The sequence below is a fragment of the Hippoglossus stenolepis genome, chromosome 4 (assembly GCF_022539355.2).
Source record: "Hippoglossus stenolepis isolate QCI-W04-F060 chromosome 4, HSTE1.2, whole genome shotgun sequence".
Lineage (NCBI taxonomy): Eukaryota > Metazoa > Chordata > Actinopteri > Pleuronectiformes > Pleuronectidae > Hippoglossus > Hippoglossus stenolepis.
In genome coordinates, this window is record NC_061486.1 from 831,047 (window position 1) to 896,586 (window position 65,540).

Below are 65,540 nucleotides of genomic sequence, written 5' to 3' on the forward strand. Positions count from 1 at the left end.
ACAGTCACTGATCCTCTTTATATACAGTCACTGATGGTCTTTATATACAGTCACTGATCCTCTTTATATACAGTCACTGATCATCTTTATATACAGTCACTGATCCTCTTTATATACAGTCACTGATGGTTATTATATACAGTCACTGATGGTTATTATATACAGTCACTGATCCTCTTTATATACAGTCACTGATCATCTGTATATACAGTCACTGATCCTCTTTATATACAGTCACTGATGGTTATTATATACAGTCACTGATCATCTTTATATACAGTCACTGATCCTCTTTATATACAGTCACTGATGGTCTTTATATACAGTCACTGATGGTTATTATATACAGTCACTGATGGTTATTATATACAGTCACTGATCCTCTTTATATACAGTCACTGATCATCTTTATATACAGTCACTGATCCTCTTTATATACAGTCACTGATCCTCTTTATATACAGTCACTGATCATCTGTATATACAGTCACTGATCCTCTTTATATACAGTCACTGATGGTTATTATATAAAGTCACTGATCATCTTTATATACAGTCACTGATCCTCTTTATATACAGTCACTGATGGTCTTTATATACAGTCACTGATGGTTATTATATACAGTCACTGATGGTTATTATATACAGTCACTGATCCTCTTTATATACAGTCACTGATCATCTTTATATACAGTCACTGATCCTCTTTATATACAGTCACTGATGGTTATTATATACAGTCACTGATCATCTTTATATACAGTCACTGATCCTCTTTATATACAGTCACTGATGGTCTTTATATACAGTCACTGATGGTTATTATATACAGTCACTGATGGTTTTATATACAGTCACTGATGGCTATTATATACAGTCACTGATCCTCTTTATATACAGTCACTGATCATCTGTATATACAGTCACTGATCCTCTTTATATACAGTCACTGATGGTCTTTATATACAGTCACTGATGGTTATTATATACAGTCACTGATGGTTATTATATACAGTCACTGATGGTTATTATATACAGTCACTGATGGTCTTTATATACAGTCACTGATGGTTATTATATACAGTCACTGATGGTTATTATATACAGTCACTGATGGTTATTATATACAGTCACTGATCCTCTTTATATACAGTCACTGATGATCTTTATATACAGTCACTGATCCTCTTTATATACAGTCACTGATCCTCTTTATATACAGTCACTGATCGTCTTTATATACAGTCACTGATCCTTATTATATACAGTCACTGATGGTCTTTATATACAGTCACTGATCCTCTTTATATACAGTCACTGATCCTCTTTATATACAGTCACTGAGAGACAGAGGCTACTTGTGTAACCATCATGTTTCAGCACTGACTTACTAGTTGTCATAATAAAAAAATAATAAGATATCACTCTTATTATTTTTTTATGTAAAGATGTTATTAATGAGCAGCGACAGTTATTATAACCAGAAAATTCTTCTCAAAAATTAAGAAAGAGAGAGAGAGAGACTGTCATAGATTCCTTTGATGCCCAAAGAGACGCCTACACTCTAGCGAAGCCCTCGAACAACGTGCGATTGTTCAAAAACTATATCTGAAATAAAAACACTGCGAGAATCCCAAGACTTTGCCAAATGCACAAATGTATTTTTTATTGGCGATAGTTAAGAAATGTGACCGTGGGAGCGAGTTAGAAAAGAATGACTTCAAGGCTCCTTCCAGAAATTTTCTCTCAAAATTAACATTAGAGTCAATATAGAAAAAAATCAGACCACCTTCCCCTTTAGACCTCATAGAGTCAAACGTTTAGGTCTGATAGATTTCATAAAGACATTTCTGCGAAGCTAAGAAGTTTTCCTACGTGTTGATGTATGAAAACCTCCATTTGTGGCTTTGAGAGCAGTTTAAGCACAGAAAAAAACATCGGAACGTGCTTCGCCCCGTGGTTACACTTCCATTCATTTTTTCCCTGCTGTTTTCCGCAGATTAGGAGCTAACCACGGGGCGAAGCATGTTCCGATGTTTTTTTGTGCATATACAACAAAAACTGCAGGAGGAGTAGTGGGACACAATTTGAGGAAGAAGAAGTAGGAATAATAATAAGAAGAAGTATGGGGAATAATAGTATATCTGCATTCATTGCATTACTGCCCGGATAATAATAATGATAATGATGATGATGATGACGTCAGTTTCAGTTACCATTAACCAAACAACACCAGCACTTGTCTTTGTCATGTGACCTGGACATCTCCATCTGTGTCCATGACGTGTCCGACTCCCTCTGCCGCCATTTTTACAGGTTTGAGTTTAAATCGCATTGAGATTAGTTTGTATGAAATATGTTTCAATAACTTTTGAACTGACGTGTGTGTGTGTGTGTTTGTGTGTGTGTTGAATTTATATATGGAAATAATATTCTAGCTTAACATGCTACAGCCATGCTAAAGCTAATGCTAATGCTAATGATACTGAGGTGGTGCAACCCATGGTGTTAACATAGCACATGTCAAGTAACTGCAATCCTATTAGCCGGCTCGATGGAATAAAACAGAAGTGTATGTCCTTTGTTTGTGTCTGTTAAGTCTTTACCACCCTACATGTTAAAGGACTGAAGTCTACAGGAAACAGTCCTTTGACATGTAGACTGACACATCAAAGCACTCTTTGATGTGTCAGTCCAGGTCACAAAGACAACTGTTCTTTGATGTTACCTTAAGAAACAGGTCAAAGCCGATTAACTCGCCCAAACATATGAAGGAAAAACATTTCTCAGCAGAATCAGACTCAACAACCATTAAGTAGACGACAGCTGCACGAGAATCTTCTTTCTGAAAACGTCCTTAAACCACCACAGACGACGTCAGTAGACCAGCGCTTCACAGCAAATATACTTTACAACAACTGTGTTCCACTGGATCCCCTGCGTTCATACGATAACATACGATAAGATAAGATTCTCTTTATTGATCCACACACCAGGGAAATTCAGTTCATCCCACATGAAGAGGATCAGCTGCTCAAGAGACAAAGTAGGTTTTGTTCTAAGCAGGAGAGACTTCAGGTTAAACTGTTTTTAGTTTTATCTTCAAAACACAATTGTCTTTTATTTCTTCATCTTACTTTACTGTAGTTTTACAGAATTTAACAGTAGACGTTTGTCAATGACTAAAGTTCATTCAGCTCTGTGTCTTTGAATATATCTGAAGTTAGGATGTATATTTGTGTCTTTCAGTCAAACGGACAGATGCTGTCTGAAGGAACTCAGGCCATCTGCCCAGTCATCCTGGAGAAAACTGCTCTAGCTGCTGAGAACGTTGCTCTAGCTGCTGAGAACGTTGCTCTAGCTGCTGAGAACGCTGCTCTAGCTGCTGAGAACGCTGCTCTAGCTGCTGAGAACGTTGCTCTAACTGCTAAAAACGCTGCTCTTACCGCTGAGAACGCTGCTCTAACTGCTGAGCAGGTTGCTCTAGCTGCTAAGAACGCTGGACTAAATGGAATAATTTTTTTTCTGGAGAGGCAGCAGGATTCTTTGAATGCAGCTCTGGCTGAAGACAATGGTGCAGCCAGAGCTGCCCTGGAAAAACAAAAGATTACACTGACAAAGGAGATGGACTCTAGTGCCTCAAAGCTGTGTCAGGCCACATTCGACTTGGCCAAGAGGAAGAAGACTATGGAAACAGCAAGAGCCAGAGAGGAAGAGTTGGAGAAGGAGCTTGAAGATCTGAAGAACCTGAAAGTGGAACAGGAAGCCAATTTCAAACAGAGAGAGGATCTGATGAACCAGATCATAGAGACAGAGGAGAAGTTGTTTATTGAGCCGCAAGAAGGAAAACTGACCCAGCAGAACACTGAGCTTCAGGTACGTTACATCAGATCATTTTAGATTTGAATTATATGGATTGTATGTTTGTTTCATGTTTAGACTTTGAAGAAGAAAATGCAGAAACTTATGTTGTCTCTAACTTTTCAGGAACTCGCATTGAAGACCGATGAGAACAAGGAGAAGGTCAAAAAGGAGAGGAAGCAGGAAAAGAAAGAGCAACTGGAGATAGAGAAGAAGGAGAGAGAAGAACTGAAGAAGAGAGAGAAGAAGGAGAAGGAGGAGAGAGAAGAACTGAAGAAGACAGAGAAGAAGGAGATGAAGGAGAGGAAAGAACTGAAGAAGAGAGAGAAGGAGAGAGAAGAACTGAAGAAGAGAGAGAAAGAAAGATCTCATGCCATCTGCCTAGAGCTCCGCCGAACCCTCTGTGCTGTCCTCCTGGTGAAACCTGGTTTAGCTCCAGAGATTGCTGCTGTAGCTCCTGACAAGGTTGCTCTAGCTGCTGAGAACATTGCTCTAGCTGATGAGATCCCTGCTCTAACTGATGAGAACACTGCTCTAGCTGCTGAGATCCCTGCTCTAACTGATGAGAACGCTGCTCTAGCTGCTGAGATCCCTGCTCTAACTGATGAGAACGCTGCTCTAGCTGCGGAGATCCCTGATCTAACTGATGAGAACGCTGCTCTAGCTGCTGAGAACATTGCTCTAGCTGCTGAGAACATTGCTCTAGCTGCTGAGATCCCTGCTCTAACTGATGAGAACGCTGATCTAACTGATGAGAACGCTGCTCTAACTGCTGAGATCGCTACTCTAACTGCAGTAAATAGTTTTCTGGAGGAAAAGAAAGAGCAACTGGAGAGAGAGAGAAGAAGGAGAGAGACTTTTGAATAACTTTAATTATGACACATTGTCAAGTAAATCTTAATTATTCAACTATGTGAACAGAAAGGATAACTCCTTTCATGCACACACACACACATCACACACCAACACTAGAGTTAAAAGATGTTCTGCTAAACATGTAAAACCAGAGACTGGCTGTCCCCCAGTGAGCACAGGACGTGTCCAACACCCCACACAGCCCTGAACCCTCCATGTTCGATCTCCAGCCGAGCTGCCACCCAACCCCTCAGACAGTGGATCAGTCCAGCCTCCCCCAGCCACTTTGTTCCTCCGACTTATCCAAGTCGCTATCTTTGCATTTGAAAAGAGAAAATTCATTAAAACCATAGTGTGTTTTTTCCTTGCTATGTATTTGGCACAGAGAAAACCTCTCCCAAACCCCCCCAGCTGTTCAAAAGTGTTAGCTAATCGGGGACAGGACACTACTAAGTGTTCTAGGGTCTCTGGCAGTGAGCAGAAAGGACACCCCCCCCCCCTCAGTGCTTGGGTCCAGGTGAGCTCTGTATCTGTTTGTAGCTCCATGTATAATCCTCCACTGGATGTCTGCCATCCGTTTCTCCACAGGAGGTTTATACAGGACCCGCCAGCTGCCACTAGGGGAAGAGTCTGAGTCAAACACCTCAGTCCATCTCGACTCCCTGACTCCTGCAAGAGAAGAAAGAGAGAGAAGAAGGAGAAGAAGGAGAAGAAGGAAAGCGATGGGACAGAGAGGAGGAAGATGTTCCCCAGTTTTCTCTCTAAATGGTTCATCTCCTCTCTCATCCTTCCTCTCCCTCAACCACCCCCCCGTCCTGACTCCCCCCCGCTCCCTGTAACACACCACCCAGCAGTGCCTGATGCTGGAAAACATCCCTCTCTTTTCTTTCCATCACCTTAACTTGTCTTACTTTCTTACTTGTTTCCCTTCATTCACATATCCTCCCTTCCTTACTCCTTGTTTCCTCCCTTCCTTACTCCTTGTTTCCTCCCTTCCTTACTCCTTGTTTCCTCCCTTCCTTACTCCTTGTTTCCTCCCTTCCTTACTCCTTGTTTCCTCCCTTCCTTACTCCTTGTTTCCTCCCTTCCTTACTCCTTGTTTCCTCCCTTCCTTACTCCTTGTTTCCTCCCTTCCTTACTCCTTGTTTCCTCCCTTCCTGCCCATCAGTCACACTTCTCTTACAGTGTTCCTTCATGTACCACGTTATGTTCAGATTCTCTGACTCTGATCATTCTGGACCGAAGTAGCTTTGTTATTTTATTGTCTGTCATATTTTGATGTGAACTTGTTTACAGCAGAACAGCCACAGGAGTAACTGTGTTTTTTGATAGGGCGCATTGGGCTGCTTTTTAAACACACAGAATTCTACTGTATTAAGATGTAGTCATCAGCTGTTTGTATGAACATCAATTTATTCAGCACAAGTTTGATGTCATTTGTTTTATTGTTCTGCTGATATATGAGTCATTAAAATATGATTTTTAAAAACACAAGATAGTGTGTTTTTATTTCCTCTCTCTCTCTCTCTCTCTCTCTTTATATACAGTCACTGATCCTCTTTATATACAGTCACTGATCATCTTCAACTTTATCAGTCACTATGGTCTTTATATACAGTCACTGATCATCTTTATATACAGTCACTGATCTCTTTATATAAAGTCACTGATCCTCTTTATATACAGTCACTGATCATCTTTATATACAGTCACTGATCCTCTTTATATACAGTCACTGATCCTCTTATACAGTCACTGATCATCTTTAAAATCAGTCATGGCATCACACTGTCATCTTTATATACAGTCACTGATCATCTTTATATACAGTCACTGATGGTCTATATACAGTCACATGTACAAACACTCATGTGTCATGTTTTTACAGACCTGTAAACGTGTGTTGGAATGTTTGCAGCGGTGTCGTCTTTCTGGTTTCATCAACGTTTTGCCTGCGATTGTGTTTTGAGTTTTTCATTAAAAACATGCACATGATTCGTTCTGCTCAGGGGGCGGGACTTGGCCTGCAGCCTGCCGCTGTCCGTCAAACTCTCAGTGTAACTCTTAAACTCTCATCACGTCCAACTGCCGCCTTCATCTCTCGCCAGGAGCCGCCAACCCGGCTGACACATGGATTGACTGTTTGATTGGCTGTTAAACTGGAACACATTTCAGCTTGTACCTTTTCAAACTGTCAACGTCCCATCAGCAGACCCAGATACTTCAATCAGCAGTTCTCTGAAGGACACAGGCTGATGTCTGAGTTTTTAAAGTCATCTGATCAAACAGATTAGTGCAGCTGCAGAAGTTTGAATACATCACTTTGTCATGTATAGAAAAATACAAGGCGCGTGTTTGTGTCAGTGCAAAGACACAAAGACACAAAGACACAAAGACACAAAGACACATCATCTATAGAACTGTTCCTCTGAGGGTCGCAGATGGAACAATCTCAGCGACATTGGGCGAGAGTCAGAGACGTCACCATATTGCAGGACGGACATAGAGAGACAACGGGTGGCTGTGGCTTAAAAATATTAAGTTATTTTTCAATAATCGTATTATTACCCACATAAATATAAATCTATATATATCCTCATATATATATATATATATATATATATATAAAACAACAGCATTACTTCAGTCACACAGCCATCATTTCTGACTGATGTTGACTGATCTGATTTTGATATCATCTTCATCACCATCATCTTCATCATCGTCCTGAGACTGCTGCACCTCAGCTTCCACTTCTCCTTTACTCTACTGTCACCCTGTGGCTACAGATGGAACCACACTCTGGGAGCGAAAAAGCTGCTTTCTAATTTTAATTCAAATCTAATTTATTTTCCTGCAGAGCCAAACTTAAATTGTTGATTTTTACTTATTCCATTTTAATTTTTCTCATGTGTCTTAGGTATAAATGCTGTATCGTCTTTATTTACAGTCCCTCACTGATCTGCATCACGAAAACATGAGCGTCAAATATTAAGATGTTTCGAGTTTTGTCTCAGAGCCTGCAGGGTTGAAGGTTCAATTCCCTCAACAGTTTTATGGGCAGAGGAGAGCAATGTGCTGCTGATTTGTCGGCTCATTGACGTTGTACTGCAGCTCATTCAGTCCCAGGGGATTCTGGGAAAGTGGATGAGAGGTATGTTTTTTGGCTGAATGTCGTTTTGTTTGTTTACTCAGTAAAGAGCCAATCACACAGCTCATTGAGAGAGACACACACACACACACACACACACACACACACACACACACACACACACACACACACACACACACACACACACACACACACACACACACACTGGGTTCACAGATTGTACAATTTAAATGTTATTATCACTGATGGACCAAAATTGTTGTGGTGAAGCAGAATCGCCCTTCGGGAGTGAAACCGTTTGGGGTGAAAGGTCCCTTCAGTTGCAGGTGATGGATTTCACAGGTTCAGGTTGTTTTGGTGTCGACTCTCGGTCACAACCTGGAAGTCATGACTGAAACCTTTAAATCAGAGTGTGTGGGAGTTCCTGCAGGTTCGAGACTCTGGAAACTGGGAAACTAGGAATCCCCCCCCCCCACACACACACACACCACCCCGGCCCACCCCACCAGTTGGATGTGTTAAATTAATTTGTGGTTTTCCGCCACTCGGTCCAGCTCCCAGCAGCTTTCATTATCACAGACACACAGAAAGCAGCTCCTGTCTGCAGAGGCGTCATTATGTTTGTTCCCATCTGGAAACCACATCAGATCCTGAAGCTGAGCAGACGTGTAAACTCAAAACTCTCAAATTCTATCTCCATGTCCTGAATGCAGATGTTGAGAGGTTTTCCTGAGGAGGATCAAGGAGTTCCGGAGTTTCTTCAGCAGGACGTGTTCAGGTCTAAAAGAAGATTCAAGTAGGGTTTTTGTGACAGTCTTTAAGGCTACGTCCATTCTACTGGTTTTTCAAACTAAAGCGAGCCCTGTCCACATGAGCGTCAGTTTTAACCCACGTCTGTTCTAACGCCTGAAAACACGTATCACATGACCACTCAGGTGCACTGGTCATGTGTAAACACAAAGTATTTGGTTGTTAGTCACAGAATTGTCGCAGATTTCTTGAATATCTCATCTCCTCCACATGTAAACACTCCTTCATCTCCATCACACATTCTGTAGAAACACTTTCAACATGAAGTTACAAACTGGTTCTTCTCATGTAGTGAATCCTGTTGTTGTGTTGATGTGTTGTTGTGTTGATGTGTTCAGTTCCATCAGCATCTGTTGGACTTGTGTCCTGGGAGAGGATCCTCACATGGGACTGAGCTTCATTCACTGATCATGAAGTTTGACTCTAGTTGAGTGAAGAACAGAGGAAGTTGCTCCTTGTGAACATCTGTGAGACAAACTGGGATTTATGAATATGAGACTAATAACATGTGATTGATTGATCTTTACTCTGGGATGCCAGAGAGTTCCTGAGCGACGACTGAAAAACATCTTGCTTGATGTAGTTGTGCTGATTCTCTGTGTCGTCAGGAGAATCTCCACGCTGACTCAGCATTCTGCAATGTTGGAAAATGTTCAGCAGACATGTATTCATATCGTGTCTTTGCAGTGACTTTGTATGTGATTGTGTGTAAAATTTGCTAAGTGTTTGTTTTTGCATGGATTGTTAACAAGATGAGGTCAATAGTGGACCTGCAGGTTTACACACAACGATAAACTGATGATATATTTTCCAGCGTCAATAACAGAAAACTGCACATGATCTATTTTGGTCCTTGAATGGAAACATCCTCCCTCCTGTACCTGGACCTCTTCTTCTGTTAGTATGACTCAGCATATCTGTATATGTAGTATTCCATCCCCAGGGCTCTTCATTACAGATTCTGTTATCCAAAAATCAAGAATGTACTGTATCTGTGTCTTTTTTCCCATCATGGAAACAGAGTCGGAGCACTCGGGGTTGTGATCCTCTGGGAGCTGACATTGGAAACACAGCTGGAGCCTCGAGTGCAGCAGTGGAGCCTGAAGCCCGTTTCTGTAGGTAGACCAGAACAGAAGGTTCTGTCTCAGTCGATCTTTACATCTCACAGAAGAACGTCGTTTCTGAGGCGACTCAAAAACTCAAACAAATCATCCATTGTTTGATGACTCATCTTGACTTTCACAGATTATGTTTTCATTTGTTAGTTTGTTGAAAATCAAGGAATTTTCTTTTCGATTTGCTATCAGAGCGGCACTGAACTCCGGATAATCTCCTGAAATTGTCCAAGTCAGTTGCTGCGGAAACTCTGTAACATGTCAGAGTGAGTCCATGTGAGGAGACAGCAGGACAATGTCCTGAAGCTTCCCAGAGAGCGAGTGGACGTGTTGATGAGGTTTCTAACACGTGACGGACGTGAAACTGGAAGAACACAAACATCTCAGGATGAAGAAGAGGAGCCGTACACGTAGAAGACGAAGACGTCCACTTGGAAACACGAGGAGGTTCCAGAGCTTTTGGTGATGAGGGCCGACGCCGGTGTGGATGAGCTGTAAACAACAACACTGATCTTTCCACAGCAGAGTTTATACGTCATGTCCGGCCTCCTGCTGCTCTACAGGCTCCGCCCCTGCTGCTCTACAGGCTCCGCCCCTCGCCTGGATGTTCCCCACATGTTCCTGTTTGAACGAGTCGGACCCGACAACCTGCTGCTGCTGCTTCACAGACACTAACTACAGGAAATGTCTGGACTCCATTGTTCGGACAATCTCAAGAGTTCAGGTCTGAAAACGTTGTCAGAGGTTATTCAACATCCTCAGTGATTTCTCAGAGAATAATTCATTTATCTTGATGAAAAGAGTCCGACACATTTAGAGGACTGGTATTTATGAGTGTGTGTAATTTGGTGCAGATACAAATAAAATTCTGGATGTAGTGAATTTAAAGGTGGTTTCATAAGGAGACTGTTGGTGGAGGATTTAAATTCTTCTAAGGTTGTGTTCAGACCAACATCAGTGCGTCAACACTCACAGCCTCTTCATTCAGTTCATGTGGAACTTTGCTGCAGTTCATCATGAGGTCCAGACTGGCATCATGTAGGTAAATCAGATCTGAGCGTCAGAGAGTGAAATCTCAGTTTTCAGTGTGAAAACAGTTTGAGTAAACAGTGAGGTTGAGGAGAGCTGCAGGCGAGAGATGGAGGACAGCAGGGAATATCCAGGGGAATCCTCCAAGCTTGATTTGGCTTGAAGATCGGAGTCATCTGATCTCAGTGAATCATCAGCTGTGATGCGAACTGGAGCTGTACGCCGTTACTGCCGAGCCAGCAGGACGGTGGACTGACGGGAGGACACCGGGTCAAATCCTGCAGTGAAACAAATGAGCAACACTTTCTTTTCCTCTTCAGTCGACAAAAGACATGTTTAAGTTTCAGTTTTCTAAGGGGGGGGGGGGTCACAGGAGTCTGCAGGATATTGTTTAGCTTCTGTTACGACCATCAGTTTGCTGCTGTGTCCACAGCTGTGAAATAAGAGAAGAAATGTTGTCTCGGATTGAATCATCAGAGCAGAAGCTGAACAACTGGAAAGAAATCATGGAAAATTCTGTTAATGAGGTTTAGGAAGTAGAAGTTATGTAACCTGGTGTCAGCAGATCAGTTCTGATTTCTAAGAGACTTCATCAACGGTCACAGACTGAAAAGGCCAACAACCAATCAGCTGTTCTGAAAGAGAAAGAACAATCATTTCTTTTGAATCATTTTACCACAGACCTCTGCTCCTCAGCGGCAGCCATCTTGGTTGCTAACCAAACGCTGTGTTCACACGGGCGTGAGTCTGCTGCAGAGCTGAGCTTCCTGCTGTCACTGCATGTGTTGAGGAAAAGTAGATCTATGTTCTAAATACAGGACACTGGATCGGCTACAGTGCTTTTATTCTGAAACAAGTACAGGAAGTGGGGCAAATATTTGGACTGTGGGAGGAAGAGAACAAACTCTACACGGAACCGAACCAGGAACCTTCTTCCTGTGAGGTCAATCAATCAATCAATCAAATTTTATTTGTATAGCCCATATTCACAAATCACAGTTTGTCTCATAGGGCTTTAACATGGTGTGACATCCTCTGCCCTTAACCCTCAACAAGAGTCAGGAAAAACTACTTAAAAACCCTTTTAACAGGTAAAGAACGTAGAAACCTCAGAGACACATGTGAGGATCCGTCTCCCAGGACGGACACAAGTGCAATGGATGTCAAGTGTAAAGGAGAACATCAAGATAAAGGTTTTAGCAGCATTGATAAGAATAAACATTTTGAAGCATAACTGAAGGTCAGTGAATTGGTGGATTAATGTCATTAATGGTCAAGTGTCTGAGGAGAAATACTATGTATCGAGCAGTCCTGCTGCAATCACAGTCTGTGGTCAGCAGCCAGCAAGATCATGATCCACCATCAAGATCGGATGCCACTATAGTCCACAGTCATTGTCCACTGCCGCCATGAGGATCCATCATCAGCTGCCACCACATCAACAAACCCGTTCAGTATCTTCTGTTTCAACATGTTTCTGTGTTCGTTAAACTCACCGGACGATGGCTCGACTTCCTTCTTGGTGATGGAGGTTCGGTTTCCAGAGGATTTTTTCTTTGTGTTGCTGTTGCCAGGGGTGACAGGGCCCCCATGGTGGGCCGCACCTCGTGGGACTGGACAACCTCTGTTCCATCCCTCCATCCATCCCTCGCTCCATTCATTCAGGATGGAGGATTGGGTCATTGAGAAAACACACCTGGGTTAATAACAGTAATGACACTGCAGCTAACAGGCTAATAATGACGGAAAACCCCCCCTCAGTCCACTCGCCCTTTAATTAGTGACGACCTTCTGATGTCATGTAACCCCCCATCCACCCGCACACACACACACACATGCAAACACACACACACACACGTGTCTCTCTATAGTTGTGAGGACACTCATTGGCTTTTTGAATTCCCTAACCCCCCCACTCACCTTAACCATCACAACTAAATGCCTAACTGTAACCTTAACTTAAACTTAACCCTGATTCTGTCCCTAAAACAAAGTCTTAACCCTCAAACAGACCATTTACTTTGTGAAGACCAGACAAAATGTCCTCACAATGATGGTATTAGACCAGAAGTGGCCTCATAGCTACAGATCGATGCACACACACAGGATGGTCACACACACAGAGCCGATCTGCAGATGTGAGATCAGCTGCTCTCTCTTAAACCATGACGATATTAAACTGGTGTGGAACAGCAGCTGAGTCCCGTGTCGCCGTGGGTTCACTTGGCGTTCCCTCCTGGAGGTGAGGCTGGACGAGAACCAGCAGAGGTCAAACTGTAAAGTTTAAACTCACACAACCTGTTAAGGTGAGAAACACAGAGCGACAGGTGAGTCATGAATCTGGCGCTCAAGGATGTTGGCTTTAAATTTGGACCAGCATCCTCTGTGACGTCACTATGGCAACAACGACAACAGAGTCGCCCATAGTAACGGCCATAGAGAGGACAACATGGACAACTGACTGTGATCTGGCAAACCACCATCACGACAGGGTTTCACTTCCTTATACAGACACTTATGAAGTTGAGAGACTCTTTTGTCTGTTACACTTTCATTTTCAAATATGTTTTCCTGCTTTACAGCGACTCACTGATGTTGCTTCACTTCACGTATTCAAATCCAATCAGGTCGTTTCCTCTCGGTCTGAAGCTTCCTGTTTGTTCCATGTTTCCTTTGATCTGTTCTGGTTTCACGTTGTAATTTAGGGACGAAAGAGTTCAGTCTGACAAACGTACGTCCTGTCGTCATCACCTACGTGGGCGGAGTCTACCTGTACTGGACTCTGATTGGTTTGTAGACGGCGTCTGACGTGGGCATGTTGTCAGGTGGGGGGGTAGTAGTCTTTCTGTTTGAATGGAGGAAATGAATGAAGCGCTTCATTTGGTTGCCATGGTAACATCATGATGGTATCACTAGCACCTTCAGGCGCAGTACTCCACAGTACTTCAGTACTCCACAGTACTCCACAGTACTACAGTACTCCACAGTACTACAGTACTACAGTACTCCACAGTACTACACAGTACTACAGAACTCCACAGTACTCCACAGTACTTCAGTACTCCACAGTACTACAGTATTTCAGTACTCCACAGTACTCCACAGTACTACACAGTACTACAGACTCCACAGTACTACAGAACTCCACAGTACTACAGTACTCCACTAGTTCAAATGCACCAACTGAACGTCCTCGTGGTTCAAACATTATATCGTTGGAGGTGAAGACTGCAGCTGCTTCCTCTTCTTCTTCTTCTTCTTCTTCTTCTTCTTCTTCTTCTTCTTCTTCTTCTTCTTCTTCTTCTTCTACTGTTTAATTCTGTCTCTACTTCCTGTGATTGGTCCAAAAGTCCAAACTCTCCAACAAAGTGTTTTCACTGCAAACCAACAGAACCAGGTTCAGTTTGATCCAGACCCAGAACACCTCTTCTGCTCTGAGGAACCTCTCACACCTGATGTTTTATGGGGGTTTATTCCAGAGCGTGGTCATTCAGTGTGAGATCAGGACTTCCTGATTCCTTGTTCAGACGTTGTTAAGCTCCCACTCAAACAGACCCTGCCTTTGTTTAGATTTTTCTGCTTCTGCTCAAACTCTGCGTTTGCTCTCAGATATTTTGTTGCTTGGACAGATTTCCTGAGCTTCAGCTCCTCTCCTTGTGCTCACGCTACTTCTGTGCACGTGAAACGTCTGCTATCAGTTTCTCCAAGCAGTAGAATGAAGTTGTCAGTAGACTCCAGACTGCACATCAGGAGCTCCAGGACATTTCCCGGTGGCCTGATGGTCTTTTTGGCCTTGAACAGTCAACTTGACCAGCGATAATATATTGAGCAGCAACAGACGTCTCGCAGTGAGCAAGTGGCCTGTGAGAGGATCTTCTCCATCCTGAAGTTAGTGAAGAACCTCACTCACTGAAGAGAACCTAGAAGCCAAGATGACGTCACTGACACAATGGCAGAGAGCAGTGAGTTACTGCGCCACCTACTGGTTTACTAGTGATAATCAATCTGTGTTACGGACACCAGCGAGTGAACGTGGTGATCTAACACTTTTTACTTACATTATTGTTGTTTTTAATACTTTTGTTTGCATGATGCTTGAAAATAAAGTGAATCACTTGAACATTTGAGCCAGTGTGTCTCATTCTCTTTATAAAAGTGTGGGCTAGTTGTTGTGTGTCTGGCCTTGTCCATTTGTACTATGATCGCGATCGAGTCAAAGGGTACCTTATTATACTCAGTACTCAAAGTAGATCGAGTAGTTGTTGGTACTTTGGATAACTTTCCTCCCTGATGAACCAAAACGAGTCTGGTAACCGTTACATCAACTAATAGGCTTAGCCCACGGAAGTAGAGGTCTGGTGCTTTGCGTGAAAAGGGTGAAGTGGAGTCAAATTCTCGCTGTGAATTATTGTCCCAATCATCAACCTGGTTCAGATGCACCTTCAGTCTGACAGAGCAGGACTGTGGAGGAAACATCAGAGATATGAACCTGTTTTTACAAAGTGAACGAGTGGAGAGGAGCTGTGATTGCTCCCAGGAGATTTCATTAACAGGTAATGGGTCTGATGGTGAAATTCCAGACACACACACACACACACACACACACACACACTCAAAAGAAGCACAGGACGTGATGTCACAGGAGCGGAGGCTGCTGATTGGACAGGAGATTCCCGGGCAGCTGCTATAAAACCTGATGTGAAGCCACAACAAGACAGGAACAGAGAGAAGAGACGACAGAGACGCTCCTCCTCACAGAGACTCACCCTGAAGGTACACACTCATTTATACATGTTACTGTGTGTGTGTGTGTGTGTGTGTGTGTGTGTGTGTGTGTGTGTGTGTGTGTGTGTGTGTGTTGTGCAGGTGTGCACAGGCTCACACTCTTGCGGGTTTACTTTGCAAAAAATGTCACTTTTCACCAGGTGATTCTTTTTTTTTAATATTATCCAAACCTGTTTGTGAAAGGTTTTTGTCAGATTCTCTGCATGAAACATTTGATGCACATTTTAATTCTTTGCAGCAAAATATTTTCACATTTACTATTTTCATATTTAATTTGTCATTAGATTTTTCTGTGACTCATTTCAGCTGCTGATTTCTTCTTCTGTTTTATTTTTTCGAAACAAAAGTCATCAGTGCTGCAGAAACTGATTCACACGGAACTGATTGATTCTTCTTCTTCTACGATGAAATCGTTGATCTGACGTTTGCATGATTTTTGTATTAGTAGTAATTTAATTCTGATAAATGTAATATTTTATGTTCACTGTTGTTGCTGCTTATCTCAACAGGTTGTAATAGATCTTTATTCTCTGTGATTCAAATTCAAATCTAAATCTTGAATGAAGGTTTAATTGTTAAATTAAATCACACTAAAAGTTCCTGATACAGTTTTTTTTTACTGTTCAGGAGTTTTCTGATGCATCTGTGACAATGAGGCTGAATTTCAGTCGGCAGCAAGATACAGGGTATTTTTGTGAATGGAAGAATTCACAGTGTGGGAGTGTGAGTGTGTGAGTCCTCACACGTGCATGAATGAGAGCTGCAGTAGGTCAGCATCAGCAGTGGTGTGAATGGGAGAAGTTCATGGTTCGTGTGTGTGTGTGTGTGTGCATGTTTAGGAGCGTGCACAGCAGTCTGTGCATCATGAAAAATGTGTGTGACGTTGAAGGCAAAGGCTTGAGTCTGACTGTCTTAGCATCTGTTTGCAGGGAATAATGTGTTACTGTGTGTGTGTGTGTGTGTGTGTGTATCAGGGGGAAGAGAGGGGTATGCAGGGCCGTGCACGTAAGCGTGCGTTTATGTGACGGTCAAAAGGCGTTTATTTGTAGGGATGGAAAATGCTAAAATTAGCCGATGTTGCTGGACAATACACTTCACCCGTCAGCTGAGCTAAAAGTGTCCTGCTGTGTGTGTGTGTGTGTGCGTTTATGTGCGTGTGTGTGTGTGTGTGTGAGAGAGAGAGATGGGAGATGACTTTGAAACTTGAGAAAAATTTGGTGGAAACGTTTTGTCCAGTTTCAGACTTAAATGGGGAAGAATCAATAAAAACTGACAAAAACAATAAGTTATATTCCTGAATGTTCTGTGGTGATGACATCATTACTCACTAAAACACATTCAGTCACACTTTGATGACAGTGATGATTAGTGAAGGTTTTATAACTTAACTCTACGACCTGAACTCGACCCACTAACATTATTTTTAAGTTTCTGTTGTCATCTATCCTCTGAGTTCATTGTGCCGTCAATGGTCGACTCATGTTTCATACAGAAAGTTTTATTAGTGACGTATAAAGAAGGTAATACAAATACTATTTATGAAACACAATGACGTAAACCGCGACTGGTGCATTCAGGTGCTCCTCTTGTTAAACTGTGATGCATTCAGGTGCTCCTCTTGTTAAACTGTGGTGCATTCAGGTGCTCCTCTTGTTAGACTGTGATGCATTCAGGTGCTCCTCTTGTTAAACTGTGATGCATTCAGGTCCGCAGATCCACATCGTGGATTATGATCTGTGGATCGCGTATCAGAGATCGTAATGGCGGATCCTTTATCGTGTTGGCATCAGATAATGGTGGTGGACCACGACCGAGGTGGCAGCTGATGATGGATCCTAATGGCGGCAGTGGACAATGACTGTGGACTATAGTGGCATCCGATCTTGATGGTGGATCCTGATCGTGGACTATGATTGAAGCAGGACTGTTTGATATATAATATTTCTCCTCAGATACTCGACCATTAATGACATTAATCCATCAATTCACTGACCTTCAGTTATGCTTCAAAATGTTTATTCTTATCAAAGCTGTTAAAACCTTTATCTCTCTGATGTTCTCTGTTCCACGTGACATCTGTTCACTTGTGTCCGTCCTGGGAGACGGATCCTCACATGTGTCTCTGAGGTTTCTACCTTCTTTACCTGTTAAAGGTTTTAGTAGTTTGACTCTTGTTGAGGGTTAAGGACAGAGGACGTCTCACCTTGTTAAAGACCATGAGACAAACTGGGATTTGTGAATATGAGACTATACTAATAAAACTTGATTGATTGATTCAGGTGCTCCTCCTCTTGTTAAACTGTGATGCATTCAGGTGCTCCTCTTGTTAAACTGTGGTGCATTCAGGTGCTCCTCTTGTTAAACTGTGATGCATTCAGGTGCTCTTCTTGTTAAACTGTGGTGCATTCAGGTGCTCCTCTTGTTAAACTGTGGTGCATTCAGGTGCTCCTCTTGTTAAACTGTGGTGCATTCAGGTGCTCCTCTTGTTAAACTGTGGTGCATTCAGGTGCTCCTCTTGTTAAACTGTGGTGCATTCAGGTGCTCCTCTTGTTAAACTGTGGTGCATTCAGGTGCTCCTCTTGTTAAACTGTGATGCATTCAGGTGCTCCTCTTGTTAAACTGTGGTGCATTCAGGTGCTCCTCTTGTTAAACTGTGATGCATTCAGGTGCTCTTCTTGTTAAACTGTGATGTTGGTGCTTCTTGTTAAATCATTCAGGTGCTCCTCTTATTAAACTGTGATGCATTCAGGTGCTCCTCTTGATTGTGTTAAACTGTGATGCATTCAGTGCTCCTGTGAAACTGTGGTATTCAGGTGCTCTTCTTGTTAAACTGTGGTGCATTCAGGTGCTCCTCTTGTTAAACTGTGGTGCATTCAGGTGCTCCTCTTGTTAAACTGTGGTGCATTCAGGTGCTCCTCTTGTTAAACTGTGGTGCATTCAGGTGCTCCTCTTGTTAAACTGTGGTGCATTCAGGTGCTCCTCTTGTTCTTCTTGTAGATGCAGTCCTGCAGATGTTTGCTGTTGTCCTTCCTGCTGATCATCACGGTGCTGCACTGCAGCGTTGAAAGCTTCAGAGTCCGACAGCAGGTGTGTGTAAATGTTACAGGATGAAAACAATTCATAAATTGATATTTATGAATTATTTACTGATGCTGACCATCCATGGTTTTAGATTCATTCCAGCTAAGAAGGAGAAAGTTGATTGTGAACATTCATCATCAGCACTGTGGCACGTTTCTCTCCATGACTGGTTTTTGATCCCTGTGTTGAACTGATGCTTCAGACCTGGATCAGATCAGATTGTTTCTTATCAAATCATCCCGAGGGCCAAACCAAACGGCCCCTCCCTCTGTGGGCCCCTGTGCCGACATCACAGGCCCTGAAGGTGGTTTCTGTTTAGTCTGGATGAAACCTGATCGTCTGACTCATCAGAGGCAGCGGGCGGACAGGAAGTCAGCCACGGCCCGCTGTCGGGGTCGTGACGTCAGAGCTGATCCACAACATGGAGTCCTGACGTAAGAAAACACTGAGCGGAGCAGGGAGGCTTTTCTCTGCTGAGGTCAATATTTTTCTAATCGGAGCCTCCCTCACAGAAAATAAAAGACTTCACATCAGTCACAACTTTAGTGATACAAAGAGGAAGAGACACTCAGGACGACCTCAGATGTGTATATATATTCAATCTGTCTGCATCATCTCCAGATGATTCCATGTGACGTATCAGTCACATGTTTCATTGACCTCACCCTGCAGACGTCGCATTTTTTTACTGATGTTAAATTATTATATATATATATATTATTATATATCACTATATATGGTTATATTTGTTTTTTCTATGTATTTATCATTATTTATGATAAAGTTAATGGTAAAACTGTAAAATATCAAACCTGTGTTTGAGTGATTGATAACGACATCTTAGGAATCATTGACAATTTTATTAAATATATATCTGCATTAAAAATCAGGTAACCTTTAATTTCAGGACGTAACCTCGTCCCATCCTGTCCCTGTGTTCCAGCACGTAGGCCGGCCCCTTGTGAGGCCTCTGGCAGCTTTTCGTTTCCGTCCTGGAGGAGTGAAGAGGGAAGGGGAGGAGCTAACGGCAAAGCTGCTCCTACTGGACGACCTGGTGAGGATGGAGAATGATGTCATGGAGCCAAAGAGGAAGAGGAGTTTCCCCGGCAACAACGCACCTCTGGACCGCCTGTCAGTCAGCTCCATGGAAACCAAACAGGCAACAAACAAGCAGAGGTAGGACGACAAGATAAACCTGAGACAATCCTTAGACACACCTGAGACAGATAAACCTGAGATAAACCTGAGACACACCTGAGACACACCTGAGATAAACCTGAGATAATCCTGAGATAATCCTGAGACACACCTGAGATAATCCTGAGATAAACCTGAGACAAACCTGAGACACACCTGAGATAAACCTGAGACACACCTGAGACACACCTGAGACACACCTGAGATAAACCTGAGACAAACCTGAGACACACCTGAGACAAACCTGAGACAAACCTGAGATAAACCTGAGACACACCGAGACACACGAACACACCTGAGATAAACCTGAGACACCTGAGATAAACCTGAGACAAACCTGAGATAAACCTGAGACAAACAGAAATCCGAATAAACTAATAACTAGACACAGATAACCTGGAGATAGATAGAATAATCCTGAGATAAACCTGAGACACCTGAGATAAACCTGAGACTAGATAACCTGAACGAGACAAACCTGAGACACCTGAGATAAACCTGAGAAAACCTGAGTACTGAGATAAACCTGAGACAAATGAGATAAACCTGAGACAAACTGAGATAAACCTGAGATAAACCTGAGACACACCTGAGATAATCCTGAGATAAACCTGAGACACAGAGATAATAAACGGGGGGTTTACTGGACCTTTAACTTTGATTGAAAACCTGAATCGTACAAATGGTTTTGGGTTTTTGTTTTGGGTGGCACCAGTTTCCTCTGCGGTGTTGTTTATCCTTTCTTCTTGTTGTTTTAAAGTAAAGTCGCAGAGTTGCCACGGCGACGAGTCAATCCTCCTCCCATGGACAGGATTGGCATGAGTCGCCTACCGAACAGCAGAGGATAGGCTCCACCCCCTACCGCTGAAAGCCCGCCCCCTCTGGACAGGTACAGTCATTCACGATGAAAATAACGAGCTTCGTTTGTCGTTAATGTTAAAACACAGAACTTTAAATTCTCTCTGCAGACTCACCACAGATGCATGAAACAGCCAATCACCGACTGCCAGTCACCTGCTGGGACACGCCCACCAAATGCCTATCGCCCGTCAATCATCCACCTTCGCTTCAACTGTGCACCCCCCACAGCAATGAATGTGCAATGATGCATTCAGGTGCTGCTCCGTGAATCCGTCACACCTGCAGAAGTGTCAGGACCAAAGAAAAGATCGAACCAAAGTGATTTGACTTTAATCCTTCACGTGGTTTCCTCACGTCCACGGCAGCAGAAAGTCTTAATACGAATCTGGAAACAGAAACGAAAAACCTGCAAAACCTTCATTTACTTTCTATAAAAGAAAAACTCCTGCACTAAGACATCGACTGCGTTTCCCTGGAAACTAACATTCTGCGATTAACCTGATTCGGTAAACATCATCTGAATGTTGGTGTCCGTGTAAACATCGTTACTGATCAGTTGGATGAATCTGGTCCCCAGGTTATGTTCAAGTGATCAGAATATGTCTCATCAAATCTCAAAACTGTTGAGGATCATCAGAGACCTGAATGCATCACAACCCCCCCCCGAGACTCTGACTGGAGGTGTCCGTCACCTCGAACTGAAATGTCTGACACGACTTGACTTGAGTTTGTGTGTCGTAGTTTTATGTTTTCATTGGTGCAGCAGGTCTGTTACAGCAGGAGGAGCCGAGACGTGTCCACTGCACCACCAGGCTGCAGATACACCACAGGCTGGGAATCTCACCCCCCAGACCCGGGGCTCCGTCAGCTCATGAAACCAGTTTGTTGAAACATCCACAATAGAAGCTTCCTCATTAAAAACACGAAGAGAAAAGCTAAAACATGAGCGACTGACAGAATGTTCCTTTAAAACCAACAGACGCCTGCTGGTGCTGTTCCTTCCTGTCAGCAGCTGCAGTAAAAAACTGCAGATTCAGGTTCTGCAGCTTCAGCACAACAGACGTGTACGAACCATAAACACGATTTACAGGCCGATGACGGTGCGACACACTGGTGCGACACACTGGTGCCACACACTGGTGCGACACACTGGTGCCACACACTGGTGCCACACACTGGTGCCACACACTGGTGCCACACACTGGTGCAGTGGAGAACGTTTCCTCGTCAGAGAACTTTGCTCCTGTTCCGACCTGTTGACTCATTCTGCTTTGAAAATGCTTCTTAATCTACGTGTTCTCGTGCTTAATAAAGAATCAATGATCACGGATCTGAAAGAGTTTTTTCTTCAAGGTTTCAAAGATTTGATCAGACGATGGATCTTAATCTGGAAAATAAATTGATTTGTTGATGTAATAATTATATTAATAATAAAGAGACATTAACATACGTTAGAGGAGCTCAGGTTGAGTGATGGAAACAGGACGAGGACACCAGCAGGGAAAAGAGTATTAAAATACTGATTAGATTATGGGATGTTTATGTGCTGATGGGTGTGTGTTGGACTTTGAGGCTCTTTAATGTGTTTGGTCTGAAAACATCACGAAGCAACAAAGCCTGAGAGTGAACGAACTGTAAGAAGCGACAGTGAGAACAGTGAAGAGAGTTTGTGACTTTATTAACAAAATCCTCATCAGATACAGAACATTCACAGACTCTGAGATCAGACGCAGCGTTTCCTGTGAGCTGCGTCCTGACGACACCTGTACAGCTGCTACGGCAGCAGAGAGGGGACAAAATGGACCGGGAAGTCGTCTGCGCCGCCAAATAAAAACACCTTCACATTCAGAAACAAAAAGGCAGAGGTGGATCGTTTGGTTCCTGATTTTGGTTCTGGAAAACCTGGGGGGGTCAAAATCTCTCAAATATCTGTGACATCAGCAGACGTTCACACTTTGACCTCAGCCCTTGAGCAAGGCAGGGCAGGACCTGAGGAGGAGGAGGAGGAGGAGGGGGGGTGTTCAGGAACAAAACATTAAAAAGAAAAAGTGAATAAATCCTACGGAGGTTAAAATCAGAGCGGCATCCGGTTGCCTTCAACACTGATTTTCACAGCGTGACCCGGTTTCGTCAGGCGGCGGATGTCAGCAATTCTACGCATTTGTTTATCGACACGGGACATTCCCTTCTTCATGGGACCCTGAAGGACAGAAACACAGAACACACAGAACACACATGAGAAACACATGAGAAACACATGAGAAACGTGTGACGTGTTAAAAACATTCCATCTGACGTCAGTTAGGTCTTTATACACATTTCATTTACAGTTACACTGATGTACTATTACTTTCGTTAAAGTTTTCAGTTCTTCCACCGATCGACATCGTCCGTGAATCTCATTTCCTGTTTCACAACGAGAGCGAATGAACGAAGGTAAAACACCCTCTGAAGCTGCTGTTGGACTTTTATTGTGAAATATGTGCAGGAAGTGCTGAGTCACAGTGACACTGTTTTAATTTGAGCTGGAACGATTGATCAGTAGATTGATTGACAGGTTCTTCATTCACGGCGTCTTTCATAACTGAGTTTTAATTAGAACTTCTCAGTTTCCTTGGTTTCATCTTCTCACACGTGAACTTTCACTGAAAGGAAAATAAAGTCACTTCTTGTTTCGTCTTGTTTTGTCCACACGTGTTCACAGTTGGAGAAGTTGGAACCTTCCGCTGCAGATTCACTTCAACATTCACTGAAATGATCGTTTCAGCTTCGTGTCGACAGACGCCCGGTTGGCTCGCCGTTTAAACCCCCCCCCCCAGACAGGAAGCTCCGCACCACAGGTAGAGGCGAAGGGCGTCATGTGATGAACGATTAGCCTCCACCATGTTCATCACGTGAGCCATGTTAGTGAGGTCACAGGTCTGTGAGGTCACAGGTGAGTCAGAGGTCAGACACCTCATGGACAGACCCCCCCGTCTGTGGACGCCACACACAGCTGGACCGTCACTGCACACCATGCAAAAGGACTTACTGCCCCCCACTGGTCAACCGCAGGAACTACAGGGGCCTTCTGTTGCCCTCTATGCTGACCTTGCTCCCTGTGGGCTGAGGCCTTTCTTATAGCCGCTCTACAGAGGACCAATCACAGCTCAGCTCCTGACCTCCGAGGTCATCAATTATCAGGAAAATCATTTAGCATTTTCATCTAAATATATTTTGTGTAAAAGTGGAAAATGTTTTTTATAAAACATACATTTCCCCACAATTTACATTGTATTTACAGTAATTTTAACTCCTTTTAATTACCAGTGGATCATTAACAGCGTATTTAATAAGCTTCTTTCTTAAATAAATGTATTTAATGAACAGTTCTTCAAACAAAATCATATTCTCAGATTATCTTTATCAATCATATTAAATATGACAAACCCGTATAAACACTTCATCTAAGAATTATTATATTTATCCTGTGAATAATTTCTGTTTATTATTATTCCAAGATTGTTTTTCAATTATTTTTAACAATTTGTTAAATGTGTCTGTCCCAGGAGACACCAGTGCTTCCCCAATGTCCTGGAGCCCCTGGACTGACGTGGTCTTTGTAAACCCCCCCCCCCCATGTACTCACCCTGCTGGAGTCGCCCTCTACGTTCCACTTGGGTCGAACTACATAGTCCTTGTTGGACGGCATCGGGACTCGAGCCCGGGCGCAGAACCCGGGGTCACCGGGTCGCAGAGCTCTATGGGGGGGGGGAGAAATCCAGTCGTTATAATAATAATATTACTGTGACTTCCTGTGAGATTTTAAAAGTCCACAATAAGTTAAGTTTTTTGAACCAAAGACAAAATCAAACATTTAAAAATCTCAGCGTACGTAACCAGTCACATGACAAAACAATGTCCTACAGTTACATGTAGAACAAGTCTGACACGCCTCCTAACAAAGCCACGCCCGACATTTACTACTCGCTCTGGAAGCCGTTGACCAATCAGAGCTGGGCTTTATCAGGAGGGGGGGGGGGTCTTAAAGAGACAGGAGCTCAAACCAAGTGTTTGAGACAGAGGCTGAAAAGAGGAGCAGCAGCGATGGGCAGGAACGTGATGTGTTTACTGAACATTAGAGCATGAAGGCATTTTACAGTCATAACACAGATTGGATCATCAACCTGAACGGACTTACTTCTCCTCTCCAGTGAGCTGCTTCTCCAGGTCTCTCCGAGGCGTCTGACCCCCGGAGCTAAAGGGAGAGAGGGGGAAGGAGACAGAGACACTTTGGTTGATATCAGGTAACCATGGAAACACACATGTCAGCAATCTGACATGTTGCAGCTGATGTTTTACGTCTGCAGTCAAACAAGAGCCGTTACTGGTAGAACCAGGAGTCTTCATGCTGTTGTTAGTTTTCATCACCTCACAGCAGTTAGGCAGCGACTCAAAGACTCAAAGACTCAGACTTCTTTCCTGAAACCGTTTCAGGGAATCCTCACGTGCATCTCAAGGAACCAGAGAGTAAATTGAGTTCCTGATGCCAAACCAGTCCCTGATGGTTCAGGAACAATCGGGTCAACTCAGCTGAACGACACCGACTGAACAAACGCGAGGCTGCTGCGTGACGTGTTCAGCTTCATTCACAAAAAACAGAACGTTTCATTAGTGCCTGTCACGATCACTGTCGTTAAAAACACCGTCATAATGTCGTGTTAGACACGGTTCACTTTCCCTTCCTGTTGTTAAACTGTCAGTCAGCAGAGACGCTCACAGTGCAACCATGCAATCATATGACTGAACCTGATTGGTGGAGAGAAGACGTCAGGTTCCTCCGCCCTCTCCACCTTCTGAGGCTGACTGGGGGAGCAGGAGGGGGAGAAATGAAATGGAGGGATGAAGATGAATGACAGAAAAAAAACGAACAGTACGACAGGAAAGACTGAAAGGAAGAACACACGAGGCGAAGAGGAGAGAGAACACAAGGCAGAGCTGAGACATGAAGAGGAAGAGGAGGAAGAGGAGGAAGAGGAGGCATCGTCACATCGGAACAACTGAAACTAGATTTGCTTGTTTGGTGCAGAAATGTCATCAAACACCTGCAAGAACCAGTCGCACCAAAATCAGAATCCTCCTCAAATCCACCGAGTCAGAAACGTGTCAAAGATTCAGTCTCTGTCTGTTTGAGTCCAAAGCTGCGAACGAGTTCATCGGTTTTAAAATGAAGTTTAAGACCAAACTTGTGATGAAAATACAAAAGTTAAAATAGACTTGTCCTAAGTAAAAAAAAACATATTTTTCAATCTACAATGTCAGAGATATTCCAGGTTTTATCCAACACGAGAACTCGTCATTCTCAAACTACTTACTACTTCTTGTTTGTGTATTCGTGACAGTGTGATGAAGGTTGTGAATGGTGATCCATGAAGTTTACAGCTGCTACAGAGAAATGAAGGTGAATGAGGTGAGAAGATCAGAGAGTCTACAAAGTGACCAATCAGAGGAGGGGGGCATCAGCCACTGTCCCGCCTCCAAAGTCTGTAAACTGAGCTTGATGAGCGAGCGGGACGTTGTTGAGCAGTTGTGAGCACGTAGGGTGAGTTCACGTCTCAGCACCACGCCTGCAGAACCACCGCGGTGCACACGGAGCAGAAATGCTAACCAGAGATGTTCAGCGCTTACGAATTCGCACAAACATCAAAGTTGTTTAACGCGGTCGGGATGAAAGTTGTCGGTACCTCAGTCGTCGTCTCTGAGGCATCTGCTGATCCAGATCTCTCTGTTGTCGCTCCTCTCTCGTCATTCCCTTGTAGTTAGACGTCAAACCAAAGATCGGCCGCGACCACTCATCTGGAAACGAGACCCAGACACACACAGATCAATAACTGTGGTACAACCGAAAGAAGAGCACATGACGCTCACTGTAATCTTTTAAATCTTTGAGAAGGAGCTGGTTCCTGTCGTCTGACCAACAAACAACACACAGCACAAAGAGACAGCTTCTTACTGATGAGTTTGAGAGCCAGGTCTTTGTTGGATCGAGACTCTTTGGGGTGTTTGTACAGAAACATGACGGACCGGCCGATGCCGCTGTGCTTCAGAGTCTCCTGACTGACGCTGGGCAGCTGCAGGAGGAGACACGATGAGAACAGGCTGAACTGAGACTTTACCTGAGAGAGGTGAACGAGCAGCGACCTCACCTCCTGCAGGATCCTCAGCAGCTCCTCTCGGATTCTGAGAGCAGGCAGCGACTTGTCTGGAAGAGGACTGATCCACTCTTTAATGGCCGACATCACCCCGCTGTCGATGAACGTCTCCTTCAAGTCCTGTCTGAGGGAAAAACACCAGAACTTAAAACACAAATACAGGAGCAGCTGTTTTCAACCCTCATCAACACGTCCACTCGCTCACTGGGAAGCTTCAGGACATTGTCCTGCTGTCTCCTCACATGGACTCACTCTGACATGTTACACACATTTATCAGGAGGCTGCAGGAGAAGATCCAGAACATGTCCAGAGACACTGACTCAGACATTTGTTCTCACACACAGAACCTCCAGAACGTGACATTTCATTTAGCCTAGTAAGTGCATCAACTATGAGGCAACAAAGCCAGAACAACAAGAATCATTAACATCAAAAAGCCAAACCACATAAGGAACATGTCAGGACATCAGCAAATATCTGAAAACAGTTTATAGAAATGACAGAACACGAGTTGAACAAACCTAATAATAAAAAAAGTTTGATGACTTTTGAAAACGTTTATTTCCCACACTCTTAACGAAGAAGATAAATGTCGGATACGTCTAACGAATTAAATAATTGTTCTAAAACAAAACGAGTCAGAGCACGGATTAGACAGTGTCATGTCTCCATGTCCAACCATGTGTGATGAGGTGTGAACGTGGAACAGACTCTTACTTCTTCAGGTGCATGACGACCTGCGGCAGCAGCGTGAGTTTCTTCAGCGCCGGTTTCTTCTGACTGTTCAGAGTTCGATCCTCCTGTTGAAACAACACACCGTCGGTCAGGACTCACACAGAAGCAGCAGCAACACGCTGAGGCTTTTATTTTGATGGGCGCACCTCTGCAGCCTCGGTCATCTTGGAGATCATGGCGCTGACCACGTCGTCGGCGTCACTGATGAACGTCCCTCCGTCGCGGTGTCTTCGCTTCTTGCTGTTCATGGCTTTCCTCCGAGCAAGCATGATGTCGAAGTCAGACATGAAGCTGGTGCTACACAGAGAAACACACACACACACACACACACACACACACACACACACACACACACACACACACACACACACAATATTGTTATTTTACTATAAAAACCACAAACCTGCTCAACTGAGCGTTTAGAAAATGTAGAAAATGTGAAGAAACAATGATAAAACATTATTATTCACATATTTATAAAATAAAGCAGATTCTCATACTTTAATTTGTCTTATTAAATATTAAAAAGTGAGTTGAGTCTGAAGTCAGCTCTTTGGAGTAAAGATGGAGACGGCGCTCCACTCGGTTTCTACCGAGACGTGAACCAGACGTGTGATTTGATTTCACCGACGTCAGCGATGACTCGCGAGCGTTAGAGACCAGGAGTTCACTTTTTCTCAACAAGTTTCCTGCTCAGTAGATTTGTCTGATTTGAAGTAGTTAACTGAAAGCGGGTTCTTACTCTTGGCCGCTGCGGTCGACTCCTTCGTCGGAGTCCGACTCCTCCTCCATCTGCTGCTGCTGCTTCTCTTTGGCCTGGAGCTTCTCTCCCTCCAGGTCCTCCTGGTTGAAACCCTGCAGCACACACACTTTGATTCACATTTCAGCTTTTCTACTCTTCAGTGTGCAAATTAAAACCACATCTATGAAACGATGTGTACACAGTTCAGGAAACTCCTGCATTGAGGGTAAGAGTGATCGATGCTGAAGTCTCTTCCTTTTCACAAAGGTCAGGACGAAGGAAAGAGAAGAGGAGTGAAGGTAGAAACTGTTTGTTGTGTTCGAGCTGCACAGAGGGAAACAGAACCTGCTGGAGGTTCGACTCACCGTGAACTCCTCCTCCTCCTCGTCTCCAGACTCTCCGAAGATGTCTGCGATCATTTTCCTGCAACAAACAGAGGCCAAAGGTCACACCAGCAGCTCTGGGGCCGTTTACACCGACCGATGAGAAATCCTGAACTCACTCCTCCTCGTCTCCAGAGTCGCTGTCGCTGCCGAACAGCGCCTTCTCATCCTTGTTCCCTGCCTCGACCTTCGAGCTCTCGTCCTCGCTGCCGCTGTCGGAGCCGAGCTCCCTGAGTTTGGCTGCCAGACTCTTATCAGGTCCGCCCGACGCCGCGTCGCTGTCCGAGTTTTCATCATCGTCCGACACCGCCCGACTCCTCTTGGCTGCTGAAGAAGAAAGAACAAGCATGTGACCGATGTTTGTGAGGATGTGGAGAGACACTTTCCACCAGGTGTCATGTGATCATCACTTTATTAACTTTTTATGACATTTTAACAGTTTTTCTGCACAAAGACGCTGATTTTACATTTCAGTGAAAAATGAGCCACGATATAAAAACATCTCTTACCTGGTTTATCTACTTTCTCCTCTTCCTCACTGTCTGACAGGATAGCCTTCTTCCTCTTCACTGCGCACACACACACAGAGAGAAGAAAAATAACACACGCACACACACACAATCATTTTCAATTCAAGTTAAGTCAACATCAGTGGTTCAGCTCTCAGGTTTAATCACTGTTGTTCAGAGGCTCCGTCCACACAAACACATTTTGGTTTTAAAACCCATCACTGTTGCTATGGTTACGCCTGGCGTCCACATGACTCCAGTTTTCCAGCCTCTGAATCAGAGAAACGCTGCTGTTCTCGTTTTACTTTGAAAACTCTGGGGTTGTGTTTTAATCCGGACGAACAGAAACTGTTGGCGCCCACGTCCTCTTCCTGATTAGTTCTCATCAGTCACATGACTCGACCACCAGCGGCGAATAAAAGGCGTTGCTGTACTTTACTCTTACGCGTTCCTAGTATTTATAACTATAACTAAGCAACCAACTGCAGAGAAGACTATCTACTTCCTGTTTACACCACATGACCAGTGTACGTGTGTTTTCAGGTGTTTGTGAGGACGGAGGTCGATTTAGTTTTAAAACTAAAATCTTATCGGTGTGACTGAGCTGATCGGAGGTCAGTACCTGGCTTCTCGCCGTCACTGTCGTCTCTCTGCTCCTCCTCCTGCTTCTCTCCGTCACTTCCTGCTGCAGCCTTCTTCCTTCGTCCCTCCTCCTCATCCTCACTGTCAGACTGCATCACAGCGTTCCACTTCGCCCCCCCTCCCACTTCCTCCTGTTTCCTTTCCTCCCCCTCCTCCTCAGAGTCTATCTGTGCCGCCTTTCGTCTGGCGGGCGCCTCTGTGTCAGAGTCACTGTCGGCTTTGGACCGGTTGGGCGCCGCAGGTTTGGCGTCCTCGTTCTCTGAGTCGCTGTCTGCGGCCGCTTTGGGCCGGTCCGCCCCCTCCTCCCCCTCCTCTTTGTCCGAGCTACTCCCTCTGCGTTTAGGAGGAGATGACCCCTCCCCCTCCTCATGATCTGACGCTCTGTGTTTGACCGGTGACGAATCCTCGTTGTCTGATCCACTCGTCCTGTGTTTGACCGGGGAGTCGCCGTCGCTGTTGGCAGGACGAGGAGCCTCAACCTCCGAGTCACTCTTGTCGTGGTCACCGTGGCCCCTGGGGGCCTCACCCTCTGAGTCGCTGTCGGCCCCTCTGCGCTCCTCGTTGTCAGAGCCGCTGGCTGCCCCGCTGGTCTCCACAGCGTGAGGGGCGTCCTCCTCATTGCTGCCCTCGTCCTGTTGAGACAAACAGGGACTCGTTAATAAAACCAACTTCCTGCACAAAATAACCATGAAGAGATTGTGTTCACTTCATCCGTGATGTCAACACACTGTCAGTGAGCCTCATTCTGACCTCAGACTCGTGTCTGTCGCTCCTCACGTCCTCGCCGTCTGACGCCGGGTGTTCATCCTGAACCGGAGTGCCACCGCCGTCATCTGCAGGACACACAACAGGTCAAGAACAACACAAACAACACAACGTTCAGGTATAACTTCACTTTCAAACTGAAAGATTTCAGGATCATTTATAATCTGTAAACCAAACTTTTAAATGAGCATGTTAAGGTTCCCCTGTTCAACAGGTGCACACATTGATTCCAAACTTCATCTACACGCTCCGTCACATCCAAGTGTCTCCAGTAGAAAATCTACTTTACAGCAAACCAGAGCTAACGCAGAAACCGTGCAGTTCAGCACATTGTAGGAAATATACTGAGATACAATCTTTAGGTTTGCTTTTAAATCCAGAAAACAACAAAACGTTCAAATCAGAATTTGAAGTTTCACATTTTCTACAAACTGGATCAAATAACATCGTGAGTTCAGTGAAATGAGGTAAAAACAAATCCTGCAGCAAACACGCATCAAAACCCCGGAATCACGTGAACTTGGCACCAGGTCGACACCAGTTCAGCAGATCTTCATCAAATCGGTTCACACGAGAAACACGTGGGAGTGAAATCATCTGATCTGAGATCTGAGCGGATGAAACTGTTCTTATAGAAACCAGGTGGTTTTATCTCTGAAGCTCCTTCAGCTCCACGTTCATCTCAAATCAACAACAACTGCACCAAGAGGGATTCGAACAGTGAATATGAAACATTATTACTGCTCACAATCTTCACTACGTGCTTCAACAGAATCACAGTTTAAGATTCATGTTGCTCACTAATTTCATAATAAATGTTGTAATCCATCAATTAAAAATAGACAAAATAAAATCAGCACTTATCAGATCTGAGACCAGTGGTTAAACACCAGAGTGTAAGAATGGATCATTTTACATCTGCTGCTGAATATGAAATAATCACCTGAAGTGAGAGTTTGGAATCAGATGATTATTGTGTTGATCATTTCAAACCAGAGCTTTCCTGTTTGAAACCCAAACATTAGCATCGTTAGCTCACAACAACAAGCTAGCGATGCTAATTCTTCATCCGAGCGTCGCGTTGATAAAAGTTTATTTAACTTTAGACTCGAGGAAACAGGAAGTTACCGGAGCTTCGTGGTTTTACCGGGAAACAAAGACAGTTTGTGTGGTTTTTACCGGAGCGGCTCCCGGACATGAAGTCATCCTCTTCCCCGTCCATCAGTCCCCCCAACGCGGATTCAGGTTCAGGTTCAGACCCGAAGAACCGGAACCACTTTCACTTTAACCTCACGGAGACAAAATTAACCAGAAACTAACGACGTGTTGAGCTAACAGCTAATAGCTACCTACCGCAGCCTCAGAGCCAAGATGGCGGAACTGCGTCATCTGCACACGCGGGCGCTGCCTGATGGCGTCACTGCGGTTTTTAAATAAACTTTATCAACACCTTGTTTTTTTTAAGTTACAATACGAACAAGAGCCAACATCAACTTCAATCTAAATTAAATATGTTGTAAGAATTTATATAATATTGTTATAAGTCATTGTTATTATAGTAATTGTTAGAGACAGACTCGGCCGCGGAGGACCACCCCCACTGTGACGTCATACAGATGCGACAACCTCGTGTTTTGATGGCGTGTAATCAAACGCCACCGAGTTCGAATCTCCATGTTGTTGAGATGACTTCACTTAAAGTTGATATGATCGAACGTGTAACGTCAAAAATTGACAAAAAAGCCGTACTGTTGTTGTACTGTTCCTAGAAATATATATATATATAAAAAAATATATATACTATATATAGTATATATTTTACAGAAAGAAACGTTAGAAGTTATTAGATATGGTGAAAATACAATGTGATATTTTTTATTACACACTATGGCCACAGGAGGGCAGCAGACACATTTACCAAAGCGATTAACCAAACTTTTAATGTTAAAGCGCACATTTTCACAATACTACTATAATAATAATAATAATAATAATAATAATAATAATAATAATATGAATAATATGAATAATATGAATAATACTAGTTACAGACTTTGACTTAAAACTGGGTTCAGGTCACATTATACATTTGTATCCATGTTTTATTGTTCAATCTTTACTGTTATAACATTTTAATTTCCCTGCAGGTTTAGTATTTGACGGAGAAACAGTTTTTATTTCCGTTTTATTTTCTTTCTCTGAACTGAAACAAAATATCAATAAAGTTTTGGAGTGTGGCCTGACGTCATAGATGTGCGACACACGCACAGAGGAACCACGCGTGTTTTCAGAACCGGGACCAGCTTCGGTCTCAGTGCGGTTCTCTGCGGGTCAGCCAGCGGGTCAGACAGCGGGGAGATGGAGGAGCGGGGCCGGCTGTGCTCCGTGTGGCTCGGCTCGGAGACCGGGATCCTGAAGGGGGTCAGCGTGTCCCGGAAACAGGCCTTCAACTTCTGCAACACGAAACACCTGAGCCGGGACCAGGAGCTGCGGGCTCTGTGCTGGGGGGACCCGGCGGAGAGCGAGCTGCTGGTCGGGTCCGTGGACGGAACCGTGAAGACCTTCAGCACCGAGAAGGGCGAGTTCACCGAGAGCCGCCGCTGCGGGGACCCGGAGGACGGCTGCTTCACCGGGCTGGCGGCGCTCAGCGGCTCCGGGCTGCTCACCTGCGGGGAGCGCGGGCCGGTGCGGGTCTGGAAGGAGGACAGCACCGAGCCCGTCGCCGAACTGGACGCCGGGAAGAACGTGTGCAGGATGCGGCTGAACCCGGTTCATCCGAACAGGGTCGCGACCGGCGGGAAGGAGAACGGCCTGAAGATCTGGGACCTGGAGCGGCCGGAGGAACCCACCTTCACCGCAAAGAACATGCGGGACGACTGGCTCGATCTACGGAGGCCGCACTGGGTCAGGGACATGGCGTTTATACCGGAGACCGACAAAGTGGTGACGTGCACAGGCTTCCATCAGGTGAGACAGAGACACACAGACAGACAGAGAGACAGACAGACAGACAGAGGGACACACAGACAGACAGACAGACAGACAGAGGGACACAGACAGACAGAGAGACAGACAGACAGACAGAGAGACAGACAGACAGACAAACAGAGAGACACACAGACAGACAGAGAGACACAGACAGACAGACACACAGAGAGACAGAGGACAGACAGACAGACAGACAGAGACACAGACAGACAGACAGAGAGACAGAGGACACAGAAGGAGACAGACGGGGACACAGACAGACAGACAGACAGAGGGACACACAGACAGACCTGATGTTCTCAACCATTAAAACCATTCAGCTTTAATCTTCATGTTTCACAAACATTTGACTCATGTTATACAAAGTTTTGATCCTTTGATCTTTTGCTGCTGAACATGAACTCTCATTATATAAAAAGTTGTGAACAACGTGAACAGTTTCACTCAGACTGTCTCAATGTCTCCTGAATATTTAAAGGTTATGAAGCTAAAGAGAGCGCCCCCTCCTGGTTGTGAAGTCACTGACGTGTCCTCTGTACAAACATCACTTTGTTTTGTGTCCTCTGTCAGATCCATGTCTTCGACCCGTCCTCCCCTCAGCGCCGTCCCGTCCTGGAGGCTGAGTACGGCGAGTACCCGCTGACCGCCCTGTCCCTGCCCACCGCCGGTAACACGGTGGTGGTTGGAAACACCCACGGAGAGATCGCCCTGCTGGACCTGAGGAAAGGGCTGGTGCGCGGCTGTCTGAAGGGCCTGGCGGGCGGCGTGCGGTGGCTGCAGTGTCACCCCTCCCAGCCGGTAGTGGCGTCCTGCGGCCTGGACCGCTTCCTCCGCATCCACGGCCTGGAGGACCGCAAGCTGCTGCACAAAGTCTACCTGAAGTCCAGACTCAACTGCCTCCTGCTGTCCAGCCGCGACCTGGAGCACGGAGCGGGGGAGACGGGGACGGAGGGGGTGAGTGAGGAGGTGAAGGAGGAGGAGGACGAGGTGTGGGACACAATGGAGCAGGTGGAGGAGAAGCCGAAGAGGAAAACGGGGGAGGAAGAGGAGGAACCACAGAAGAGGAAAAAGAAGAGGAAAGACTGAGGTGTGATCAGAGACGTTAAAACATCATCAGACTCAAACACGTGGATTTGTCTCCGTACGTTCATTAAAACATAGAAGAAGAAAAGGGCCTCACCTTATTAGCCAATAACAATGAATGTTTTCTCACCTCAATTACTTTGCTAAAACTTGTAAATTGATATTTTATATAAACTTCAAAATACAACAGTTAAATTCTGTTCTGGTGAAAATGTTTATTTTCAGTTTGTTAATAAAGATTTGGCCAGAGACGCTGACTGTGATTGGATGGTTGACCTGTAACACTACAATCTGTTTATTCTTATTCGTGTTATTATTTAATAACTTAACTGAATGGAGCGGAAATGGTTCCATGGTCTCACTATCAGAATATCACATATTCATCATGAATCAATAATTATACATCTTCAGGTTTTGTCTAAGTTGTGAACACGAGGTTCAACTTATATAAAGTGACATGAAAGGAAGAATTGTAACTTCCTTCCAGTTGTAACAGAGTAAATGTACTCACTTACTTTCCACCACATTCGAATACCTTCATTAATCCCCCCCCCCCAAAGGCAGCACAGACTCAGACGTGTATTAATAGTTTTTATTGAACAGCCTCACGTTAGTAACAGTGAAATGTTTTTATCTGAGTTCGAATCCACTCGTTCTCCTGCTTCAGTCTGAACTCAGGAGACAAACGTTCATTCACATGATTCTGAAACGATGTTTTTAGAAGAATATCAACATGTCAGTGAATGTGAGTTCTGCCTCGGAGCTGATTCTGTTCAGTACTTTTATACGTTTCTGTGGCTGAAATCCTTCAGAACCTCAGAACCACGACTCACTTCCCTTTTTCTGAACACAGGTTAGAGAACAACACAGAAAACATCAAACGTTAATAAAACAATCCTGACGTGGAAAATGTGCTCAAGTCTTAAAGGAAACTGTCAGAAGACTCGAACTGGTTCAAATTAAAACCACTAAGGTCCGTCACAGTGGAAAGTGAAGTTTGTGTTTTAATGGGAAACAGGTTCCGTTTAAAAACACTTTGTCCACCGAGAAACGCTCGTATTCAGAGACCGAGCCTTTAAACGAGCTGCCGGGACGTCTGTGACTTCGTGATGTCACCTGCCTTCAGCCACGTTTATTATTTCTACTACCGACGCATTTTGGTTTTACCAAGTTACAGGAGCAGCTGCAGTCCCTGACCTGTGGTTGGTCTGGACGTCTGTCACTCAGAAAACCCATCAGCCAATCAGAAGACAGAGAAAACCACCAGCAAATCTTATATCAATAAAAAGCAACGTGAGACCTGAAATCAAAGTAGTTGACATGTTGACCTGACGGGGGCACTAGACGGGATCACCACAGTTATTAGAGTTCATCCTCTAAGGACCACGAACATTTGAACACAACTGATGCTTCAGCCTGGACCAACACAGAGACGTGTCCGTCCAGCTGCTGGACCAACAGAGACGTGTCTGTCCAGCTGCTGGACCAACAGAGACGTGTCCGTCCAGCTGCTGGACCAACACAGAGACGTGTCCGTCCAGCTGCTGGACGCTGGTCACCAGGACGAGAAACGTTTGAATATGAACAAATCAGCTGATTTCAATTCTTTCGTTTGAACATTTTAATGTTTTCTTAAATAAATGGAAGAAAAGCGAGAGCGAGGTCAGTGTTTGATGAACATGAAACTAACGTCAGATCCTCGTGTCACTTTCTCTCCTGCGATGGATCCAATTTCAGGAGATGAGGTCAGTGAAGTTGACCTTTGACCTTCTGGTTAGAAAACCATCATTTTCTCCAGTTTGGGTTAAATTCATAACTCGTATCTTAAATCAATGAGTTTGTGACACTGATCTTTACCTTTGACCTTTTAACCACCACACCACAGCCAATTTCTGTTTAAATAAAATACTTCCCTCACATTGGTCCTGAGATCAACGACCTGAAATCCAAAATGCTGCGTTCACATTTAAAAGAAGAAACGTTTACGTCCGCCTCCAATGTGTAACTCAGAGGCCCCGCCCACACGGACACGTTTCGTTTTAAAACTAAAACCACCTCCGTCCACACAAGTGTTTTATATTCTCTGAAAACATGTCACATGACCGTCCACTGGTCACGTGGTGTAAACAGGAAGTAGATGTCTCCTCTGCAGCTGGTTGCTTAGTAACAGAAACTCCTCTGAAGGAGGAGCAGTGATGGTGAAGAGTCAGAGCAGGGACGACGAGGTGGAACTGTTACTGACAGGAAGTGTTACTGACAGGAAGTGTTGGAAACAGGAACTGTTACTGACAGGAAGTGTTAGAAACAGGAAGTGTTAGCTTTGTGTTCACCGCTGGTCGTCGAGTCATGTGACGGATGAGAACCAATCAGGAAGAGAACGTGTCATCGCATAAACGTCTCAGTTTCTGTTCAGACTGAAACACAAACCCAGAGTTTTCAAACTGAAACGAGATCAGTTCACACAAGTCTCTGATTCAGAGGCTGGAAAACTCCAGGGGGCGTAACCATGGCAACAGCGATGACAGTTCAAACATCTGGCAGTGACGATGTGACCACTCACAGCTCCATCCAAACACAACCCAACTTCAACACTAACACACAACTGCTCAAGCTGAGATCCAAGATCCAATCAACTACAAATCAGAAAATGAATCAAGTTTAACCAAATTAAATATAGAACACACACAATGTAACTTCTGACCCAGAAAGTAACTTCTGTAATGTAACTTACCTGTTTCATGACAGGTATGAAAGGACATGAATAAAAACCAGTAGGGATGATGAGCTCAATCATGATTTCATACTTTGCAGCTGTAAATTTAAGATTTCCTAGTATCAATGAATTAATAATTAAAAAATATATATTTTAAGTCTAAAATCACTAAAACATTTTAAAACAAACTTTACACGTCCCAATTACCCAGAGGTTGTGATAAAGGAAAACGATTCTCCAGCTTCTCAGATGTAAATAATAGTCACTGGGTTTTCAACCAGCTGAATATTCACTGTTGGACAAAACACTTTCAAATGAAACTTGAAAAACTTTGCCAGATGAATTGATGATAAATTGAATGATCAGCTGCAGTCAAAGTTCCCCCCCTCGTCTTTAACACTGCTGACGTAAATTAGGTTAAACTGTCATTAGAATATACGTGATTGTATCGTTATACCTTCTAGGTTCATGTGTAGAAATCTGTAAACGTTTCTTAATGTTGAAATGAGGTTCTGGGGACTTGACTGTGAGGAGGTCTGCAGACCGACTCGCCTCCAGCGCCAGGAACTGTCACTCTGACGTCTTTTCATCACAGACTTTCCTGTTCACCGGTTTTCCTGTTCCTCCTGTTCTTCCTCTCTCCTCCTCCTCCTCCTCGTCCCGCTCATTGTCCCCTCCTCCCCTGCTGAACCGCCGCCGGCTGAGTTTCTCCGGGTCGTGAGACGCCATGTCGCTGAAGTCTCGGAAGATGTCCCGAAACGTCTGGTCGTCCCCTGAGAAAATGACGTCCCATTTAAAATCGTGCGCCGGTGTTTACAGACGATTGTCACGAGCGACGGGTTAGAGGGGAAGTAAAAGTCGACTCACCAACGGATCCAAAGACTCCGTCTGAGTCTCTCATCTCTTCATTCATCCTGGCCATCCGCAGCCTGAAACCACGACAACACTTTACTCATGTCAGGATTAATACGATCTTAAACGTCTTCACACTCCGGTGACTTACAGCGTGACAATGTCAGCGTGGGCTGTCTCCACGGCGATGGCCAATGGGTCCTGTCCTCTCTCGTCCACAGCGTACTGATTGGCTCCTCTCTTCAACAGCAGACACACCTGCCTACAACAGCCAATGAAGATCAGCCCCCTCTGATCTTATTTAAACAGCGTGTACAGTGTGTGTGTGTGTGTGTGTGTGTGTGTGTGTGTGTGTGTGTGTGTGTGTGTGTGTGTGTGTGTGTGTGTGTGTGTGTGTGTGTTATTACCCAGTGTGTCCAGCGGTGGCAGCAGCGTGTAGTGCTCCCTGTCCTCTCAGGTCTCGGTAGTTGACGTTAGCTCCGTTCTGCAGCAGGAACTCACAGGCCAACAGTGACCCCTGCAGGCAGTAGAGAGAAACATTAAAATAAGGATTATCTGAACAATTTGAAATCACATGGGGAAAGGTATTACAACCGCTGAGAATAGAAACGTGGCTTTTATTTTTAAACCTGGTTAAAAGTGATCAGTGGTTATTAAATAGATCTGTGATGCCTCTCACCCCGACAGCAGCTCCAATCAGCCCCGTACGTCCCTCCTCCTCTGCGATGCTGCCGTTGACCTCCGCCCCCTCAGCCAGCGCCACTGCCATAGCAACCAGGTCTCCATCCAACGCCGCCTGATACAGACGCAGCCCGGCCGCGGCCTTGTGACGCTCTGAAACAGAACGAGATTCTTCTAATATCTGATAATTAAATCATTTTTCATCATGTCAGAAAACGTAGCATGTTTTGCTTTAACCACATTAACAAAGGATGTAATGATACCGTTATCGCTTCGGCAAACGGCTCGGTCAGACTTACGATCTGGGTCTGAGCGGCTGTTCTGCACAAATCTCTTCTCCACATATTTCTCTTTGATCCACATCTCCTTCTCGGCTCTGAGGAGGAAAAACAGTTAAAGGAGAAGCTTCAGGTCAAAGTTCACTTTGTTCTCCGTCATCCTAAATCTTTTATTTAATCTTTTCTGTTTCTAAACTGATCGGCAGCCAGAAAAACTAAAATCTTATTTCACACTATCCAAAAAAGCCTGATATCAACACGACACATTACACACATTGATTACTAATTATTAAAATGACCAGAAATTCATGAATTCACTTATTTAATGTTTCAGTAACGAGATACGTGCACAGTGACGTTACCGCGGGCTGTTGGCCGAGGGTTTGACTCGTCCCTCTTCTGAACATCGAGCCTCGTAGATCTGGTTCATGACATCGTTTCCCAAAACACAAAGGAGCTGAAGAAGAAGAAGAAGAAGAAGAAGTCGCTGGGTTTGATTTGTGCATGTGTGTGTGTGTGTGTGTGTGTGTGTGTGTGTGTGTGTGTGTGTGTGTGTGTGTGTGTGTGTGTGTGTGTGTGTGTGTGTGTGTGTGTGTGTGTGTGTGTGTTACCTTCAGCTGTTCAGCCTCCCATGAGTCCAGGGTGAGGGATCGGACCTTAGACAGGTGAACACCGAGGCTCCTACAGACATGATGACATCATTTTACACAAAAACCAGAGCATATTTTGATTGCGATATATTCTAAAATAATTCAACACAAATAATATCAAAGTGTCCATAATGTTTACTCTAGATAACATAATATGAGACGATATTAGGGGAAAATAAGTTTTAACAGAAACAAGCCAGAGACTGAAAAAAGGTTTGAAAAGAGAGTTTCATCTCCGTCCACACAAACACACCTGACCACACGTCACATGACCGTACAAGTACACTGCTCGAGAGCGTGGGCGTCTGGGTCATCCTTGACAAAAGTTACTGTTCGTCCAAAATAAAACACAACCCCGGAGTTTTCTAATTAAAATGAGACCGGCAGCGTTTACAAAAGCTTCCATTGTAACCATAGCAACAGAGATGCGTTTTAAAACCCGAAGGTAGCATTAGACACGCCTCCTGTTGTGGTTACCTGTGTATGCCGGAGCACTCGATGCACATGGTGACTCCCAGGTTGATGGAGGCCCAGCGAGGCTCTTCCTCGCCGCAGTCACAGCACCGCTGGTTCCCGGGGCCCCTCAGGGCCACGCCCAGGGCCGCCAGCCTCTGAGCGGGGGGGCCCGGAGGGTCACTCCCACCACACAGGACAGAGGGGGGCTCTTTAGGCTGCACACAGGAGAGGGTGACACATACATGTCCAGAATGTAAATAGATAGAACACAAATTTCACATCATTACAAGTCTGATCTTTTTTAGAAGACTCAAATCAGGATTCTCTGTTTTCAGATTATTATTCATTATTAGTACCTTATGGAAAATTATGATTTTCCTCAACAATTTCAGTCGCTAAGAAACCATGTGGGTTCTTGTCTGTGGCTCAGGTTTATGAACTATACTGCAGCCAGCCACCTGGGGGCGACATAGAGGTACTGGTCCCTGAGGGTGAACCTGCCTGTGTGAGCGGAGCGCCGGCCCTCTCTCTGTAGGCGAGGTCGATGCTGCCCTGCAGAGCGTCGAGCCACGCCTGTTTCAGCTGCTCCGAGTCGGCCTGCAGCGCACAGCACCTGGCGACAACACGACAGCTCGTTACACTTCTACTTTTCCAGAGGGAGCGAACGGGCTCCGAGCTGAGAGTCAGTCACAGAGGAGGGACCACACAACAGGTTGTTGGTTTGAATCAATTAGACGTCTTCAATCTGAACCAGGGTTTCACTGATGATAAGAACAGAATAAGACATCGGGCTCATAGTTGACCGCCGTGTTCCGTGTGAGCGTCTTACTTCTGGACGGAGAGCAGCTCGAAGCAGAAACGTCGATCCATGTGTTCCAAGGATTTGATGGCGCAGAGTCTGAGATCCTCAAACAGAACCACGGCGTCGTCCTGCAGGAGAACACGGAACAATAAACTTTAAGTCTCCAGCTGTTTCTACTCGGACTCAGTTTGTATCTATCATCATAAAGAAGATCCAGCTGCTCCACATGTTGATACACCATGTGTCTTTATATGGTTTTATGTCTCCATGCACTTTAATATTTATGATTCAATGATGTTTTACTGCAGTGACTGTTCAGTCTCACCTTGTGCGACTTTCTGTAAATTAGTTGATTGTCTCTGATGGAAAACCAGCATCTGAAACCAGTGTAAATGTTAAAGATAAAGATGATTTAGTTCTAATAATATGAATATTGATATGATGAATCCAGTCTGTACCTCTTCCAGGTTTTGGATTTCCTCCTGGACCGCTTGAACAGATACCCCTGGATGATGTCATCACTGCCAGGACACGGGCTGACCATCGGCTCGCCAGAGGCATCCTGAACACACACACACACACACACACACACACACACACACACACACACACACACACACACACACACACACACACACACACACACACACACACACAGTAGTGAATGACTGATCCTAGACGAGCCAGAGGTGATGAGGGGGAATCCTTCAGAGGCTGCATTCGAGGGCCACACCTTCGTACATCCAACAGTCCACAAAGGCCAATAATAATAATTATGATCAGATTGAGATATTCTGGTCTACAGAGGATTTCATATTTCGTGTCACCAGCTCGTCCCGCTCTCACCGTTGCATCATCAGCTGCTTTGAGCGGCTGCACTTACTGCAGCTCAGCCAGCTCGTTGGCATCGCCACTGAAACACAACCAACCCTGGGACAGGTTGGTCAGAGAAGGATCCTGCCGTTGGACCCTTTGTTGCTCAGGTATAGAAGGACACATTTGAAGGAGCCTCTGAAGGACGCGGCCCCTGAATAGAGACACAGCTGATGAACGGAGGAGAAGTTCTTACTCTCTGCTGCACCAGCAGGTGTTTGTTCTCCAGGTCTTTTCTTTTAACCGCACACTCTGTGGACAGCTGGGACAACTGAGGGACAGACAGGAGGACAAACACACGTCAGATTCATTGATTCATGTTTAACTTTGTGTCGACAGTGATTTAGGGGAGGTAGATGAAAGAGGGAGGGGTCAGAGGTCAGGACCTGTGCTGCCATGGTCTTCATGGTGGGATCCAGGTCTCTGATTAGGTCGAAGCCTTGGTGGAAGAAAGTGAACTGAGCCTGAATGAAGGAGAAGACCTGGCAACACACACACACAGACACACAAACACACACACACTAGTTATGATCAACGTAACAGTGCAGTTCCTTTGGTCGCCTGTTGGTGGCGTCGTATCCTCTTTGCTTCAGTGTTGTGTTTGTCTGAAGAGTCAAAAGTTACTTTTCATCCAGTTTGAAGTCAAATTTTTACACTTTTTACATCTTGGTGGTTTTTTACTCTATATTTGAAGCAGATGAAGGATTTTAGTCGTCGGACGTCTGGATCTGAAGTTTTCAGAGAAACAAGCGGAGCAAACCTTAGCTGCAGCTCGACTCTCAGCCAATCAGAGACGAGTCAGAGAAACACTGAGTTTTAACAGGAAGCTGCTTTATTCCCTGTTTTTACTGGAGTGAATCAGCTGTTTGTTTTAGAGGAGGAGACGTCTGAGGAGGATTCAGATAAAAACCTGCTGAGCCATCGACACTGAGGGAAGAAGACTACATCTCCCATGATCCCTCACTGCTGCACCACATCAAACATCTGTTCTTATATTATGATTGAGAGACTCTTGATATTATTCATGATACCTATTATATTTCTCCACTTTAATCTGTTGTTTTAATCAAATGTTGAAATATTCCTAAAGCAATGGCCAGTTCTGATGCAGTTAGTAAAATGAAACTCACAGAGTTTAAGATGTCCGCCCTCTGCTGAGTTTTGAAAGTGTTGAGCTGAAAATAAAACCAGCGTCCAGCATTAGATTTAAAAAAATAAAATGTCGAACACATTTTCAGTCGTAGGTCATGACGCCATATCTCCGTGTCGTACCTGCAGACAGTAGTCCAGGGCGAAGTGTTGGTAGCATTTCCGCGTGGCGAGCAGCAGGTGACTGGCCCGCTCTGCGTCGCCGGCTTTGTGACGAGACACCTGAGCGTTTTTTACCGCCGCTGTCTCCAGATCCTCACTGATCCGAACAAACTCCCGCCTGGTGTCTGCCAGCTGGGGGAGGAACCTCAAAACACAAACACCGGCTTCGTCACCATCATCATCCTCAGGATAATTAGTCCTCTTGTTATAAATCAGCTGAATATAAATTAATGTACTGTTTATTGTTAGGGTGCGATAATGAACAACAGGAAGTGCTGATGTGCGACAATAACACAAGATGTAATTCACTGTTAATTGATAACATTTCTAATTTAAGTCACTGATCTTAATTAAAAGACTATAGACAAACAAAAGTATGCTAAAATGTGTGTGTGTGTGTGTGTGTGTGTGTGTGTGTGTGTGTGTGTGTGTGTGTGTTGGACCTACTGTGTGCAGAGGTTGGTCAGCTGTTGACTGATGGCTCTTTGAGTCTGATCAAACAACATCTGAGGATGACAGACAGATTAACTGTGACCTTTACTAATTCCACAACACCAGTTACTGCAGCTGCTCAGAAATCAGATTACTGTGGCAGCTGAACAGTTGAACGAGAAAATCACACAACTTGAATATAATAAGAATCTACAGAAACAATAGAAACACAAAGATGAACATATTGAAAATTGTGAAAATTATGATAATTACTTTTTAAAATACCCGGTGTGTGCGTGCGTGCGTGCGTGCGTGCGTGTGCGTGTGTGTATGTGTGCGTGTGCGTGTGTGTGTGTGTGTGTGTGTGTGTGTGTGTACTCACAGTGTGGAAGCTGACCATCTCCTGCAGACCCTGGTTGAACTGGTTCAGGCAGTTCTGGAGGAGGAAGGAAACAGGAAGTGGGTGAGAAACATTTCACAGGAAAACGTGGAAACAAGAAGCAGAGACTCCGCCCCCTCTGATCTCAACTGTGTGTTGTTAGCATTAGCATTAGCATCATGTAGGTCCATACTGTGATGACGTTTTCCTTCCTCTGGCAAATGGAGAGCTCAGCCAGGCTGCTCAGGAGCAGCTGGTTGGCTGAACTGTACGCTTGCCCCGCCTCCACCATCCTGCCGCACAGCTTCATCACCTGATTGGTTAGAGACACAGATTATTGACCAATCAACAGCCAGTTGACAGGTGAGCAGCAGGTTTCCTATGTAGTCAAAACGGAATCAGGAAAATGTGTCGGAGCATCTATATGTAGCATTATTATTAGCATTAGTTGTAATAATAACAGTATTAATAGCATTTGTATTATTGGCAGTAGTTGTTACAATAGCAGTATTAGTAGTATTTGTATTATTAGCAGTTGCAGCATTTGTGGCATAAGTATTTGCATCAGCAGTAGCAGTAGTAGTATTATAAACAGTAATGTAGGAGTATTACTAGTAATAAAAGCTGTAGTTGTATTAGCAGTATTATTAGTAGTAGTCGTATTATTAGTTGTGTAAGTATCATCAATAGTATTAGTATAACTATTAGTAGTTGTGGTCTTAGTATTACGTTGTAGTAATCGAAGTATTAGTATTATTAGCAGTAACTGTACCTTGTCCAGGTTTGTCTCCAACAGAGAAACTTCCTTCTCAAACTGATCCAGGTTCAGTCTGAAAAATCAGTAAAGGTTAATGCAGAGTTACAACATGAAACAGGATGTGTGTGTGTGTGTGTGTGTGTGTGTGTGTGTGTGTTCACCTGAACTCAGGTGAGTCGATGACACACTCCTCAAAGTCCAGCAGTGAGTCCATGTTGTCTGACTGTTGTTGTCACTAAGTCCAGGTGTTGATAAAGTTTAACAAAGCCTCATTCTGACAGTTAGCCTGTTAGCCTGTTAGCCTGTTAGCTCCGCAGCAGCGGTGGGCCTGCTCTCTTTGTGTGCACGCGCTCCTGCGTGCCACGCATGGCGGTGCGGGTTGCAGTGACGCGTGAATAAACTGCAGTGTGAGCTTTAGTGTAACAGCTGTACGAGCATCCTGCTGTTGATGTGGTTGCTAACCGACCCCTAAGTTCCGGTTCCGCCAAAGATCCGGGTTGGAATCATCCAAACAGTAGAGGTGCAGCGACAGCGGCGGCGCGGGGTGGTACTACATCAATATTTACTGAGTTTATTCACCCAATTCATTCAATCTGACTTTATTTATAATCTTTACTTATACAACTCCTCCATTTCATTGACATTTCTCCCTTAATCTCTATCAGACATTTTCTTATGTATAAATACTTTATATAACATATACATACATAACATTGACACACCTTTCCATCATGCTAAAATCTGTTTCTTCTTCTCAGTGTTGGTTGGGATCCCTCACATGATGTTCCCGTTAATAGAGTTTCTCTGGTAGTTCCCTCATGTGAGGGTTAAGAACAGAGGATGTTGCTCCTTGTTAACATCTACGAGACAAACTGGGATTTGTGAATATGGGCGATACAAATAACATTTGATTGATTTTATTGTTGTCTTTTCTATTATCGATTGCTTTAGTTTGCATTATTCTCTGAATCTCAATGTCTTCAACTCTTTTTTAACACATTTTTAACATTCTATGTCAATCACCTGAAAAGCACTCTGTTATTTTCAGCTGAACTTTAGAAGTTGTTCTGTTGAGTAACATCAGGACGACAATTAAATCACTTCAACATCACCACTAAAGAAAAGGTTTTATTGGAAAATGGAGTCAGATCAGCTGCTGTGTGTGTGTGTGTGTGTGTGTGTGTGTGTGTGTGTGTGTGTGTGTGTGTGTGTGTGTGTGTGTGTGTGTGTGTGTGTGTGTGTGTCAGGGTCCACCATGCATGTGTCAATCAAATTGTGTGTGTTGAGACGATGATGATGATGATGATTTTGCTCTGAAGCCGATAGAAACCAGGATCACGGTGACGTTGTCGGCGCAGCCTCGTCTCACCGCCTCACTGGCCAGCTGTTGACAGGCAGCTTCAAACTGCACCTCCTCCTCCGTCAGCCCCGCCCTCCGCTCTCCACTTCCCTCCTGCAGGGGGAGACATTACATTAAAATACAAAAACACATTATGGAATAATTCTGTTATAAATCAACTCTATTCCATCACTATTAAAAACACTGTACTCTCAGTTGTTATTTTAATATTTTGTATGAGTATATTGTAAATATCAGCTGAGTTGTGATCAACCACACTTCAGCTTTGAGGAGACAAACCTGCACGATGTTGAGGACGAATTTAACGGCTTCATCAGCAGAAAACACTTTGAACAAACCATCACAGGCCAGAATGATGAACCTGCAGCGAGACGACCGATGTCAGTTGTTTCCTGACACACGCTCAGTTTCAGCGTCATATAAGCTACAGCTACCTCACGTTTAACATGAGTCTCAACAAACCTCATAAAAATCTGAGAATCAAGTAAATAAATGTTGGAGGCGACTGGTTCTCCGGACATGAGCTCAGCTTCTGTTCCCTCGTCTTGATGCTTTGTTTCCACACAGTCTCCATCATTCCATTTCATAAACAGACTCCACCCCCTTGTGGGGGTTACATTCCTAACAGAAGTCTCAGCAACATCAGACAACTGAAGGAAGTAGCCTCATAGCTAATTAGTTTTCATGCTAACTTCCCAATGTGAATTCTGTCTGAAATCCACCAGAAAAGTAACATAACAAAATGTACAAACACTGTCAAACACAGGAGGGGAGGAGTCTTACACCACATCACAGAGGTTGCTATGGGAACACACTTCCTGTTCACTCACATATGGTCACAGAGTGATGTGGAAACAAGGCGTTACATTTCCACGCAGCCGGAACTGACACGTACACATTAATTAAAGACATTTAAATATATTATTATTATTATTTAAACCACAAAGAGCCGCAGAGACAGATTCTGTGGTTGTGTTCTTACCTGTCATTGGCTGTGAGCTGACACCTCCTCAGGTCGGGGGACGAAATAACTCCGCAGCGTTTGTACTGACCGTCTCCGATGGAGCGGGACACCTCGAGGACACCCAGCACTCTGCCATCCCTGCAACACACAAACACTTTAATGTTTCCACTCGGTCTTTATATCAATCCTTTCATTTTTCTTGATTGTAAATTGTAAAAGGAACATTGTAAATGTTTCTTTATCTTTTATGATATTTAGCAGAATCTCTTTGGGAATTTGAGTGTTGGTCAAATAAAACGAGACATTTGTAGACGTCAGAGAGTTTTCAGTCCAGATTTGATGTATTTTACAGTTTCATAGTTTTTATTTGGTATGGACTGTCAGTGTGAATGTGGCTTATGTACCGGACGGTGCCTCCTGCTCTCTGGATCCTCATCCTCTCCTCGTACATGGTCGGGTTGTGTTCTTTACTCAGAGCCAGGGTCACCGACCTCCTCTGTCCGTCTGCCGCCGCCTCCATCCGACACAACACCGCCTGGAGACACAAACACAGACAGACGTCACCAACACAGCCTGGTGTCCTTCAGAGGCAGATGTACAGTCACAGTCCAACAGTCAAATATACAGTATATTAGAGTGTCTGTGGAAGGAAAGACGCCACAGCACTGAAATGTTTCACATGGACACACCAAGTATCAACCCCGCCGTGAGTCTACGTCCATTTTCAAAGAGTCTATGGGACATTTCATAGGTTTCACATGATGATTTAGAAACATTCACCCTGCTGTCTCCGAGATTGGCCACATACACCATATCATCCACCACCAGCACACATGTGGCTGTGGAGCCGTCCTTCCACGCCGGCTTCCTGTTCACAACATGGAATCACAAGAGTGAAGCAGAAAGTTTCACCGTTACATCAGAGCTTTTTATGTCTTTGGCTGTTTTAATTATTCTACATATCATCAGAAATCATCCGATATCAGGAGTGTATGTTTCTAAATGGATTCATGGACATTAACTCGTGATAGAAGTCAGAGATAATGATATAAAACAAACAGCTGCTGCTCTTTCTTCTCTCTGTGACTCAGTCTTACTGGCTGGAGGCTTTCTTTAGGAAGTCGTCGTCCGTCTGTCTGAAAGTGTCCAGGAGACATTTCTTTATCAGCTTATCCACATTTTCAGAGTCTGCTGAAAGAAACAACAGATTTCAACCAATCGGGAGAAAATGTGGCTCATTCTTCCACAGGAAAATAAATTCCTCTCCATCCCAACCACAAGGTAACGAAAAATGTGTAAACTAGCATAACGACACACAGACAGACTCAGTGAAGCTCCTCTACCTCTTAACTCACTGCTCGGGAACTTGTTGGCCAGATTGTGATGGAGATGCTCTGCAGCGAATCGAGAAGCTCGAGCCCCGGCGTGACCATCGAACACAGCAAAGTACGAAACACGAGACCTGTGGGACACGAGACACGTCAGAGAAACAACACTCAACAATCTGCACACTTCTGTAGGTCAGTTCGTATACATGAGATCCAGCTATCCTCTGTCGGCCCTCATCACCAAAAGCTCTGGAATCTCCTCGTCTTTACAAGTGGACCTCCTCTTCTTCATCCTGAGATCTTTGTGTTCTTCCAGTTTCAGGTCCGTCACGTGTTAGAAACCTCATCAACACGTCCACTCGCTCACTCTGACATTTTACTTCAACAGAAATGTCTGGACACAATTTCTGGAGTTCACGTGTGAAAAGTGTGGAAATTATTTTCTGATAAAGTTTCCTCTGGTTCCTGGAACCTTCTCGTCTTTAAATGTCAAACTGTTTCACAGTTGATAGTGAGTGAGTGTTAGTTAGTTGATCTTACGATTGTCCAGGCAGAGACAGACAGCTGCTCATGTCCGGCAGCAGAACATGAGCGTCCTGCATCTCGTCCCGTTCACCACGCCTCGCCGCCACATAGCCTTTCAGTACAGGGAGGCCTGCACGATGACGACACACACACACACACACACACACACAGTAAGTCCTCTCCTCTACGTGTCATGTTTCCGTCCACTCAGAGCTGTGATCAAATAAAAGAAGCAAACAAACATTGTGGTGGAACAGCTGAAAACCTTCTTTACAAACTTTCTTGATCTCCCCTTGTTCCTCTTTTTTATCAGCTTCACTCTCAGCATCTTCTCGTTTTCGTTTTGCTCTTCTCTCCTCCTCCTCCTCCTCCTCTTTCTCATCCTCTTCTTCCTCGGTGCCGGCCCGTGGTCGTGCTGCAGTAACTGGACCTGAGGAAGATTCAGAACAAGTGGGTCAGAAGCAGCGATGTGAAGTAGAAAATACTGGAGTTAAAGTCATTTGAAAACTGCCCTGAAATCCAGTAACTGAGTAAATGTATTTAGTTACTTCATCAGATAAGATGTGAATTAATAATAACAATACCAAAATAATCCTAATTCTGAATATGATATGAATATGATATGAATATGATTGCAGGAACATGCAGCACCACAGTCTTCCAGAGGAAATAAGCAGCAGCTGGATCATTGGCCGGCTCTGTGGGGAGCTCGGGGCCGGGGTTGGGTCACTCACCTCCGGGCTGTGTGGGCTCTGGCAGGTCGTCGAACAGGTCCATGCTATTAGCTCGGGAGCTAACAGGCTAACTACCGGCACCGGTCCCCGGTTGTCCTCGGTGTCCGTGTGCCAGCTCTCCCAGCCGGGTGACTGGGTGAACCAGGGGAATGTTCCCAAAGCGGGTTAAACCGCACTAACTCCACGTTAGTAAAACAATGAAATGAATTAAACTAGTTCACCGTCTCACACGTTAGCGACAACAGCGTCAGGTCATCTTCCACACACCTACTTCCGGTTACTGCTTTCAAAACAAAAGCCTCGGCTACATGAAAGTAACTTAATGAAGTTGTAACTTTGAGAAAGTTTTATTTGAGAGAGAGTTGAGTGTAAAGTTACAGAAGCTGCAGGACTGGACCATGGAGATAAAGTCTTCATCTTTCCATCATTCATCATTCATCCTTCATCCTTCATCCTTCATCCTTCATCCTTCATCCTTGATCCTTCATCCTTGATCCTTGATCCTTCATCCTTCATCCTTCATCCTTCATCCTTGATCCTTCAGTTTCATCATCATATCCTTCATCCTTCCATCTCTACATCCTTCATCATTCATCTTCATCCTTCATCCTACATCCTTCATCCTTCATCATTCTCTTTCATCCTTCATCCTTCATCTTTCCATCCTTCATCCTTCATCCTTCATCTTCATCATCATCTTCATCCTTCATCCTTCATCCTTCATCTTCCATCCTTCATCCTTCATCCTTCATCCTTCATCCTTCATTTTCATCATCATCATCCTCATCCTTCATCTATCCTCATCTCTCTCTATTCCATCCTTCATCATCCTCTCTCATTTCATCATATTCATCCTTCATCTTCATCCTTCATCTTTCCATCCTTCATCCTTCATCCTTCATCCTTCATCCTTCATCTTTCCATCCTTCATCCTTCATCCTCTTCATCCTTCATCTTTCATCCTTCATCCTTCATCCTTCCATCCTTCATCCTTCATCCTTCATCTTCCATCCTTCATCCTTCATCCTTCATCCTTCATCCTTCATCCTTCATCCTTCATCTTCCATCCTTCATCCTTCATCATATCCTTCATCCTATCTTCACCTTCCTTCATCTTTCCATCCTTCATCCTTCATCCTTCCATCCTTCATCCTTCATCCTTCATCCTTCATCTTTCCATCCTTCATCCTTCATCCTTCATCCTTCATCCTTCATCCTTCATCCTTCATCCTTCATCCTTCATCTTTCCATCCTTCATCCTTCATCCTTCATCCTTCATCCTTCATCCTTCATCCTTCATCCTTCATCCTTCATCCTTCATCCTTCATCTTTCATCCTTCATCCTTCATCCTCATACTTTCCATCCCATCTTGATCCTTATCTTCATCCATCTTCATCTCATCCTGTCTCAGTTATCATCATATCTCCCTTCCATCCCCATCCTATCTTCATCTTCATCCTTCATCCTCATCTCATCCTTCATCCTATCTTCATCCATCTCATCCTCCATCCTTCCTCAACCTTCATCCTTCATCCTTCATCCTTCCATCCTTCATCCTTCATCCTTCATCCTTCCATCCTACATCCTACATCCTACATCCTCCCATCCTTCATCCTTCATCCTTAATCCTTCCATCCTACATCCTCCCATCCTTCATCCTTCCATCCTACATCCTCCCATCCTTCATCCTTAATCCTTCCATCCTACATCCTCCCATCCTTCATCCTTCATCCTTCATCCTTCATCCTTTAATCTCCATCCTTCATCCTTCCATCCTACATCCTCCCATCCTTCCTCTCCTTGCCTCCTCTCCTCGCCTCTGGTCTCTTGTTGGCTGTTCAGGTGCTGTGCTCCTATTGGCTGATGTTGGTATAAATACAGAGGCAGGACCCTGTCAGTGGTCAGTTTGATGGAAACCTGGCTCCTCCCACAGACTCTATATAAACCTGACAGTCTCACGCACCCTCACTGTGCACGCGCACACAATGCATTCTGCAGGGTTTTACTCTCACGTGTAAAAACAAACTGATTAAAGTCATTAAAAGTTTCCATCAGGACTCAGACATGTGGATCTGTCTCCTGTGGACGAGCTGGATCTTCACTCTGCTCTGCGCCGCTCAGGAGGAAACCCTGCGGCTCCGGACCGAGCTCCGGACCGAGCCCCGGACCGAGCTCCGGACCGAGCCCCGGACCGAGCCCCGGACCGAGCCCCGGACCGAGCTCCGGACCGAGCTGGTGGACGTCCACAAGCCGGCGGCGGCGAGAGGAGCCGGGGAGAAGGTCGGAGCAGGAGCCCGCAGGAGAGCCGCTCTGAGCGGGTGAGAGAAACTCTGCAGAGTGTTTTTATACTTTGAAAGGATTTCATTCTTTTATGAACGTGCATCCATGCAACCATCTAAAATCCTCGTGTTTTGATTTCCCCTTCACTTTGGGTGTACATTGAAAACAGGAGTATTTATATTCGGACGGTTTTTACTGAGGAGCTTGTTCTTGCAGTTTATGTTTGTAAATGTCCCTAAATGATCAAATATCAATTGAAAAGTGACTCATTTACATTTCAACATAATAATTCAGAAAATGTATATATGTCATATTGTCAGTGATGGACTGAAAGTTTCACTGTGAAAATTTGATCCAGCTGAAAAGTTTTGTTTAAGGTTTCATTAATTCTTGAAGACAATATGATACATTTTATTAATATGTAATATATATAATGTATCACTATATTTCTATCTTCATTCTGCCGCTAACGTGTGCTCAGCTTGTTTCTCTGGAAACTTCAGATCCAGACGACTCAAAGTAAAAAGCACCGAGAGCTAAAAAGTGTTTCTTAGAAATGAGACTTCAAACTGGATCGAAAGTCACTTTTGACTCTTCAGACAAACGCAACACTGACACAAAGAGGATATGACGCCACCAACAGGCGACCAAATGAAATGCAGCGTTACTTTTATTAAAACTACAGATTTCTGCAGGTTTGAAAATTGAATGTGAGAACAAAACTGCAGATATAACACAGGTCTGGATTATTTTAATGTTTGAATAAAGTTACAGTTTGAAACTTAAGTTCATAAAATGAAAACCAACACTTACATGTTTAAAAAAAACTGTTTATTTTAATATATATAAATATATTATAAATAAAGATGGAGGACAGGGCAGCTCCCACAACTGAAGCCAAAGCATCCCTATCGCCCCCTGGTGTCTGGCTGCAGTATCGATCACGAACCCTCCTCCTCCATGTTAGCAGACGGGACATGGACCAAACACAAAAAATCAAAGTAGACGTAAAATAGTTTTTCAAAGATGTTTCTGTCGTTTCAGGTCGTTCTCATCTCTCTGATGTTCGTTCTAGTGTTTCTGATCAGTTTGGTTTGAATCAGTTATTTGATGATATAAAAACAGGCTGAGACGTGATGATTGACAGCTGAGACTGACTCCTGATTGGACGAGCATGTTTATGGGTGGGACATCAATACCATGTCTCCAATGCCAGCGTTTGTATACCTGAGGAGTTTAGTTTACTTTCTGGAGGAAGTCTTTACTTTCAGTCTGTGGCTTGTGCACATAAAGGTTTTTCAGGAGAAGTCAACTACGAATCCCAGTTTGCATTTGGTTAAGACACAAGCTGTTGTTGATGTTGCTTAGGAAACTCAAAACGATCGACTGTGTCTGAATGAACTGTGAACTTATTTACCATATAATGTCCTCAAAAAATCCCACAATGCAATGCATCACATTTTATAGTGGAGAGACTAACTGAGCTTCTCTGCAGCGCTGACACGTCCTTAGAGTCCGAAACCTCAGTTTAGTTTCTGTTCTGGTGTTTGTTCGACTTATGAACCTCAATCACAGCAGGACGACTTGATCCTGTTGTGTCTGAGCGTCCGGCCCTGAGCGAGACGTCAGGGAAACATGGCCGCCGCGTGAAAGCGTTGCGTGAGCGCTGGAGGGCGTGACTGTGAGTTCAGACAGAGTCTCAGTCTGCAGCTGAAACCACTTTTTACTTCAGGCTCGGTTTGGACTGGTTGTCACTGTTCATCAACGCGGCCGACATGTTTAACCACGTTCAGCTGAACACGATCTGATTGGTGGGACGTCTCCGTCTGTTCTCTACCCGCAGACTGAGCCATGAAACATCCAACCAATCAGCATCTGGCAGGTGTGTTAGACTGCAGACACCTCAGGAATGTGTGAAATTCTGTGTGTGTGTGTGTGTGTGTGTGTGTGTGTGTGTGTGTGTGTGTGTGTGTGTGTGTGTGTGTGTGTGTGTGTGTGTGTGTGTGTGTGTGTGTGTGTGTGTGTGTGTGTGTGTTTGGCCTCAAGTGCAAGTCTGACTGACGGTCAAGTGATGGATGCAAAGTCAACACACACACACACACACACACACACACACACACACACACACACACACACACACACACACACACACACACACACACCATATCCAGATCTTTGCATCTAATTCTAAACCCTGTGAACTGACTGGCCTCATAAACTGTGTGTGTGTGTGTGTGTGTGTGTGTGTGTGTGTGTGTGTGTGTGTGTGTGTGTGTGTGTGTGTGTGTGTGTGTGTGTGTGTGTGTGTGTGTGTGTGTGTGTGTAAACAGAGCCGCTTTAAAGAGGTTAAAAACAGGCATGTTTGTTTGAATGTGTGAAAAGGGAAAGAGTTCCTCTAAACTCTCTCTCTCTCTCTCTCTCTCTCTCTCTCTCTGTCTCTACCTGTCAATCACTCTGTGGTACCCCCCAACACATCCGGTGCTTTATGGTCTGTTTGACTCTAAATGATCATAATTCACTAAATGAACATCAGCTGTTTGAAGAAGACTTGAAACTAGAGACTGAGACAGAAACTCCTGAATGTTTACTGACGTTATAAAGTGAGAAGTCACTTTCTATAGACTTCTATAGAAACTACCAGGAGTCGCCCCCTGCTGGTCAGTACACAGAACACAGGTTTCAGACACTTCCTCCGTGGCTTCACCTTCTAGAACCAGAGTCCAGGTCTTTTTCTAAACTGTCTATGGGTGATTAAATCATGATAAAACGGTCTGGTCATCACCTCACTTCACAGTCTCTCTCTTGTGCTGTCTGCTGCAGTAACAATATGTCGTCTGTGGTCGCCCACCAACGCTCCGACGACCTCAACCACAACTTCAAATCAAATATTCTCCTTTTTTCTTCCCGAGAACACTGAGGGGTTTGTCCACCTCCACGTCTCATCTCCTGTCTCCGGCCTCAACATGAAACAGAAAACTGAGAAGAAGAAGAGGAGGAAATTCAGCCTCGGCCACGTAAACACAGGAGCGATCAACTCGAACCTGAACTCACACTGGTGTTTCCCTGCAGAGCAGAAACTCACTACTGTCTGTGACCAGTGTTGAAAAGGACGAGTCCATATATTTTGGTGCTTCTGGTGTCCACCAATCAGGAGTCAGTGTCAGCTGTCAATCATCACGTCTCAGCCTGTTTCTATATCATCAAATAACTGATTCAAACCAAACTGATCAGAAACACTTGAACAAACATCAGAGAGAGAAGAACGAGCTGAAACGACAGAAACATCTTTGACAAACATTTATTTAACGTCTACTTGGATTCTCTGGTTTAGTCCATGTCCCATCTGCTAACATGGAGGAGGAGGGTTTATCAACTAAACTGCAGCCAGACACCAGGGGGCGATAGAGATAATTTGGCTTCACTTTTGGGAGCTGTCCATCTTTATTTACAGTCTGGTTTAAACAGTCGTGTTCTTTCGTTCTAATTGGAAAATTCTCTATTATAATATCTACTCAGGGACTGAGATCTGATTGGTTCATCACATGTCACATGATTCATTCACTAAAACACTTTGAATCACGAGTCTGGAGCCGAGACGTTTCCTTCTGTCGTTAAAAGAAGAAAACGTTCACGCAGGGAGTTTAAAGGTGTTCAGTGTGGTAAATGGTCGAGGTTTTATTCAGGGAATAAACTTCACACTATAATAAAATATTGGAGGGTGGATGCAGCTCAGTGTACAGTCTCATAAAAGGGATTGAAATTGGAAACAGGCTCAGAGTCTAAGACCAGACTGTCTGTGTGTATACAGGTTCAATACAGTGTGTGTGTGTGTGTGTGTGTGTGTGTGTGTGTGTGTGTGTGTGTGTGTGTGTGTGTGTGTGTGTGTGGGGCCTCCTCTGCAGTTACAATACGACCACTTCACTGTGAGTAATGATTAAATCCTCTGCACCGAGGCCGTGTTCACACATTTAGAAACAGCTTCTTCTTCTCTTCTCTCTCATCCTCCTCTTTCTTCTTTTTCTTTTTCCGTGACTCACGTTTGTTAAAGAACAAACGTGAGTCAGTGTCGACTTTTTCCAGACTCACATCTTTCATATTAAATCTGAAGTTTGTGAAAAACCAAAGTGTAAAAAGAACTCGAGCCTGAATCTGAAACACTGAACGATTCTGTTTTAAACCTGGATCAGTGGCTCAGTGGGTAATTCCACACAAAGTCAAAGAAATAAAAACTATTCTTATTATGATTATATTACATATATATATTTAATACACCACCTTCCTCAGTGTAGCGTCGCAGATTTATACCCCAAGTCACTTTCCTCTTTAAAATGTAGTTTAAAAGTTATACTCGGAATTTAAAGATTTTCTTTAAAATACAATTTAAAGCTTGTATTTAAAAAATTGAATTCAGAAAGTTTATATTAGATTTAATTTGAAGATCAGATTTACATTTAGATCTGAAATTTGTTTGCATCCTGATTTAATTGTGTTTGTATCAATCACTCAAACAATTAAGTCAATTGATTTGTTTCCTGCTCCACAACAAGCTGAAACCTCTCAAACAAACCATTTAACACACACACACACACACACACACACACACACACACACACACACACACACACAGGCCCTGTCACACTCACACTCACTTCCTGTTACACACAATTGTGAAGTCGTGTTGGTCTGTCACTTTGATGGTGTGTGTGTGTGTGTGTGTGTGTGTGTGTGTGTGTGTGTGTGTGTGTGTGTGTGTGTGTGTGGTGTGTCTGTTAGGCTAACACACACAGAGTTGTTTGACAGATTGAAGCAGTTTGTCGAGACGCTGCTCAGTTCCACGACTTCAGGTCAGAGGTCAAACTCTGACACAATGACAACAAAATATAATATCACTGTGATTTTACATTTGTTTAAAACAGTTGTTTTATATTGTCTCTCTCTCTCTCTCTCTCTCTCTGTCTCTCTCTCTCTCTCCCCCTCTCTCTCTCTCTCTCTGTCTTCCCCTCTCTCTCTCTCTCTCTCTCTCTCTCTCTGTCTCTCTGTCTCCCCTCTCTCTCCCCCCCCTCTCTCTCTTTCTGTCTTCCCTCTCTCTCTCTCTCTCTCTCTCTCTGTCTCTCTCTCCTCTCTCTCTTTCTGTCTCCCCCTCTCTCTCTCTCTCTCTCTCTCTCTCTCTCTCTCTCTGTCTCTCTCTTCTGTCTCCCTCTCTCTCCCTTCTCTCGCTTCTCTCCTTCTCTCCTCTCTCTCTCCCTCTCTCTCTCTCTGTCTCCCCCTCTCTCTCCCCCTCTCTCTCTTTCTCTCCCCTCTCTCTCTCTCTCTCTGTCTCTCTCTCTCTCTCTCTCTCTCTCTCTCTCTGTCTCTCTCTCTTTCTGTCTCCCCCTCTCTCTCTCTCTCTCTCTGTCTCTCTCTCCCTCTCTCTCTCTCTCTCTCTCCCCTTCTCTCGCTTTCCCTTCTCTCTTCCTTCTCTCCCCTCTCTCCCCCTCTCTCTCTCTCTCTCTCTTCTGTCTCCTCTCTCTCCCTTCTCTCTTCTCTCCCTCTCTCCCTCTCTCTCTCCCCCTCTCTCTCTGTCTCCTCTCTCTCCCCCACCTCTCTCTCTCTTTCCCCCCCCCTCTCTCTCTCTCTCTCTCTCTCTCTCTCTCTCTCTCTCTCTCTCTCTCTCTCTCCCTTCTCTCTCCCTTCTCTCCTCTCTCTCCCCCTCTCTCTCTTTCTGTCTCCCCCCTCTCTCTCTCTGCAGTCCTCATGTCTGTGGACGTCAGTGTTGTGTCGGTTGGACGTTGTCACAGAAAACCCGGACGTGCACCAAATGTGAGTAACGACGTCAAACTGGTCTTTGATTGTTTTCTTTCTTCTTCTTGTCAAACTAACTAATAAACTAATAAACTAATAAACACGCCTACAAACATCAAACTACTTCTAACAAAACGTCATAAAAACGCCGATCAGATTTATTCCAAATCAGATGTTAGATTTACGACTTGTGTGTTTTCAGCACATCTGTCTTTTTATAATTCATCTGTGGTCGGTTTGTCATGTTGTAGTAAAACACGGCAGCAGCTGCACATGTTAAAGACTCTCACAGAAAACTGCTGTGGATCCTCACTAAAACACATCTGGCTCACAGGAACATCTGGACTGAGGCAACTTCCATCTTTTCTCTCTTTAAGCTCGATAGGTTTTTATTTTAAGATAATAAAATCAGAGGAAGTGATTTCAGATATTTGTCTTAAATCAGCAAATTAAACTTTAAATGTAATGAAATAATAAATAAATTCTACAACCAAGTCCCTCGGTGCTTTGCTGTGAGCACCGTCCAATCAGAGACGTTCCCTCAGATGTTTGTCCACCTGGTTCTGAAAAAGATATGATGCTGATTTTAACAGTTGCTGAGGCTCATGGGAACTGTAGTGTTAAGACACTTATGGACTGATTCACTGACACTACTTCACTATATAGTGATGTCTATGTGAGGACGATATACTGGCACATTCTGTCTGCACCAGTCTGCACATGTCATTTACAGTAGACTTCCAATTAGTGCAGTCAACATCTGAGGGGCCATTCGAGGTTCAGCTTCTTGCCCAAGGACACTTCAGCACGGGCTGGGATTCGAGCATGAGAAAGAGGAGCATGAGTGTTTGTCTGGATATCGGTCCTGTGATGGGCCGACGACCTGCTGGACGAGGCCCCCCCGACCCTCACAGCATAGACGATTAGATAATAGATGGATCGTCTGGAGGACTGACCCACTTTATCCCAGATTAAAGGTGCTGAGCGGGTGTGTGTCTGTCATGTGGACGATATAACACCGATTTTATATATAACAGCAGGTTGATGCTGCATCACCCCTCGCTGCTTTATGGCTCAGTTCAAAGTGCGACCTGATGGCGGACGTCAGGATCCACATGCAGCGCTGGATTTACGAGGCCTTCGTTGCTTCTTCAGGGATTTCCTGTGATACAGTTCTTTATGAATCTAATGTGACGTTAATTGAACCCTCATGCAGAGGAAGTTCGCTGCACACCTGAAGATTCACAGCCATAAATACTCAAGGTTTAATTCCTACAGTCTGTTGGTTTGAGACGTCAGTTCATCTGATTGTTCTAAACTTGAAAAGTCAGAAAGTTTGGAATCAATGGATCCTGGATTCACAGAAGCAAACGAAGCAGCTTCTGGTTTTTAGTCAGAAACAGATTTGTGATGATCAGCTGTCGTAGAAAGCTCCTTTCCAGGAAATGTTCATTACCAATAAATAAAAAGGCTCAAATTACGTCGGACGTTGATGTGCTGTTCTCCCTGTTCAGTTTGATTTGGGCTTAATTAACATATTATTATAATGTGTATTTTGTAGTTACTTACAAGAAAGAGAATGTGTGTAAATAGTTTAATAAGAAAATGAGAACAACAAACCACCGTTTGTGCCAAAACACTGGGACTGTTTCAAATGAGTGGAATCGTGAACACACGGTGTTTATAGGAGACGGAGCTGCTCAGTGTTTCTTTCAGGTCGGGATTAAATGGCTGTGAATGGCCTGCAGAAACTCGTGAATGGAAACAGATTTAGCCTCACTGAGGGAGGCTTACACACACACACACACACACACACACACACACACACACACACACACACACACACACATAAGTCTCAGTAGGCTCAGAGTCTGCAGGGTAAAGCTTTACTGTTTGGTCACATTGTCCTGATTGAAGATGGAAATGTCTGGGAACACACACACACACACACACACTGGTTTATGATCTGATTTAAAAGAAGTTCATATTTAAAGGTGCAGTTTGTAGGATTTTGTGACATCTACTGGTGAGGGGGCAAATTGCATCCAAATGAATGCCCCTTCCCCAACTATGAAATATCAATTATTAGCACATCACAGTTTAACATCACAAATAACAAAGAAGTTCATATATCACTGATAAATCAGTTTCACGTGTAAAGTCTGGCACATGTATTCTTCTTTCTTCTTCGTCTCCTGCAGCCAGATGTTTTCCTCGATGTCGTAATGGAGCGCTGTGCCGACGGCCTAATCGCTGTGTTTGCAGACGAGGTTTCTATGGTTCTCGCTGCGAGTTCTCCACGGAGACATTGTCTCTGCCAGGACGGCCCCTGACCTCCATCCATCCCACCATCGTCCCTCGGCGGCCTCCTGTGCACTTCAACCCCCTCCACCACCCTCCGGGGCCGAGCACCAGCCCTCAGCGAATCACCAGACCTCCTCAGAGCCACATCTCTCAGCCCGTCTCCACCATAGCTGCCATTCTAAACACTGAACCAGGAGCGTCACACCTGAACTCAGCCGAGAGCCACGACCAAGAGGACGACGCTCACATACCGAACTCTGGTCCTGACAACGTTCGACTCAAAACCAAAAGTGTTTCCAAGAGGTTTCCGGTGCAGGAGCAGAACAGAGCTCTGAGAACTGAGGAGGTGAAGATGAAGGCAGCAGCTGAGGAAACACCAACAAAAGCTGAGTCTAAACCTGAGTTTAACGACCTCCAGCTCTGGGCGAGAGACGAGGAGAGAGCAGAGGTCACAGAGAGAACGGCCAAAATAAACTCTGACTCAGAGCCAGACGAGGACGAAGACTCACACTCAGAGAAACAACTCGTCTCCTTTAAAACCTCAAATCTGGAGACTGAGATCCAGGAGAACGTTTCTCCAGGATCTCAGACGAAGGAACGGTCGAACACAAACCAGAATCCAGAGACTCTTTCTGGGTCTGAGAGTGAAGAACGCGTGAACCCTCAGTCTGACTCAGCACAGAGATTCACAGAAGATGTAATTCCAAATCCAGAATCCAGCCTCAGGCCTAAAGTAGAGGGAGGAGAACATCTGGAGTCTGATCCGGGTCTGAGGACGGAGGTAAAGACTTCAGGAGCCAAGAATCAGCCGCTGAGGTAAGATCGCTCCTCTTCTCATGTTCAGTGAACCCACTCCATGGATCTATACGATGTGATCAATCTGTCAGGAGCTCATGTAGACGAGCGCTGCGTCAAACACATGAAACATTTCAATTTATATCCGATGTTCATCTAATTTTATTTAAAGCAGCTATAGTCAATATTTATATTTTAATTACTGATCACGTGATTCCCTGAGTGAAAGTTGACGTTTATTGTGACGAGGCAACATAAAATAGGCCCCTCCTCTTCCTTTTCTTCCTCCTCTTCCTCTTCCTCTTCTGTGAAAACAATTTTGTGTTTCATCATACAGAGGTCAGACTGAATAGATGGTGCAGTTCTCTGATCAGCCACTAGGTGAAGCTCTTCCCCTGACTTTACTGTAAAGGAAGGCTCTCCCTCTCTCTCTCTGCCTCTCTCTCTCTCTCTCCTCCCTCTCCCTCCCTCTCTCTCCCTCTCTCTCTCTCTCTCTCTCTCTCTCTCTCTCTCTCTCTCTCCTCTCTCTCTCTCTCCCTCTCTCTCTCTCTCTCTCTCTCTCTCTCTCTCTCTCTCTCTGTCTCTCTCTCTCTCTCTCTCTCTCTCTCCCTCTCTCTCTCTCTCTCTCTCTCTCTCCCTCTCTCTCTCTCTCTCTCTCTCCCTCTCCCTCTCGCCTCTCTCTCTCTGCCTCTCTCTCTCTCTCTCTCTCTCTCTCTGTCTCTCTCTCTCTCTCTCTCTCTCTCTCTCTCTCTCTCTCTGTCTCTCTCTCTCTCTCTCTCTCTGTCTCTCTCTCTCTCTCTCTCTCTCTCTCTCTCTCGCTCTCTCTCTCTCTCTCTCTCTCTCTCAGTCAGGGTCCGTCGATTCAAGTAAGTTTGACTTTCTCCAGATCAGCGTGAGAGATTTTCATCTGAAGAGGTCAAAGGTCAACATGTCCGTCATTAGACACTGGACGTCTGCGTCTCCTCCTCCCCTCTAAGAGGACGTTTGGACAGTTTGTCAGTAGGAAAAGCAGATAACTGCGAGTCTCCCCCATGTTTACAATCAACATAATCCCAGAGTCAGGGGTCAGAGGTTGTGGAGGTCAGAGGTCAGAGCCAGGGTCAGGACAGACTGTGGGAAGACGGGGGTGTGGTCGAAGTGGAGTGTCTGAGTGGCAGCACGATAAGAGCTGAGGGGCGGAGCTGAGCAAACACTGGGTCCTTCACTCAAGGGAAAGAGATGATCGTTTGTCGTTTGACCACGACTGAAACAAATATGTATAAAACGTATAAAGTACTTTCCTGTTGTTTGTCAGACGGCAGCACGTCTGCTTCTCATCACACCTTTAAACACAGAGAGTGGTGTTGTGACACATGTATATCTGTGTGTGTGTGTGTGTGTGTGTGTGTGTGTGTGTGTGTGTGTGTGTGTGTGTGTGACAGTCTGAGGGAGGCCCAGGCCGTGCTGCTGAGGAAGACTCTGTTCAGGAGAGGAAGAGGAGACAAGATGGCCGCCCTGCTGATGAAGCACATTGAGAAGGAGAGGAAGAGACTGAACATCATGACCTCCTCTTCAAACTCCTCATCATCTTCATCCTCCTCCTCCTCCTCCTCATCATCAGTGAAAACCAGTGTGAAGAGTTTCCACACCCAGAAGGGCCAGTACACCGTCCACATCTCTGCACCTGCAGGTCAGTTAGACAATAATGATCATTTATAATCAGCTGTTGTCAGTGACTTTATTCATCATAATCATTTATCTAATTATTTTGGCATCTGCATCGGCTCCAAACATCCACATCTGTCGGGCTCTGATCACACACAGAGTAGAAATGAGGAGACATTGGGTTTCACTCATTTTTTATTGTTGATGATTGTTTTCCTCCCTGACCGAACCGCAGTGTGTGTATTCACTGTGTGCAACGTGTGTATCTGGCTGCGTCGGGTCACAGACACCAGAGCAGACGCTCTAATCAGGTTTGGACATGTTAACACAATCTGACAGTTTATTTAACACACATACCACAACACATGGGTCACCATGTTCTATAAGAACCAGTGTGCAGCTCAGAGATAAACTGCACACACTGCTCAGGACTGTCGGACGTGTATTGTTGGAACGTTTTTTTTTTTCATGATTGTGAGTGTGATTTAATGGAGCTGGAATGCCTGGTTTTAGTGTGTGTGTGTGTGTGTGTGTGTGTGTGTGTGTGTGTGTGTGTGTGTGTGTGTGTGTGTGTGTGCGTGTGTGTGTGTGGTGCAGATAAGGTGACTGTTAATACAGACTCATAGTTGAGCCACAATCACTGTGATTAGAACAGTAAACAGTTCCTGTTATTGTCAGTTATGTAGAGAGCTGACTGGAGAACAGTGTAAAGCTGATGTCTTTGGCCTGCGTGTAGACGTGTGCCCTACGCACAGCCCCACGCCGCACCCTGACCTGCACCTCCCCGAACATGTGACTGTGTCGAGGCGACGCAGACCTCAACAGCTTTTAAATTGATTTGAAGGAACGAACATGGACGACGTCTTTCTTTTCTTCGTTGCAGCTCTTTAAGAAAAACTGCTCTTCAACACCTATGAGCTCCAACATGATCCACTTAGTAACACGCTCCACGTTGTTAACAGACGCCAGAGTTTGAAAATAAGTCGACCGGAAACCGGAAGACACTCAACACCGGCATAGAAACTCTACCGCCACTCGTGTTTCGGAGGTGTAATTACAGTACGACTCACACACACCTACACACAACCATGACCGCTCGGCCCCGTGCGCAGGCTGCGTGCGTAACCACAGCGTAGCTTCGACGCAGAAGCGTGAATCTGACTTCAGATTGAGGGATGAATAGAATCTTTGTTGCTGTAGCCAGAAAAAACCTGAAACACCATGATTTCTTTATTTGGTCCATGTCCCATCTGCTAACATGATGGAGGTGGGGTTTATGACCTATACTGCAGCCAGACACCAGGGGGCGATTCAGATGACTTGGCTTCACTTTCAGTCATATCGTCCATCTTTATTTACGCTCTGTGGGAAAACGGACACTTTTTACCTCTGGAACCCGACTGATGGAAACATCGTCCCGCTGAGCTGTGTGTGTCGGCACATGTGACGTGTGACATGTTGAATCAATCATTACATCATCATGTTGTTGTAGTACTGCGCTCATAGTGTTAACACTTTGTTCCACTGCTCATGTTTATTGTTGTTCTGCTTCACTGGCTCAGTGTGTGTGTGTGTGTGTGTGTGTGTGTGTGTGTGTGTGTGTGTGTGTGTGTGAGAGGACATGAGCTCATAGCTGCAGAAACAACGGGTCTCTATTCCAGCAGAGCACCCGGGCCCTCAGCTCTGCAGGGCCTGAGGCGCGGGGCCCCTGAGGGAGCGGCTGCGTTCAGCCTCTGTGTGTCTCTGGCGTGTTATCGTCACGTCTCTTTACTTTGAGGAGCTCAGGAGCTCGGTTCACTTCTTTCACTGCAGTTGTCAAACCCTCAGAGGATTTTCTGTTCATCAGGATCAGAACAAATCCACTGACGGAATCTGCAGAAAGTCACAGAGAATCTTTGTCCTCAGTGTAACAGAGATTCAGGGAATCTCAGCAGGTACATACTGGTCTACAGCAGATCCAGATCAGGACCAACACAGACCGGATAAGAGTTGTGGTCAGGTGCTCATGGAATATTCACCAAACTCCATTTTCCAAAATTTACATGTGTTAGTACTACAGCAGTAGTGTTTTATATGTGTTAGTACTACAGCAGTAGTGTTTTACATGTGTTAGTACTACAGCAGCAGTGTTTTACATGTGTTAGTACTACTGCAGTAGTGTTTTACATGTGTTAGTACTACAGCAGTAGTGTTTTACATGTGTTAGTACTACAGCAGTAGTGTTTTACATGTGTTAGTACTACGCAGTAGTGTTTCATGTGTTATTACTACAGCAGTAGTGTTTCATGTGTTAGTACTGCACAGTGTTTATGTTATGCAGTAGTTTTATGTGTTATAAGCAGTAGTGTTTTACATGTGTTAGTACTACAGCAGTAGTGTTTTACATGTGTTAGTACTACAGCAGTAGTGTTTACATGTTTTAGATCTAAAGCAGTAGTGTTTTACATGTGTTAGTACTACAGCAGTAGTGTTTTACATGTGTTAGTACTACAGCAGTAGTGTTTTACATGTTTTATACTACAGCAGTAGTGTTTTACATGTGTTAGTACTACAGCAGTAGTGTTTTACATGTGTTAGTACTACAGCAGTAGTGTTTTACATGTGTTAGTACTACTGCAGCAGTGTTTTACATGTGTTAGTACTACAGCAGTAGTGTTTTACATGTTTTATATCTACAGCAGTAGTGTTTTACATGTGTTATTACTACAGCAGTAGTGTTTTACATGTGTTAGTACTACAGCAGCAGTGTTTTACATGTGTTAGTACTACAGCAGTAGTGTTTTACATGTTTTAGATCTACAGCAGTAGTGTTTTACATGTGTTAGTACTACAGCAGTAGTGTTTTTGTGTTATACTAAATACATGTGTTAGTACTACAGCAGTAGTGTTTTACAT

General features: G+C 44.5%; 5 protein-coding genes across 11 annotated transcripts; 2 read left to right on the plus strand and 3 right to left on the minus strand.

The window, feature by feature from the left end:
- The first annotated feature begins 15,499 nt into the window (after window positions 1-15,499).
- ostn (osteocrin) lies at window positions 15,500-22,032 on the plus strand. The gene is made up of 5 exons (XM_035154726.2): window positions 15,500-15,555; window positions 18,565-18,654; window positions 19,592-19,824; window positions 20,606-20,734; window positions 20,814-22,032. Exons 2-4 carry the CDS (start codon window positions 18,565-18,567, stop codon window positions 20,691-20,693), a joined length of 411 nt encoding a protein of 136 aa, XP_035010617.2. The 5' UTR covers window positions 15,500-15,555; the 3' UTR covers window positions 20,694-20,734; window positions 20,814-22,032.
- Window positions 22,033-22,363: 331 nt separating this feature from the next.
- Window positions 22,364-32,081, minus strand: LOC118106299 (protein IWS1 homolog). Of its 2 annotated transcripts, XM_035154722.2 has the most exons (16): window positions 31,854-32,081; window positions 30,660-30,742; window positions 29,890-30,541; window positions 29,268-29,327; window positions 28,878-29,085; window positions 28,741-28,798; window positions 28,376-28,488; window positions 27,780-27,930; window positions 27,616-27,698; window positions 26,892-27,021; window positions 26,699-26,816; window positions 26,430-26,541; window positions 25,495-25,551; window positions 24,887-24,943; window positions 24,335-24,446; window positions 22,364-22,906 (listed from the first exon to the last, which is right to left on the minus strand). In XM_035154722.2, exons 1-16 carry the CDS (start codon window positions 31,894-31,896, stop codon window positions 22,781-22,783), a joined length of 2,163 nt encoding a protein of 720 aa, XP_035010613.2. In that variant the 5' UTR covers window positions 31,897-32,081; the 3' UTR covers window positions 22,364-22,780. The 2 variants fall into 2 exon arrangements, with proteins under 2 accessions (XP_035010613.2, XP_035010615.2); XM_035154724.2 differs by lacking the exon at window positions 25,495-25,551.
- Window positions 32,082-32,899: 818 nt separating this feature from the next.
- Window positions 32,900-34,996, plus strand: wdr74 (WD repeat domain 74). Its single transcript, XM_035154922.2, has 2 exons — window positions 32,900-33,641; window positions 34,233-34,996. The coding sequence occupies exons 1-2, from the start codon at window positions 33,033-33,035 to the stop codon at window positions 34,746-34,748; spliced, it is 1,125 nt and encodes a 374-aa protein (XP_035010813.2). The 5' UTR covers window positions 32,900-33,032; the 3' UTR covers window positions 34,749-34,996.
- A 2,146-nt stretch (window positions 34,997-37,142) lies between these two features.
- Window positions 37,143-45,413, minus strand: zgc:162872 (BAR_ACAPs and ArfGap_ACAP domain-containing protein). The gene is made up of 22 exons (XM_035155040.2): window positions 45,091-45,413; window positions 44,945-45,002; window positions 44,366-44,485; window positions 44,176-44,229; window positions 43,809-43,867; window positions 43,323-43,506; window positions 43,181-43,225; window positions 42,437-42,532; window positions 42,247-42,321; window positions 41,636-41,739; window positions 41,503-41,554; window positions 41,205-41,305; window positions 40,877-40,988; window positions 40,397-40,590; window positions 39,881-39,950; window positions 39,632-39,726; window positions 39,291-39,367; window positions 38,990-39,144; window positions 38,718-38,827; window positions 38,462-38,572; window positions 38,326-38,387; window positions 37,143-38,231 (listed from the first exon to the last, which is right to left on the minus strand). The coding sequence occupies exons 1-22, from the start codon at window positions 45,141-45,143 to the stop codon at window positions 38,029-38,031; spliced, it is 2,190 nt and encodes a 729-aa protein (XP_035010931.2). The 5' UTR covers window positions 45,144-45,413; the 3' UTR covers window positions 37,143-38,028.
- Window positions 45,414-46,088: 675 nt separating this feature from the next.
- LOC118106470 (integrin-linked kinase-associated serine/threonine phosphatase) lies at window positions 46,089-50,112 on the minus strand. 6 transcript variants are annotated; one of them, XM_047339601.1, is made up of 10 exons: window positions 49,841-50,112; window positions 49,389-49,536; window positions 49,122-49,236; window positions 48,597-48,715; window positions 48,351-48,444; window positions 48,034-48,121; window positions 47,658-47,788; window positions 47,272-47,391; window positions 46,569-46,650; window positions 46,089-46,382 (listed from the first exon to the last, which is right to left on the minus strand). In XM_047339601.1, exons 2-10 carry the CDS (start codon window positions 49,486-49,488, stop codon window positions 46,194-46,196), a joined length of 1,038 nt encoding a protein of 345 aa, XP_047195557.1. In that variant the 5' UTR covers window positions 49,489-49,536; window positions 49,841-50,112; the 3' UTR covers window positions 46,089-46,193. The 6 variants fall into 6 exon arrangements, with proteins under 6 accessions (XP_047195557.1, XP_047195556.1, XP_035010932.2 ...); XM_047339600.1 differs by having other exon boundaries at window positions 48,351-48,441; window positions 48,609-48,715; window positions 49,372-49,536; XM_035155041.2 differs by having other exon boundaries at window positions 48,609-48,715; window positions 49,372-49,536.
- Between the last annotated feature and the right edge of the window lie 15,428 nt (window positions 50,113-65,540).

What these genes read in the sequence shown, in the direction of transcription:
- ostn (XM_035154726.2), top strand. Translation starts at nt 18,565, where the DNA reads ATGCAGTCCTGCAGATGTTTGCTGTTGTCCTTCCTGCTGATCATCACG. An exon ending in GCTTCAGAGTCCGACAGCAG is followed by an intron (nt 18,655 to 19,591) that starts GTGTGTGTAAAT and finishes CCTGTGTTCCAG; the next exon opens with CACGTAGGCCGGCCCCTTGT. An exon ending in CAGGCAACAAACAAGCAGAG is followed by an intron (nt 19,825 to 20,605) that starts GTAGGACGACAA and finishes GTTGTTTTAAAG; the next exon opens with TAAAGTCGCAGAGTTGCCAC.
- LOC118106299 (XM_035154722.2), bottom strand. Translation starts at nt 31,896, where the DNA reads ATGGACGGGGAAGAGGATGACTTCATGTCCGGGAGCCGCTCCG. An exon ending in GCGACAGACACGAGTCTGAG is followed by an intron (nt 30,542 to 30,659) that starts GTCAGAATGAGG and finishes TTGTCTCAACAG; the next exon opens with GACGAGGGCAGCAATGAGGA. An exon ending in GTCTTCTCTCCACCAATCAG is followed by an intron (nt 24,944 to 25,494) that starts GTTCAGTCATAT and finishes CTCTCCCTTTAG; the next exon opens with CTCCGGGGGTCAGACGCCTC.
- wdr74 (XM_035154922.2), top strand. Translation starts at nt 33,033, where the DNA reads ATGGAGGAGCGGGGCCGGCTGTGCTCCGTGTGGCTCGGCTCGGAGACC. An exon ending in CGTGCACAGGCTTCCATCAG is followed by an intron (nt 33,642 to 34,232) that starts GTGAGACAGAGA and finishes GTCCTCTGTCAG; the next exon opens with ATCCATGTCTTCGACCCGTC.
- zgc:162872 (XM_035155040.2), bottom strand. Translation starts at nt 45,143, where the DNA reads ATGGACTCACTGCTGGACTTTGAGGAGTGTGTCATCGACTCACCTGAG. An exon ending in CCCTCGGCCAACAGCCCGCG is followed by an intron (nt 39,368 to 39,631) that starts GTAACGTCACTG and finishes TTTCCTCCTCAG; the next exon opens with AGCCGAGAAGGAGATGTGGA. An exon ending in GCCACCGCTGGACACACTGG is followed by an intron (nt 38,573 to 38,717) that starts GTAATAACACAC and finishes TGGCTGTTGTAG; the next exon opens with GCAGGTGTGTCTGCTGTTGA.
- LOC118106470 (XM_047339597.1), bottom strand. Translation starts at nt 49,883, where the DNA reads ATGGACCTGTTCGACGACCTGCCAGAGCCCACACAGCCCGGAG. An exon ending in CTGTCTCTGCCTGGACAATC is followed by an intron (nt 48,716 to 49,121) that starts GTAAGATCAACT and finishes CGTGTCCCACAG; the next exon opens with GTCTCGTGTTTCGTACTTTG. An exon ending in CCAATCTCGGAGACAGCAGG is followed by an intron (nt 47,789 to 48,033) that starts GTGAATGTTTCT and finishes TTGTGTCTCCAG; the next exon opens with GCGGTGTTGTGTCGGATGGA.